The following is a 72,089-nucleotide window of genomic DNA, read 5'->3' as shown; positions in this document are numbered from 1 at the left end:
CTTTATTCTGCCATCCTTGGAGAACTAAAAATCTTATAAAAATAAATGCTAAAATGTTTCTTAACATGTAAATGGGGGGAAATAATAGTCCTATTGAATAATAAAAAAAAATTATGAAATCAAAATTATGAATGAAAAATGTTCAATTCCTTTAACATTTTAAAGCAATCTAGCAATGGTTATTCACAGTCAGGCCATTTTGAATTTTATTTATTAAAAATCTAAAAAATTTGCATCTATAATTTGATTATTTATTTCCAATTTAATTTTAGTCTGTCTTTCTATGGCAGTTTATTGAATATAATTTTATTGCATTATGATCTGCAAAAGAAGCATTTACTATTGATGCCTTTCTGCCTTTTATTGTAAGGTTTTTATGCAATAATACATGGTCAGTTTTTATTTAGGTGCCATATACTGCAAAGAAAAAAAAATATATATTTATCTCTATTTAATTTTCTTCAGAGGTCTATCATATCTAGATTTTCTAGGATTCTATTAGCCTCCTTAGTTACTTTCTTGTGGTTTATTTTGTGGTGAAATTTGTTTGATTCTGAGAGGAGAGGGTTGAATTATCCCACTAATATATTATTGCTGTCTATTTTTTTCTACAACTGGCTTAATATATTTTTTAGGAATTTGCATGCTCTACAACTTGATGCATATTCATTTGGTATCTTTACTACTTCATTTTTATGGTACCTTTTATCCAGATATACTTTTCTTCCTTATCTCTTTTAATTAAATATGTATTTTACTTTTGCTTTATCTGAGAGCAAAATTGCTATCCTTACTTTTCTTTTATTTCAGTTGAAGCATAATATATTCTCTTCCAGCTATTTACTTTTACTTTGTATATTACTTATTGTTTTTTTTTTGTAAACAACATATTACAGGATACTGTTTTTTTTTTTTTAATCTACTATGCTATTCACTTCTATTTTATGGGAGAGCTCATCCCATTCCTATTCATAGTTAGGATTACAAGGTCTGTATTCCACCCCCCATCTCATTTTCTCTTCTGTATATACTTTTGTTCTCATTCCACCATGTCCCTCCTTAGCATTGTTCTGTTTTTATCACACCCCACTCACCACTGATCCTCCCCCTTTTCTTACCCCTTTCTTCTAGAGTTTAGCCATCTCTTCTATCCAGTCCCTCCATTTTTTTTTAATGCAAGTCAAAAAACTTTGTGGTACCATTTCACATCTCTCAGATTGGCTAAAATGACTGGAAAAGATAATGACGAATGTTGAAGTGAATGTGGAAAAACTGGGACACCAATACATTGTTTAGTGAAGTTGTGAAATGATCCAACCATTCAGGAGAGCAATCTGAAATTGTGCCCAAAAGGCTATAAAATTCTGCATACTTCTTGACCTAGCAGTGCCACTACTGATTGGGTCTACATCCCAAGGAAATCATAAACAATAGAAAATGACCCACATATCCAAAATATTTACAGTAGTTTTTTATGGCAAAAATGAATTTGAATATTAGAAGATGCCCATCAATTTGGGAATGGCTGAATGAGCTATGAATGTGAAGGTAATTGAATATTATTTTTCTAAAAATAATGATAAACAAGCTGATTTTAGAAAGGTCTGAAAAGATTTACATGAACTGATGCTGAGCAAAGCAAGCAAAACCAGAAACATACTGTACACAATAACAAGAAGAATGTGTGACAGTTATCCATGAAAGATTTGGTTCTTCTCAGTGGTTTAGTGATCCTAAACAATACCAATATACTTTGGACAGACAATGCCATCTGCATCCAGAAAAAGAACAAAGGACACTGAATGTAAATCAACACAGGTTATGTTTACTTCTTTTTTTCTGTTTTTTTTTTTCCTTCTCTCTTGATTTTTCCCTTTTGGTCTGATTTTTCTCTCCCAACATGATTCATAAAACAATGTGTATTAAAATTTAATTAAATAATTTTTTTAAAAACTTGCATCTTTATTCTTCAGGAAAGAAAACCATTGCTACAAGTGTTTTTCAAGTAGATGGGAAAATTTTTCTTCATCTTTGGCTATTACCTTAATAATGGAATCTCAAGGCTATGGGCATTTTTTTTCATTTAATTTGCATAATTCCAAATTCTATTCCAAAGGGAAGTAGGAAAAATGATAATATAAAGAGACCTGTAATCTATTATGTGCTATATGCACAGATAATTTAAAAAAAATTAAGGAGAGAAGAGTAAAAGATGAGAGAAATAGGAATATATTCCATGAGATCAGTCTCTAACCTATGCCTATAAAGGTGAATATTCCCAGTTTTTTTTCCTCTAAGAGGTAAATAATAGAGGATGCATACAAGTTAGAGCCAAAATCACTAAAATCAAAGGCAACTTTTATTCCAATTCACTGTGTTTACATGTGTATGATACTTAATCTCTTTTTTTCTCTATTTTCTCATCAGTAAAATTACATTCATATTACTTACTTCATAATTCTAAGTAAAATTGACTACAAAAACTAGTCAGAAACTCATACCAGAAAAAGGTATTCTTTCTATAAAATATCCAACATGTCATTCATTATTGGCCTCTGAGTAAAGTCCTACAATGGAGGGAAACACATTAACTTCTATTGCATTTATGAAGATCTCTCACTTTAGGATGGCTATATTTACCCTTCAATATATCTTACCTATTATTTTTGAATCTATTTTAAGAGTCCAATAAAGGTTAAGTATGCTTCAAGTATTTTAACATAGGCTATCATGTTTTCCCCTGAGACTTAACATCTACAGACTATCCATCCTTGATTCCTTCAATCACACCTGCCATGGCATCTGGAAAACAAGGGAATTGAAATGAAAGTTGAAACAGATAGTTTATATCATCTAGCTCTTCATTTTGATCTTAGGGATTTCTTTCTTACTCATTATTGCAACATGTTAAGAAGAAATCACTTTGAAAACAGTGCTATAGACACAGGAAGTAGTATTGTCATCAAGGAAGTCCTAAGTAAATTTGTTAAGTTTGTCTCTGGTGGTCACTCTCCTTTTCCCTGAAAACCCATTGTCCTTTCTGGCCCAATCCTTTCCATTTATCATAGCACATACAAAATGCCTTCATCCATCCACTTAGATATATTGAACTCTTGAACTCAGTATTTCCAAATCTGTTCATTTCATTACTTTTTGTATAACTTTTCTCATCTAGCTCTAATATTATAAAAAAATCTGATTATGTAAAGTAATGTTTTATAAATAAGACACACGTGATATAGAATCCTTCTAGTTTGATATTTGAATTTTGAGAGGAGAAAAGCATCTTCACTAGAAGTAACTAATCAATATCAGAAAAAGAATCAGAATTCACCAAACTATCTGCAAAGATTTCTGCAATAATAGTATATTGGTCTTTTAAATATTCTTCAAATCATATTATTAAGGTGATAACCAAGTTATATACAGGTCATGTCAGAAATAATAAATTAAGTTACCCAGTGTTTTGATAAAGTAGAAAATGTTACTCAGGAATAACTCTTCTTTTGATTAAAAAAATGCTTTTGGAAAAACTGTAAAGTAGTTGGATAGAAATTGGGCTTAGACCTATATATATATATATATATATATATCATACTATTGAAAACAACAGAAAATGAAACAGATTTTTACCTCTCACAACAGCTTATATATATATACATATATATATATATATATATATATATATTCTTAGCTAAATAAGATAGAAATATTTTTTCTAAATAGATTAAATTACTTGAAATTGAAAAGCTTCTACAGACAACATTAATTAATGTAGGATAAGAAAGAAAGTAGATAAGAAAAAATAGCATTTTAGCTCCTTACAGCATTATGCAAAAACAATTTTGAACATTTGTTTACAAAATTTGGAGCTCTAGATTATTTCTCTCCTTCCCACTCCCACCCCATTAAGAATGCAAGAAATTATATATATATATATATATATATATATATATATATATATACACATATATTTCCAAAATATTTTTAAAATCATGTTGTGAAAGAACACAGAAAAAAGTATTTTTCAAATATATATTCAGATACTATCAATTATTTCTCTGGGCATGGAAAACATTTTTCATTATAAGTCCTTCAGAGTTATCTGGATCATTGTGTCACTGAGAATAGCTAAATCATTAACAAATGATCATCTTCTAATAGTGCTATTACTTTGAACAGTACATTTCACTTTGCATTAGCTCATGGAAGTCTTTCCAGGTTTTTCTGAAAGTGCCTTCCTCATCATTTCTTATAGTGTAATAATATTTCATCAAAATTACATACCACAATTTCTTCAGTCATTCCCCATCGATGGGCATTCCTTCAATTTCAAATTATTTGTTTCCAGAAAAGATTTGCTATATATGTAGGTGTTTTTTGTTCCCTTTTAAAATTCTTTTTAGGGATATAGACCTAGTAGTTATTTGTTTATGGATTGTTTAATAGATCTTTGAACATAGTTCCATATTCCTCTACAGAATGGTTTAATCAGTTCAATCTCCTCTATGTCTTATTTTCCACACACCTCCTTAAATATTCTTTTCTATTTTACTAATTAATTGAATATGTATATGGTAATAATTCAGAATTATTTTCGTTTGTATTTCTCCAGTCAATAATGAGTGAAAGTATTTTGTTCATCTGTCTGTAGATAGAAATATTTTTTTCTGAAAACTGACTTCATTTTTTTTTATTTATTTATCAAGGGGTTATAGATATTATTTTTTAATTCCCTGTGGGTGAGAGAGAGAGAGAGATGAGAGGCACAGAGAGACAAAGAAAGAGAAAGAGAGAGAGAAAAAAAAAGAGAGAGAGAAAGAGAAAAAGAGAGAGATAAACCTAATTTCTCTTCTTCAGTTGGAAGTTTAGCCAAAGAATAACTTCAAGGAGCAGCAAGGTGGTGCAGTGGATAGAGCATGGCCCTGAAGTCAGGAGGACCTGAATTCAAATCTGGCTTCAAATACTTTAACACTTCCTAGCTGTACTTGGGTTATATGGTCAATTGCTTCAGCATTGATTGATGATATCTGTTGAGGACACTAAGGAAGTGTTTAGCCCATGATCAACATGGCTTCAACATTACTGAATATTTAAGATGCACCATAGGATTTTAGTATAGAGGGCCACAGACAGTGGGGGAACTCTGTGTGAGGAATAAGACCTTTCAGCCCAGAGGGAGCATGCTAACAATGTCTGGTTCAGCTTCCTATCTCCCTAAGGGCTCTCAGCCTTCCTGCTAAGTCAAGGGGTGTGAAAACCTGTATTGTGATTGAAGCAGAGGGATAGAAGGTGGCAAAGAGTGATCATCACTGCTTTTCTAAGACCAAGGACTCTGGCTGGTACCAAGATCCTCCAGAGAGCTAGTCTGGACACAACAATTTGGTCCATAAATAGCCTTCAGGAAATCATTAAAAAAAAAAAAAAAAACATTTTGGATTATTATAATTGGCGTAAAACTGAATTTCATTTTCTTACTTACTGAGCCAAAAATTCTGCAACTCTGTAGGTTTCACTTACATTTTACTTTTGATGGAGTTTAATCCTGCCTTCTTAGAGATGGACAAACTATCACACTAGTAAACCTTTTGGAGCTCTTATTTCTTCATTTAACAGCTTCTTAAGTCTACAATCATTTTCATCAAACCAATCTGGATATTTGTGAAGGTTCTGATCCATATGACTAAATATCATGTTTTACACCAGATCTCTGACATCTATTCATGCCTTTTCTGTTCCACTTTTGCCAACCATTTGTTAGTTCAACTTTCCAAGAACTACATTTAGTCTTCTTGCCTTGGAAATTTTTGTTTTTGTTTTTGTTTTTCTGGAAAGGGGAAATTTAGCATGGAAGGAATAAGTTGATGACAAGTCCATTTCTCTGTATCATACATCACCTTTTTTACTTCAACATCTTGCCTATCTATTCTCCTAATAATGACATAGTCAATTAAATACAATGTTTATTGTAATATTCTTCTCTAAAGTGTAGTGTTTTCTTGTTGGGGTTTTCTTGGGGTTCTCTGGGAGCAGCCTTCATTTCAGTTCAGTAATCACCCCAAATGCAGCCAGGTATTAAAGTCCAAATTCTTTTTTTTATCTCTTTCCAAGTTTTCTTTCCTTTCCTGTAGTCTTGTTAGCTTTCTTATAGTCTAGATCCTTTATTATCTCCTTCTTGGAGCTGGGCAGCTCTCTGGAGAGCCTTTCAGTCTGTCCTTGATTCTGAGAACTTGAGCTCTTGCCTTCCTTCTCTGACTTCTGAATCTCCCTGACTCCAAGGGTTTGTACTTTAGCCTCCAGCCACAACAAAGGTGGAAGAGGGAATGACTCTGTCTCAGCCTCCGAGAACTTCTAGGGCATTTGTCCTTTCTGGCCCTGAGAGTTTCTCCTTATATGCCCCGTACTGAGTACAAACCAATCATTACATCACTGGAAAATCATTATTTGTTGTAGGATTAAACCAATGATAAACTAAATTTAACTATTGTCTCCTCAATTCCGCTGAGACCCTTGTTTCAAGTTCTGGCCCATAACATCTCCTTTTAGGATCAGATCAATCATACTGAATCTTGCTAAATTAGATAATGATTGTCTCTATCAATTCCACTGACTTAGTACCTTGTAAGAATCCTTTGTTTCAAGTTCAGAGTTCTGGCCCATAACATCTCCTTTTAGGATCAGATCAATCATACTGAACCACGCTAAATTAGATAACTATTGTCTGTATCAATTCCACTGACTTAGTATCTTGTAAGAATCCTTTGTTTCAAGTTCAGAGTTCTGGCCCATAACAATGGGGAATCTTTGACATTTTATATTTAAGGAAATGGAGGACAGTGTTGATGATGAGACTCATAAATTTTCAGTAATAAGTTACCAACTTACTCTCTAATATATTTGCTACTCTGCTCATTCTGACATAAAAATCACTCAGGATTATAAGTTGCCCCCTTTTGGAATATTGATGATGAGGATTTCAAGGTTTTAATAAAATTTTTCTTTGACTTCATCAGGGTTCATCATTATGGGAGCATTTTCACTGATGATGGTGGCTTGACACTTTTCTGAAAGTGGTAATCACATTGTCATCAGCCTGTCATTCACTCCCTTTGGTTAGGCATACAAGTTTGTTGATTTGATTAATTTTGATTACAAAGCTTATAACAGCTTCAAGGAACTCCCTTTTACTATCACCACTCTAGAAAAATAAAAATATTCAACTCTAATTTTGCGAAGCTGGCCTTCATTTGCTAGCTTTGTTTCACTCCAGGATGCAATTTGGATGTGATACCTGCTGAGTTCTCTCAAAATAAGAGCTGTTGGTCTTTCAGGTCTACTAAATTTCATGTATATTCAACTCTACATGCGACTTTAGAAGTTTTCTTAGAAGGAGAAGTTGATACCTAAAGATAACATATCATTAATCAAAGGTCATCCAGGTACAGGAATTGAGTCCTGTTCTTTGAATCCAGTCTAATACCTTTTCCAATGTATGGTATCCAACATTTATCAAACCTGGGATCTTTAAACTCAACCATTTAGGAGCACCATCCATTAATGCAAATCACAGTTTGTTTATCTGTAGGCAAAGAGTAATCAACTAGTTACATATGACTTGATTCTTAAGTACTTCCCTGGTTGTAGATAAGATGTTAAATGAGGCTGATTTACTCTTGCTAAGGAGAGATCATTGAATGGATTGTAAATGAAACACTTTAGTGAGCTAGTGCCTTTAGTGCTCCTGACTCTAGGGAATAGCAGAAGAGAGAAGCCAGCTTTCTATCTTCTGAAATGTTAAATGTTATCTAAAATTGAAATAAAAATAACCATACTCGGAAAAGAAATTATCTGAATGAGGAATTCATTTTGAAGAGCTATAGACAATATGGCAATATTTTAATCAAAGGGTTCATGAATTCATTTCTTATCTATTCCCCCAAAAGTCAACTTCCTGGCCACATAATTAAAAATATAATCCTTAAAGGTAAAATTACTTAGCTGAATATTTCAAGGTAACTGTATTTCCTTACTGTCAGTGAAAGCCATAGAGTCAAATACCCTTTAGTCTGCCTCAGGATTGGAAAAAAAAAAAAAAAAAAAAAAAGTTTTCACAATTGACTAGAAACCTGGAAACTGCTTGACAACCAAAAGGCAAAGACATGAACTCACTACATTTAGGGATTAATGGATTAACTATTGGAAGGCCTTCTTAGAAATCAGAGTATTGTTCTTCAAGATTCCTGATCCTAGTTGTGCAATGTAACTAAAACCTTGAGTTTGTGACATGTTATTTGTTGGATTTCCTAAATCCTACCTAAAAATATTATCCTTGGATTTTAAAGAATAATTTCATAAGAATTGTCCTATGTGCTCACTTGTCTCAATCTAAGACAGCCAATTAAACACTAGACTTACTGTCAGGGAAACCCATATTATTGTTTCAGGAGTTAAACTGTATTACTATAAGCAAATAATTTAACAACTTAATCTCAGTTTCCTTATTTGTAAAATGCAGATAAGAAAATAATTTTCTCGATTTTTAAAATTCAAAATGAATGATGATTGAAAGGGGCTTTTAAACTTTCTTTCTGTATTGTGGTTTTGATTGTTTTCCATCTAGAACTTATTTTAAGTTATTGAAATTTTTTAAAAGGGAAAAATTATGCATATCCCAAGAGGTAGTATATTTTGTTGTTTTAATGAACACATGATCATTTATTTGTTAATTCTAATTATTTAATTCATGAAACTGTTACAAGTTGTCAATAAATAAAAGCAAAAGCTAAAATACATTTGTAAAGGGTGAATTTAGTCATGAGAAAAGCTGCTGAAGGAGAAAGTATTAAAAGTACCTTCTAAATCTCAAAGCATTAGATAATGATGACTTTTTTTAAGAGGAAATATGGATTACTCAATTAAAGAAGGCCTCAGGAAAGGGGGACCTTGGTTCCCATCCCACAACTAATTTTTTCTGACACTATATAGATATTTAACACTTTGGTATACTAAATCAGTGAGATCAAAATCAAATAGAAATGACCATCACTGAAGAGTGCATAACAATTATTGTGGCTCACTATTGACTTAGAAAATCAAATGGGGCAGATTCTGGTAAGATATGGGGAGGATTCTGATAAAATGACAGAATAGGTCAGATAATTCTAATTCTACAGATTCCCCCCAAAATAACAAAACAAATTTGTACCTCAGGATGAACCCTGGGGGAAGACTTGGGGCAGAACAGGTGTACTCCCATTGCAAGAGGAGAAGATTCTAGGACTGGGTTTAAGTGATATGAAGTGCAAAGATCCCCTAGGATAGCTCTGCAGAAATGGCCAGAAGAGAGCCTGGTTAGCTGGATTCTGAGGCAGCCTTAGCCACAGCCATAGGAACTGTCACTTCTAGATAGACAGCATGAATTGTTGAGGTTTTGAGACCAGGCAGACTGAGACAACCTCAGCTGATTAGGAATGCCAGGCTCAGCTATGCTGCTAAAACTCTGGCTGAGAAGGAACCAGCATATCTAGTGTGTGCAGAAGAAGTGGGGCAGGGATGCTGCTGACTGCCAGCACTTGAAGAAGGTGGGAGCTTTTGATTTGGGGTTCTATATCAAACGGGAAAGCTGAAGTAAAGCTAGAGGCACCGTCTCCCACCCCATGATTAGAGGTGCTTCCACTATTAAGTCCTTATTTAAATTAAAAGAGCAGGCAAAGGAGAAAGAACTTAGTAAAATAGTAAGTATCTGTCATGGTTTCACCTCAGAAAAAAAAATTAGATTCAGTCTCCAGCCCAAACAAAGGCATTTTCATGAGATTTTCACATTCCATGGGCAGGTTACGCTCCCGGAAGGAATCAATAGCCCAGCAAAGGAAGATAAGGAATTTCTTTCTTTCTTTTCTTTTTTTTTTTTTTTTTTTTTTTTTTTTTTTTTTAGGATAAATGGTGCTAATTACATCACAAAATATGTTAATATTGATGTGATAGGAGGAGTTTTCTAACATGGGAATGCTCTCAAGTCCCCATACTCAGAATGCATATAGTAAACCCACTTGAGGAGAGTATTAATTTATGATAATGACATTATAACTAGCATGGGTTCACCCAAGGATAGCAAAGAAGGGGAATGAACAAATGTCATGCAGGCTGAAAGATTTATTTAGGGTTAAAGTTCAATGTCCTGTTTTTATCCTATTGATGCTACTTTCTTAATCACTGATTTCTGTAAAGGGCTAGAACTGGGCAAATGCACTTGGATAATGGAGCACATGAGACTAAGTGCTAATTGGACAATTCTCTATTAACATATTTGGAGGATGACCCTCCCCAGCTATTCTGTGCTGGCTGGATCTGTGGGTGTGGACAAAGAAGGGGAACTGACATGAGTGGGTGGAGTAGGAAGAGGAAATTGATCCATTCTCCTGGCAGTGGAGAGAGAGGAAGGAGGTGTGGAGATTGCTAGATCTAATCCCCTGACAGCAACCTCAAAAGACCAAGAATAAAGACTTTTAATTATCCTGACTCCTGCTGATTCTAAGAAATGCAGGGCCCCAACAGATTTCTATGTTATGTGTTATGGTAACCATCGGGAAGTAGCCTGGTAATGTGGTTACAGATTATGTTGGCCTACATGTTATTCTAGTGAGAATCAGAATTATTTCTGTGGGGTTCAAGCCTGGGGGCAACAATGAGAATCCCATAAAACCCAAACATGGAAAGTTCATGTGGTATTATGAAGACTTGGCTTCATCTTCAGAGGACATTGAAGAAAAAAAAAAAAAAAAAAAAAAAAATGTTTCTCTTACCCCAAAGAATAATGTTAAATGAGTAACTGTCCAAAAAGAATTTGCAAAAGACTTTAAAAATCAAATGAGAGAGATTGAAGAAAAACAAAACTAAAACAAAATAAAATCAACAAAATAAAACCACACCAAAAAAAAAAAAAAATCCAAAAAAACAAGATTAAAAAATGAATGGCAATCATCTATAAAAGATATAGAGTCTTAAAGCAAAAAATGACATTTGAAGATTAAAATTGGAAAAATAAAGCCAATAAAGTTATAGGAGACCAAGAAATACCAAAATAAAATATAAAAAATGAAAAATAGAAGAGAATGTGAAATATGTTATAAGAAATACAACAGATCTAGAGAATAGATCAAGAAGATAAAACATGAGAATAAGTGGATTATCCGAAAGCTATGACCAAAAAAAACACATGTTGACATAATAATACAAGAAAAAGAAATTAAAGAAAATTGCCCTGAAGAGACAGAATAAGAGGGGAAAGTGGAAATAGAAAAAAAAAAAAATTACATTAATCACTATTTCAAAGAGATCCCACAAGGAAAATATATAGGAATCCTTTCTAAATTTTGAAACCCTCAGATCCAAAAGAAAATTTTGCAAGTGATAATAACAAGAACAACAACAAAATTGAACTATGTTAAAGCTACAATTAGTCTTAGCAGCTGCAATAAAACATAACAGATCCTGAAATACTATATATTGACAATCAAAATTACTAGGATTGTGGCCAAAAATATAATATCCAGCACAATTAAGTTTAATATTGAATGGAAACAATGGAAATTCAACGAACTTCAGATTTTCAGGATTTTGTCTCAAATGTGGACTCAATAGAAAATTTAATACATGAGTCAACAACAAAGATTAATTTCAAGGACTCAATAAAGAAAAATTATGGTTTATATGTGGAAATGTAAACCATATATCTGAGATTGATATTAGTAACTGGGTATTTGAAAAGAAAGACTGGGGTAGAGCTGAGTATGATGTGACTCTAATAAAGTATAAGCATATAGAAAAAGGTAAAAATAATAATCATGGTCTATGAATGAGTTGAAAGAACAAGAAGAATTTCAGAGAAATTAGATGGGGTAGGAAGACTGGTAGCTCTGAAAATCTACTCCCATTAATTGAAATAAAACAATTTCTCTGACATTCCTAGAGTACATACAAAGAGTTAAGTTCTTAAACTTAGACTATGTTGGTGGTGTATCTTCTTTACATATATTAGTTACTGATTAATTGGGCTGAGAAAGAACTATGACTTTTTATGAGGGGACACTCCTGGTAGTGGGTCAAAGAACCATGGATAGTTATGAAGTTACCTGCTTGCTTTTGTATCTCAGAATATCTACTAGAATAGTGAGTACCTGACACAAAGAAAGCATTTAATCAATACTTATCCATAGATTGTTTGATTTTATATATTTACTGTTAGCCTTATCCTCACTGGGATTAATATTTGGTAATCTGGGACACATACTAGCATCACAGTTGAAACTTAACTGGCCACAGTACAGGGGCCAAATATCACAATTAAATCCTAGCTGGGAAGCAAATTCTGGAATGACAATGTTCAAAAATATATAATTAATGAGAAAGAGAGGGAAGCAACCCCTCTTTCCCCACAATCCCTTTGCTTTGCATTTGGTATAAATAACCTGCTTCTAAAAGGATTGCTAAATAAAGAAATATTTCTTCCATTCTTCTCTTAATCTCAGAGAGTTGAGATAATTAGTGAAAGAGACATAAATTACAGAAGATGATCCTGAACAGTTTCCTGTTATTTTCCTTTTGTACACTAAACAATGTAACCAGAGAATGTTGATTATCAGTTTTGTGTGAATATAAGATGTTGAGACAGTAAAGGAAAAACATTATAGATGTGGGGTGGGAGCCGAATGAGTCCATTTTGATTTCCTTTTTTTTTTTTTTTTTTTTTTTTTTTTTTTTAATTTTTATTTTCAGTAATTTTCAAAATGTGCTATAGAATACATGAATTCATTTTTCATCTGTCAAGAGTGTTGTAATTGTCCCTGCCCCTTTCAACCTCTTCCACTCTCCAGCCATATAGCTTTGCAATATACTGATGAGATGAAATTGTCTCTCCATTACTCAGTGCATTTAATATAATTGAAAGAAAAGTCCATCTGGAGTCTGAAGAGTGAAAATTGAATCCTGCCCCTGAAATTTTCTAAGCATGTTGCTTTAGAAGACTCAGTAGTCTCCTTGCTCTTCAGTTTTCTTACTTGCAAAATAAATGGGTTGAACTAGGTGGTCTCTAAGGAACATTCCATTTTTGAATTAGGATCTTGTGACTTTGCCAAGACCATTGGATCAGAGGGATCCTATATTATCAATAGTGTGTGTATTTAAGTGTATGTCTGTAAGTATATATATACTTACATATACACACACACATATATGTATCTATATTCAAGATCAAAAAAATATATATATATATATATTCATCAGGTAGCAAGCTATATATATATAGATAGATATAGATATATATGTATATATCTATATCTATATCTATATAAATTTTATTTATTTATCCATCCATCTGTCCATCTATCCACTCATTCATTTATTTGTAGTACCTAAGAGTTATTAAATAACACTGATTTCTTAAAGGATTATGAAAAATGGAAAATGAGTTAATATGTGCTACTTGCACTGCTATAGTGCCTAAATTTCATGTGGGATAAATACCAAGTACAAATATGAGCTATGTCCATCTTATAGATGCTGTATCATTAACACTTTTTAGAATTAAAGATTCTGATACAAGCAGAGGTTAAATGACTTACCTAGAATCATATAGATAAATAATGCCTAAGGCTATGTTTAAATAGTTCATCTAACACTCTACCCATTTCTTCAATTAGCTATTTTTAATCTAATCCAAAATACTTGCAGTCCCCTCCCTTTCAGGAAAGACATTGGATAACAGACAATATCTTGGGTCAATAATTTTATTAAAGTGACATAATCATAGATCAAAAAAGATGGAACAGACCTCAGGAGTCACCTAGTACAATCACTTCATTATTTAAAAAAGGAAAAGAGACTAAAAGAGATACAAATGAATCTTTAAGGTAACACAGTAATATTTAAACATATAACCTTCAATATCTTTCTGGGTTTTCACAATGACCCAAGTTCTTAAATCTTTAAAGCTATTAGTCTTTACAATGATGCTATTATTGAAACTATTATGCTACTTCTATTTATTTCACTCACCATCAGTTCATACAAGTTTTGTCAAGTTTCACTAAAACTATCCAGATAGTTATTTTGCATGGACTAATATTGAATATTACATTGCGTTCTTACATTTTAATTTGTCCAGCTATTTTAAAATCAATGAACATATTTTTCATTTAGTTATTTGCAACTACAAGAAGAGATGATATGAATATTTTTGTACATAGAGCTCTTGTCTTTTTGCTCTGGTTCTTTTGCAGTATGAATCCAGCAGAAGTACCAATGGGTCAATGATATGGACAGTTTTGTGACTTTGAGATCATAGTTCCAAATTATTTTATAGAATGTCTGGACAAATTCATAAGACAATATGTCCATTTTTTCTTTTTCAAATCCCACTGAGTTTTTTCATTTTTTGTCGACTTTATCAAAATGAAAACTATGAAATTAAAACTCAAAGTCGACAGAATTTATATTAAATTATTAGTGATTTAGAACTATTTTTAATCATTGATAACAGTTTCTGTCTTTATTCCTAACTTTGAAAACTGACTGGTTTTATTCTTTGATAATTTTTTATTTTGAAAATGACTTACATTCACTTTTCCCTCTATTGTTGTCTTACTCATCATCATCACATAGTCTATCTGAGATTACCAATAGTTCCATTAAACAGAAATATCTAAAGAATAACATTTCTCTAGCACTTAAAGAATGATTCAGTGTCCTATCAATAAATGCTAAATTTCTAGTCTAATTTTACATTTTATAAGGATAGGGATGGAACTATGGATTTAGACATTGCAAATGAGAATTTGCCAGAGGGTAGTTGTACTACTGATGTTCTAGGTTTTCTTTTGGTATTTTAATCTGCATTTAATAAAATGTAACAAAAGAACATAGCTCAAATATTTTTAAATAATAACAATAATGACACAAATATTTATACAACAATCAAATTCACTAGTTGCAAATAGGTCAATAATTTGAAAATTGATAAATTAATACTTATTTATTGAGTATATACTACATACTAGGTTTTTGTTAGGTGCTGGGGATGAAAAGACAAAATCCAAACAGTCCCTGCTCTCAAGATACATACATGGTATGTTACATTTTGGTTACATACAAAATATATTCAAAACAGACTAAAAAATGAGAGAGAGGACAAAAGAAAAAAAATATTTAAAATGGCAGTCAAGAATAATAATTCATAGCTTAAATGGACAAATTAATATTGAAAATATAGACACCATATCTCACAAATTGATAAAAAAAAACTAAATATTCATTTAAAATCATTTTGGAATATGTTGTTCTAGAAGGTAGCTTAATATATCATATTTTCCCAGAATTTTTATTACATGAATTAACAACTAGGAAAAAGAGTGTTGGACTGGATAGCCTTTAAAGATTATGTGACCTTTAAATTCCAAGTCTATGATTCTATGAGCCCTTTCAAACTTAGATGATGTTTGGTTAATTAGCTCTTATTTAATGCTTACTGTGGACAACAATGTATGCAATATGAATTGGGAATGATCTCAGAAATAAGATATTAAGATTAAGAAGAATTAGGAAAGGCTTTTTACAGAAGGTAAGAAGTTAGCTAGGTTCTGAAAAGCCTAAGAAATCTAGAAGTTCAAGATGAGAAAGAACACTCAAGGCATAAGCTATTGAAAGTAAAGATGACAGTATTTAGGGTATGAATTTTGAATGTGAAATACAAAAAAAAAAAAAAAAAAAAAGACTTAGCTACATAAAAGAGTAAGATATAAAAAAAAAATATATATATATATATATATATATATATATATATATATATATATTTATATATATACTAGGAAAGGGTCAACATGTGAAGGATATTGAAAGCTTTTTTATACAGGTTTTATATTTGATCCTGGAGGTAATAGGGAGGTATTGTGATCAACTAAATAAACATGAGAGTCACACCTGTATTTTAGGAAAATCAATTTGACAACTAAGTAAAAGAGTTAGAATCAGGAAAAAAAAAATATGGGAAGAAAAAATGAACAGGGATTATATGCATTTAGTTAAGACATGAAGTATACCAGAGTAGTTTAGAGTGCATGAAGCTAGAAAAAGGCATAAACAAGAAATATTATGAAGATAGAAACAATCATATATTAAGAATAAGAGGGAGAATTTGAGGATGAGAGCTAGATTATAATCTGACCCCCAAGGATTAACTCTAAAGTTATTCCCATAGTTACTGCTTAGTTAATTAATTTACTCCTTATATTATCACCTGTGTATCAGGCATGCATATAGAATGTACATGCATACATATATACACATGCACATCTCATTTGTATGCATATATATACATAATTTCATAAACATATTGTGAAGTTACATTATTATAGTGTAAAATTATTATTAGAACACAATCACATGAATAGAAAACTATTTTATTATTATTTCTAAATTACATTCTGCTATTTTAATTTTAATTAAAAAGAGATAAAAATGGATATAGGGATTATATAAAAGAAAAAGGAGACATTAAAATCAATACTAGATATACATTGAAGTTGCCAAAGATGTATCTTTTTCAATATGTTCTTCAAACAAATGATAGTTTTATCACCATCCCCCCATTTTTATTTTTTTAAGAGATGAAGAAATTGAGTCTCAGAGAGATCAAGAGAATGACCCAGAATGGATGAGTTAGGAAAAGCAATAGTCTGTTAAAAAGTGCAGGAGTTGAGTTCAAGCTTCTTGACACCAAGCTCAACATTGTTATTTAAATTATTTTATTATCTCATCAAGTAAAGCTAATGTGTAATAATAGCTCAAAGCAAGATGGAGTGTTAGAATTGGGTCAGTGGACTTTAACAACAAAGCAAGCAAAATTCACCAATAATTTGCCTCCAAAAGCAATATTGTATTTAACTGGCATGGTGCACAATGGTTTTTTGGTTCACCTTGTCAGAAAGGCTACGAATATTGGGGATATAATGTGAGCAAATAATGCTATCAGAACAATTGATTTGAAGACTCCTTTAAGCTTGACATTTAAAAGATTAAACTACAAAAAAAAAACAAAAACAACAACAACAACAAAAAAAAAAAACTAAAAGTAAAAGATTAGATAAAATTAGATAAAAAGTTAGATAAAATCTTCATAAAAATCACCCATATACAATTGTCTCCTGATGAATATTCAAGGACAAAATAAATTATTTTTTTTAACATATTTCAAACATTTATCAGCAAATCTGTTTTAGAATCCACAGCTTTCAGCAATTAGCCTATGGTGAGTTTCTACTGAGCTTATATTGCATTATGGATTAAAGAAAATACTTTTTTTTTGAAAAGTTTAAAAATCTTCATTTTAAGAAGAAAGCATCAAAGTTTTATATACATTATACATACACACATGTGTATTGTATATATATATATATATATATATATATACATATATGTATATATATAAATAAAATGTATATATAACATATATATCTTATATACATATATATGCATGTATATGTGTGTATGTATATATATATGTGTATATATATATATATATTTGTTTTTGCTAATCAAAATACAGGATTAATGAGTTATTGGATAGATCTTCATTTACTCAAAAAGTATCCATTCAGAGTTTGCTTTGTGCCCAGTGTTGTGCTTAGGAGGCTGTGTGGGGTCACAGAAAGAATGATGTATTTGGAGTACATGTATAAGTATGTGCACATGAATGTGTGTGTATAGATTTATGTGTATGTATTGCAAATATATATATATATGTATATATACATATATATGTGTATATATATATATATATACACACATACACAGTGTATGTATGTGTGTATTTGCATATATAAAATATTCACATATAAAGTATTATAGAAGATATCTTAAAGTCTCTTCTAGATCCAAATTCTTTGGTCCTATGTATCTATAGTATGATATTTTTTTTTTTTCTTAGTGATTTTTTAGTTTCTGAGGCAATGCTGGAGGTCTCACTCTTTCATGCAAAAGGAATTTAGGAAGCTTTGTTTTTATTATCTTTGATTACATACTACATTACAGTTTCATCTTCTCATCTTAGTTCTTGGCTGAATAATGCACATTCAATTCTATGACATTTAATCCTGGGGGGGAAAAAAGTTTAACTTAGTATTGGGGGAAAAATAGATGTAACCAGCTTCTATTTAAATTAAGTAATATCCTTCCTGGCAAGGTAATAAAAGAAAGTCATAGACAATGAAATGATCTCTATTGTCAAGTATTCTTGAAACCAATTGTTTTCTAAATTAGATTGAAATGAAATGATGCATTAATCAATTAACAAATATTTATTAAGCTTCAGTTAAGTTCCAAGCACTGATGATACAAAGACAAACTTGAGGCTACCCCTATATTTTAATAGAGGAAGAAAAAAAGCATGTGTATGTGTGCAGGTATATATACACACATATACATGTGTGTGTAAAATTTCCAGAAATAATATAAATAAATATATAGATAGTGTGAGGCAATTTGGTTTACTGGCTTTGAAGATAGACAATTGGGTTGATTTCAAGTCACTTTCAAACCTGTTGAGTATGTCGAATAGGGCAAATTCTTAAACTCTGGGAAAATGGCTGGGTTATGGTTAGTTAATCTCCTCAAATGAAATGTCTATATATTAATGAAATCCCAAGTCCAAGGTATATGATAAAATGTTAGAAAGTATACAATATATAATAATTTTATTAAATGTTAATATTATTAAATATATTGCCATCTGGTGGAAGGGTTGGGGAGAAGGGAGGGAGAAAAAAATTGGACACAATGTTTTGCAAGGTTGAATATTGAAAACTATGCATTTATTTTGAAAATAAAAAGCTTTATTAAAATATGTTTAATTAATATTATAATATAAATATTAATATATTGTTATATCAATATAGACTTAATGTATTATAATATTACTAAATATAATTATTAATTATATAAATATATAAGAATTTATATATAAATAGTTCTAAATATATAATGCATATAAATATTATATGCAATAAATTAAATATATGATATGCATTCTCATTTATCAATTGGCTGCACAATCTTTGTCTTCTCAGACTATTTTCCACTATTTCTTAGAAAGCTCACATTAGAATAATCTCATCATGCTGTAAGATCTCATCAGCATTAATGTTCCACCTCATCGCTGCCCTCTGCCTTTCATTTGAGGATTGGGACAATGAACTCCAAATCTCCATTTAAGGAGAAAGCTGACTCAAGACATATTTTCATTTTTCATGTAATTATACAATTTTGAAACTTCTCTGAATAACTTCTCCATGATATATGTTCACCTATCTACTTTTGGGTGTCTTCTCCTCTCATAATCCTGCTTTTCAACTTTTAAAAAATATTATTCATTTAAAACTTAAATAAAAAAAAAAAACATAAAAAATAAATAATTCCCATGTGCAAAACATGGGAGGATTCAAAATATATTTCCATTTCAAGAAAGCTTATATAATAAATACTATATATTTTATACAATGATGTCCATCTTTGCTTTCTTATAAGTTTTATTTTGTCCTCTGCTAGAAACTTCACTTTATATTATCCCCCACTTCATCCTCCCTTTCCCCAAGATAACTACAACTAAGCATAGATATATTTAATGTCTGTCTATCTATCCATCTATCTATCTATCTAATATCTATTTATGCATAGATAAATACATATATACATATCTATAATTATACATCCATATATTTGCCATGTACATATATATATATATATATATATATATATATATATATATATATATATATATATATATATATGCATATATATATGTAAGATTATACTAAGCTTGTTCATCCTCTGTTTCTCTGAAGATGGATAACATAGTTTTTCATAAGTCCAAGTATTTCCATATTTTTCTAGGTATACACACTCTTCATTTCCAATACCACAGCAATTTTACATTCTTAGACTGTATAGTTATTTTAAATAATCTGAAATAATATTGATTAAAAATGCTGACACAGTGAAGTTCTCCTATTTTCTCTTTTGATTAAATCTATTCTAGCTTTAAATTGCTATCCATGCTACCCTAATTAATTCTATTCCTGATATTTGTTATTATTATTATTATGTGTATATATCTCTCATATACTATCCTTTCTGATTCCATTGCTTTATTACTTACTTTCTTTACTACTGCTACCTTGAGTTTCTCTTACATTATCTACTTTACCCAAGGCTCCCTCCCTTTTATTCTCTCCTCCATTCTTTTTTTTTAAACTTTCTTGCTTCAGTCTGAACTTAAAAGACATTTTTTTAGTCTTCTAAATTGATATAGAGAGATATAGATTATAGTTATATGTAATTATTTCCTCTTTATCACATTCCCATTAATTACATACCCTTCTATATTCCCCTTATTTTCTTATTGCTTTATTGTGGTGTACTTTCTAGGGCCCCACATTGGGGTGCCAAATGTAGAGTCAGGACTAGCTCTCTGGGGGATCTCAGTACCAGCCCAAGTCCTTGCTTTTAGAGGAGGAATGATGAGGCAGGGACCCCCTAGATTCTCTCAGCTTTAAATACCATAGTACAATTACATCACCACAGCACACTGAACATGTGCAAACTATAAGCACCTTGCTATTAATATGTAAATGCCTCTTTACTGCAAGTATCTCTATTTCAAATAGAACACCGGGTGCCACATCCTCCTGACTTCTCAGAAAGGCTGAGACACCCCCAACGGAGAATAAGAGAAGAACCAGAAATTTTTTTGTATTATTTATAATTGTATCAAATTTGTTTTTATCATATTGTCTTATTATAGTTTTCAGGCAGTCCAATTTTTCTTAGGTTTTATTTCTTAATAGGTCTCTAGATTAGTCTTTTTTTCCAAGACTTCTTGACTGCTTCCCCTCTTCATACAACTAATGAGCTTAGAATGGTATTAGGATAAGACAAATTATCTAGTAACATCTTCACATAAGATGATGTAGCTCCATAAAGAGTGTAACCTTTTTTGAAATCCTTAATTTTATCCAAATCAAAAGGAACATATATTCTCCTTTTTTGACGTGAAGAGTCAAGCTCTTCAATCACATGGTATGCATCTATAAAATCAGATATATCCTTTCCTTCATTTTTTTTGCTTTAACCAATGCTTTTCCTAACCTTTTCATAGGCTGCTTAATAGGTAATTCTGATTGCATTACTGCCTCTCCCCTTCCTCCTTCTCCCTCCATCCATGAAGGGTTAATTGAGGGAGGAGGAGATGGGAAAAGCTCCTGTTGTGAAGTGCCATACTCAGAATTATACTTAACTCCGTTGTTATCTGATTCATCTTTTTCACTTTAGTTTGCACCTCCCCCTCTTGCTCTTTATTCTTTTTCCTTATACTATAACTTATATAATTTCCTAAAACCAGTTGTATTAAATTGTATGTATTAAGTGCATCTTAGGAATTGAGTCAGGTACATTTTTGTTGTAGTATTGACAAAGTTGCTCTCCTATTAATTTCCATTCCTCTAGATCCAATTCTTTTTCCATAGAGAATCAAGGAGATATGTACTGCACAGTTTTTAAAAGTTCAGTGATCTCCTCCAAAATTATAATCAATCCTTGGCATTTCATAACCTTGACAATGCTCTCTAAACATTTTCCTTGAACAGAAGGCTGTTTGCTAAAATTTTGCCCCATTTTGCTGAAATTCTACTTTAGCTCTTTAACAAGTTTTCCTTGTTGTATTCACTCTAATTTCTGGGTCAAAAAGATTTTTCTACTGGATCAGGATCAGAGGCTTTTCCACTGAAATCAAAATCCTGATTTGGCATGTTGGGTGCCAAAATGTGATCTTCTTTTCTCTAAATTATAATTTTTCTCTGTGAGCAGGATTCTTGGGGAGCTTCTGGAGGCAGCCTTAGTTCAGTTCAATAGTCCCAAATGCAACCAGGAGTTAAAGTCCAACTCCTTTATCATCTCTTAAAAAATCTTATCTCCTTCACTTGGGGCTTGGCTAGTTTTATGGAGGCTTTCCTCTCTCCTTGGTTCCCGTGTCCAAGAGCTCTTGTCCGAATGTCTCCAACCAGCATAACCGTAGAAATGGGAATGAATCTTGAATTTTTATCTCTTCCCAGAGTGTGGGCTTGTGGGTTTCTGCCTTGTAAATCTCCTGGAAGTCAATCCTAGTTGTGAATCTCCCAAAGTCCATGAGCAGGCTTTTCTTTTCCTCCTTATATAAGTTCTCTAAAGGTGTGAAGTCTAATGTGTAAACCAATGAGTGAACTCCTTTAAAGGTATGAACTCCTTTAAAGGTGTGACCTAAGTAGGTACCTTGTCTCAAGTTCTGGCCCATAACATCTCCTTGTAAGATCAGATCAATCATACTGAACCATGCTAAATTAGATAATTATTGTCTCTTATCCATTCCAGTGGCTTAGCACCTTGTAAGAATCTAACAGAATGGATCTAGAATTACAATCAAAAATCACAAACCTAGAAAAACTGAGGGAGGAAATAAAAGATTTTTAAAATATTTTTTCTTTCTTTTTCTTTTTTTTTTTTTTTTATTAGATTTTGGTCTCAAAACTTCTCTGAATTCCCCAGTGAATGAGTGTGTGTGTGTGTGTGTGTGTGTGTGTGTGTGTGTGTGTGTCTGTGTGTCTGTGTGTCTGTGTCTGTGTCTGTGTGTATGTGTAAGAGAAAGAGAGAGAGAGAAAATGTCAAAATGTCAAATTTCAGTTTAATTCTTAACAAGTCATATAGCTGGTATGTGCTTGATTTGAAATTTGAATCTAGCTTTTTTTTTTTTTTTTTTTAATGCCTCCATATCTAGTTCTGCTTCCAGTATGCAAAATATCTCACTCACATTAGGGATTATGCCAGCTTTATGTGAATCAGACCACACAGGGGCTCTAAGGAATATTAATGTAGAAGTAGAAGAGACTTTAATGCATTTATCTCATCTTACTTATGAGGAAACTGAGTTCCATGGAGTTTATTTTTTTAATATTTTTATTATAGCTTTTTATTTACAAGATATATGCCTGGGTAATTTTTCATCATTGACAATTGCCAAACCTTTTGTTCCAATTTTTCCCCTCCTTCCACCCCCTCCCCCAGATGACAGTTGACCAATACATGTGAAATATGTTAAAGTATAAGTTAAATACAGTTCCATGGAGTTTAAATGGATTGCCAAATATCCCTAGTTTCAATTGACAGACGTAGAAAAGATTTTGATCAAAGGGCTAATAGTCTTTCCAGTAAAAAAAGCAATGTATCATAAAGTGTTCTAACATTAAAGGTATAAAGCTCATTATTTATATAAAGAGGGGAAAGAAACAGTGAAGAAGTCTTGTGATTTATTTTTAAAGAAGTGTAACAAAAGCCACCTAACAAGTAATCAAGAATAATGAGCTCCAAATAGAATGAAACAATTGATATCATTTTTCTTAATTGTAATTCTACAATTTGAGAGAGGAATTAAAGTCATTTTTAAAAAGAAAGAAAAAGAAAGCAGGAGAAATAGCTATTAGGCCATATTTTCACAGCAACTTACACTGAAACCTGGACTTCCTTATCTTAGGCCCTTCCAAATTTCAATGATCATATCAGGAAGACCAAAGAACTTCTGGTGTTTTTTTTTTTTTTTTTTTTTTCAAACATGACATTCTTGCCATCCTTTGGTTTTCAAAGTAATTTTCAAAACAGGATTGTTACTACTACCTCCTTCCCTGCACAATAAGAGAATCAGAGAGGTGTTGAATATGCTGAAGTGTTCTTTGTTGGAAGGAATCCCATGTGATCTATTGTTTTGGCAGCATTGGTTAACAAAAATCTTGTATATGTGGGTTATTTGCAAGCCTCAGGCATAGGATGGCATTTTATGAATGTTTTCTTCCATGGTTTCCTTTAATTCTGGTTTCATATAGAAAAAAAAAAATCTTAGAGACAAAACCTCAGCTGGGCATTTCTTTGATAAAGAGATCTCTGGTGTGACAAAAATCCCTCCACCAATACTGATCATCATTTTCTCCTCAATTTATATTCTTACAGCTGCCTAGCTCACAGAGAAGGTGAGTGAATTGCCCACAGTCATCTAGCCACTGTGTTTGAGAGCTTGAATTTGAAGCCAGAGTTTCCTGACTCTAACATATACCTCTTCAATAACTGGTAATGCTTGTTTATTTTCCTGAGCAAAAATTAAAGCAAACAAACAAAACTAAGCTCTCTCTTTATGTGCATCCAGCTATCTCATATTTATTTTCTGGGATAAATCTGTACTTGCATTGGTTTACAGTACTAACTACAACATCTAGATTCTAGAGTAGTGTCCAGGCATATAATTGGAACTTTTAAAATGCATATTGATTGATTTTTAAGCCAATTAGGTGAATGGGAGATAAGAATATTAGCAGAAGTGATTGAATCTCTTATTTCCCTGAGAGAAAACTATAAGGACATATGTATTACTTTAAGGTTATGAAATATTTTCTTTATTGAGACCACCTATATCCACAGGCAAATGAAGATTGAGTCTATTTCCTTTTTTGGCCAACTAGGGGAAAGGAATAATGGAATTTGCTTAGGCAGGGGAGACACTGGGAAAGAGGTTATTCTCCAGTAGCCATTACCGTGAAGCTGATAAAAATTGGATCTCAAGTCCTAGCTATAAATATGACATTTGTGCTACCCTAGCAGTTCTCAGTTTTGGTGATGCTCTTTGGGGAAGGTGAATAGCATTTTATCACATCCAAAGTGCCTGAATGATCATGTTGGAAAAATGAGATATGATCTCTGTAGAGAACCACTTTTTAACTTTACTATTGCATACAGTGGAACTAGAATTTTTTAAAATAACACAATACACATAGACACCCCCCCCACAATTCCAAGTTTTTTCTCTCTTCTTTGGTTATTTTTCATACCTTGTGACTGAGAAGTCACATTAGAATATTAAACTGACCAGAAAAAAAATTGTGGTCTTTAATGTCAACTTTGCTACTACAGCTCCAAAAAAATTAGTTGAACATGATTTAGTTTCAATAATAGCCAAACACTGATAGCTTTCTGTGCTGTGATCTCTATTTTACTTGTTGTAGGACAGATCATCAATTAAGTGATGTTTCTCTGATTACAATTTCAATCCATCCATCAAGCATTTATAAAGCACTTACTATGTACCAGGCATTGTGTTAGGTGCTAGCGATACAAAGAATTTCAAGAGCAATTTCTGTCCTCAAAGAACTTGCATTCTAATTGGAAAGACAAAATGCAAATAAATTGAACTATGCAAGAAAATTACATATATATATATATATATATATATATATATATATATATATATATATATATAACATATATATGTAATAGTTTAGAAGGCAATCTTAGAAGTGAAAGTCTTTCATTACTGAGGATTTGAATTTAAATTCCAACTATATTATTTACTACCATTTTGATTTTAGTCCAAATTAATCAAGTGACTAAAACAAGGCACTTAGACTCTTATTCAAGGAAACTGTCAAAAGCTCTTCTAAAATAATTTCTCAGCCTTGATTGGAGAGAAAGCATGCTACAGTAAAGAATGTTGGATTTGGAATCAAGGTACCTGAGTTCAAATAATTATTTGCCCACTCAGTACCTGTGTGATTTTTGGCAGATCATGCCATCACTCTGAACCTTGCTTTCCCCAAAAGTAAACAAAGGATGCTAGATTTGGTGTTCTTGAGATTGAAATCACAGTTCCTCAAGAGTTTGTGAATTTTTGTTTCAGCAACTTATTATTTTTTTATTAATTTTATAATTATAACATTTTTTGACAGTACATATGCATAGGTAATTTTTTACAACATTATTCCTTGTACTCCCTTCTGTTCTGAATTTTTCCCCTCCTTCCCTCCACCCCCTCCCCTGGATGGCAGACATTCTCATATATATTAAATATGTTATAGTATATCCTAAGTACAATATATATGTGCAGAACTGAATTTTGTTTTTGTTGTTGAGCAACTTATCATTTAAAGAAATGTCTCACAATTCCATATAGCACTCTTTGGATGAAGAGGAAAAGCTTCTTTCCCACCACAATTAATTTATTGATTTCATGAATTTATCTAAACTTTTCTATCCTCTTTCCACTCTCATGACAACTCAGGGGAAAAACACAGAATTTATTGTTAATTCATTTTCCACTTGAGAAAGCTTTCCTTTTTGATTTTTTTTTTTTTTTTACAGAAAGCAATTTCAATTACTTTTTATTGAAAGAAAGTTATTTAAGTTGCTAGTAACTGTATGGGAAACATTGCTTTCATTTCATTCCAACCATGTTCTTTTTAAATTGCTGCTGAAGACATATTCTGAGTATAAACAATTATGCTTTTCCATGTATTTTTGTTTTGCATTTGGAAATCAAACTTCCATGCAATAGCTCAACCTTCTTCTGACTGTAGTTTCAACTTTCACTATTTCAGTCATCTCTGAATTTAAAAGTTTTCACCAAGCTAGTTATGTTGATCCTCATGAAAACAAATCCATGCAATACCCTATTTCAAGAACATAAATTTGAGTTTAATCAAACCATTTAACAATATTTTTTCTTTCCCTTATTTCTAGGAAATTTTCATATAATCATAAAAGAAAAGATGAAGGCATCCATGAAGAGGTCATTGACCCAATCTATTCATTTTCACCAATAAAGAATTCAAATCCAGCAATTCAAAGTCAAGACAAGTCAATGACTTACCCAATGTCACTAATGGCGGCTATTTTTCTATTTTTAATTCTATACCACTAGTTATCTGATAACCAGCAAACTATCAGCACATTTGGAGTCATACCTGTATTTAGATATCCTAAAATCTAATCTTGGGGAAAAAGTATTTATTACATATCTACTATGTGTCAGGAATTATTAAATCCCTCCTCAAAAGAAGTTTATATTACAGTGGAAGAGGCCAACAAATAAATTTGAATCAAAACAGTATAAATATAAATGAAATGAATATAAACTTATACAAAGTAGTCAAATAAAAGATAATTTGGGATTGAGAATATTAGTATCAGAGGAACAGGAAAAGCTTCATTGAAGATAATATTTGAGCTTCAACTTAAAGAAAAATAAGGATTCTTTGAAACAGAGGACATGAGGGAAAGCCTGAGAGAAGGCAGACATAAGAGATTCAACATTGCTTAATGTTCATCTTTTTTTTTTTCATATTGCAGAAGGATATACCTATTTTTAACTTTCAAATCCTAGCCTCATCACTTTTTACCTATGTGACTTTTGCTAAGCCCTTGACCTTTCTAAGCATTAGTTCCTTATGTCTAAAATGAAGATCTTGAACCATATGACCTGTAAGTTTTCTTCCATTTTAATGCTAAAGTAATCATTCATGTCTTAAATGATATTACTATTATCACATAAATTTTATAATTTTTCTCATATGTCAAATATTTACATAACTTCCATTTTCAAATTGTATCATTGCAGAGACCCTCTAACATCTCTGACCTCAATTTTTCTGATTTATAAAAAGGGAGGTTAGATGTATATCTATCTAATAGAGCTAGATACATATAGATGTAGATACATAGACACAACTACATCATGTATATATATATATATATATATACATATATAGTTACTATCACACATATATTTATAAACATACACATATACACAAACATATGTATATTTATAAATGTTTGGTAATTTAATACTTTTTATTCTTCTCATTTGGTTGAAAAATTCAAAAGAATTTTTCTTTTTAAATAGATTTAATTGCCTCATATTTCAAAAATATTTCTTTTACAAGCTGTAGTACTTTACAATCAAGCATCAGCTCAGGTAACTGATCTGTTCATACACATAAAGTCATAAATAATTTCTTCTGAAGTCTACCAGGTTTCTTAAGAATATTGATTCACACTTCGGCAGATTACATTTTCTTCATGGAAAAATAAATAAAATAGCTAACATTAAATCACATATGTTATACAACAGCAATAATCTCAATAACAACTATAACAATGACAAGGTACAGTAAGAAGAGTCTCTGAATTCACAATTGTTCATGATTGTCACTTTCAAAATCATGTAATGGTTGCACTAGATCTAAATCAAAATGTGTATGTAGAGTGTAGCTTACTCTTTATATTATAACTTAAGGCAACAGGTCATGTCTGAGCACATCAAGAGTTGATATGATAGCTCCTACACAACTGGTAGAAAGTGCTGTTTTCATGTCTGATTTGATAGAATAAATTTTGTTCATTATATAACAGCTCTTACTTGGGTATTCCTTTGAAATTATTTCATTATACTATTCCCAATTGTGGTTTGAAATTACAAATCTGTAGACTATTAGACACGAAAAAGCTTTTTAGAAAGTACCTTGCCGACCATCAGAATTTTGCATCAGGGAAATCTGAGATTCAGAGAAGGAAAGTGAATGCATGCAATTAATGAAATATTTAATTTCAAGTGGAAAAATAATATTGTTATCATTATTGCTGTTACTATTTAGATCTATGACTTATGGCCTATAAGAACTCATTGTTAAAGATTCCCACATTACTAATGCAAGTCAGTTATAATGCTTCAATTTTTAATCTGAGAAATTTGCCCTGAGCACTGCCATCTTGTGACATAGGATTATACGAATAGTAGAGTTAAAGGCAAAACTTGAACTCAGTTCTTTTAGTTTTTAAGACCAGCTCTCTATCCTGTAAAGTGCAAGAAACATTTGTTGCCTTGCTGTCTCATTGCAGCTTCTGTGTTTTTCTGAAATTGTATGTTGTGTTAGTATTCTATCCTCTCTCTACTATATAATACTGTCCTTAAAATATAAATTCTAAAAATTATATGCAGCATAATATTTGTGCTGTTCTTTGTTTTCAAAGAGGGCTGTGACATCAGGAGATGCGATGCGATGACATGCAGGTGAATTGGATTTAAGTTGGAGGGATGGCTGGGCAAGGTCGCCTGCCTCACTTTCCCCTCCAGAGCCATCTGGGTCCAGTGGCCAAATATAAATCAGGATGTCTGGAGATGGCTCTGGATTCAATGAGCCTTTTTAAGCTAAGATCTTTAACAAGTCTCAGTTTGACTGAGGCCACACACATTCAGTGATTAAGGCTGGGTAGCAATTGACAGAGAGAGAGAGAGCTCAGAGAAGAAAAGAAAGGAAAAGAGAAAGAAAAGGGTAAAAGAGGGAAAAACAGAGAGAGAGCAAGAGAGCAAGAGAGAGAGAGAGAGAGAGAGAGAGAGAGAGAGAGAGAGAGAGAGAGAGAGAGAGAGAGAGACTTAAATAAAAATAAATCATGGAGGAGAAGAACCTCAAGATTTCTGACCAAAGCAAATATTGCTGCTATTAATATTCAACCTGAGTCAATCAGGACGCAAACAATGACCAAATGAGGTTTGGCCTGTGATCTATTCATAGCCAATCAATGAGAATCAGAGTGTACTTGTTTTAAGACATAGTCCCTAAGAAAGAAATTTAACCAGTAAAACCCAAAATATCTTAATGAAAGTTCAAAGATTCTAAAGAAAAAATAAAAACAAAGCTTTTAAGAGCATCTGAAAGGATGGGTATGACACCGTATGTGAACCCTATGTTGAAGAACTTAGCTTAAAAAGTCCCAGGTCTCCCATTGCATCCAGGGACATCTGCAATTATCCTGCTCTACATCTTGCCACTGCATTCAGATGGCTCTGAAGGGGAAAGTAAGGCAGGTGACCTTACATAACCCTCCCTCACTTAAATATATATCACTATCTATATCTATACTAATAGATACATCATAGAGATATATAAACATATGTGCATACCTATAAACATATGTGCATACCTTCCTTTTCTCCGTTATTAATGTAATTATTTATGGTGAATTCTAGTGTTTATTCTAGGGAAGATGGCATTGAAAGATTTAGTAAAAATTAAGAATTATAGGAACCTAAAATGTTTTGGTCAGTAAGGTTAAAAAAGTCACTAACTGACCTTAATGATTAACTCTCAATTCCAAATCATCATTGTGATACATTAAGATAAAACTCTGAGTTTTTTTTTCCCTTTCTGTAAGCTGATAATTCTTTAAATACAAGCTCTGTCTAGAATTCCTTTGAAATCTACTGTCTATGTTTTTCACTAGCAGTCACAGTACATGCTTAAAGGACTTCCTGGCTTTAAAATGTGGAAAATGCTTTTAGCACATAATATATAACTATGTAGTGTAAAGAACAATACACTTAAACAAATCAAATTTTATGAAATATATTTTCTTAAATAATATTATGATTATGTAAGTTATAGAAAAATAAATCACCATGAACTAAAATATTGTGCTATATGAATGGGTTTGTGACTGCTATTCAATATTTCTACACTCATCACTTTTGTGCAAAATATACTTTGTTCACACTATGCTTGAGAAATGTGGCAAGTGTGAGAAGTAGCATCCTGTGTCCTTCATCTATGCTGGGTTAAAAATGGATCAATATTGTTAGGCTGCTATCCCTTCAATATCACTTTATAGAAAATACGACTTTAACAAAATGTATCTGAATATTTGGTACAAAAAAAAATTTTTGTCCTCATCCTTAGATCATGCTGTCATTTTCTATTTGTGCCAGTTTTAACAAATAGATCTTTAAGCTTGTTGATGTGTTCTTCCTTTGCTCTGATATAGCTTGACATTTTTAGAATGTATACAGCAGGGGGTTGGAAATTTTGTTTAGTCAAGGGCCATTTGGATAAATATCATTCAGGGGTCATATAAATTTACTAATTTGGGAGCAGGTAGGTGGTGCAGTGGATAGAGCACCAGCCTTGAATTCAGGAAGACCCGAGTTCAAATCAGGTCTCAGACACTTAACACTAGCTGTGTGACCCTGGGCAAGTCACTTAACCTCAGCCTCAGAAAGAAAGAAAAAAAATAAATTTATTAATTTAAAATTAGTCTGTTATATTTGATCAAGCATTTAATTACTTACCCTTAATGTGATGCTTGGAACTGTTTTTCTTTAGTGAGGTGTGTGATGTTACCCGTTACTGATGACATTACTATTTGCAATTGCTTTTCCAATATTGGTCAATTTGGAGCACAGTTGACTTTTGTGATGATGAGTTTTGAAAAGGACTGCTCACAGCAATAAGTTGTTCAGAACAGATGCATGTTTCAAAAATGCACATTTCCTCAAAGTGGGAAATTCATCATTACTTATGCAATATTTATAGAACTCAAGTAGTAGGAGTTTGTTGTACCTAGCTTTCAGCTCATCATCACTTTGCAATTGAATAATTTTGTGTTATGAGTGATCAGGCGCATCATCTGGTTCCACATTCGATGGTGTAGCAAAGATGTTCAATTCCATTTGTTTATTTTTCATGTTCTTGACTCTTTCTTTAAATGCCTCAGTTAGTTTTGCACATTTACCAAAATGATCAAGTATAATAGAAAACTTTTGTTTGTCCTGCATAGGGAAATGCAACATGCTATTCCTTTTGAGTCACACTTTCCACATTTAACTTAATTTAGCTTCAGATGTTTTCATGTTTGAAAGCAGGAAGCTGGGCAATTGGGTTTCTTCTGTTTGAGGTTTAGCTGTGAGAGGTACTTGGTAGTATTCACCATGAGCTCTGGATCACACAGCTCCTCCCTGTCAATGAGTTCCCTGACAGGTTTCCCTTCATCTCCATGAACTGCTTGACTTCATTCTCAAGATGAATGTGAACATGTTCCCATGATTTAGAGTCAAGATCATTCAGTCAATCCTTAAACTAGCAGTTATAAAACTGTTATGGGCCAGAACTCTGTACTTAAAACAAGGATTCTTACAAGGTGTTAAGTCAGTGGAATTGATAAGACCATTTTTAATTTATTTTAGCATGGTGATCAATATTTCTCTAGTTCAGTATGATTGATTTAATCTTACAATAAATAATGGTTCCCTAGTGATAGAATGATTGGTTTATACTCAGTATACTGCATATAAACTGGCACAAATTCAGCCAGAGACAGACTCAGAAGGGCTCGGAGGCAGACTCCGGGAAGACAGAGGACCGGAGGTGGGAGCTCAAGCTCTCGGACTGAGACAGACTTCAAAACAGAGACCATCGTGGTGGTCCTGCTGCCTCCCCCACAGAAACCAAGACACATTCTGGAGGACCTCAAGAAAGCTAGCCAAAATCCCGGCAAGGAGACAAGACTTTGAAGGAGATAATAAAGAATTTGGACTTTTTCTCTGGCTATTCTCATGGTGATTATTCTGCTGAAATGAAGGCTGGTCCAGAGACCTCCAGAAAACCACTCAGAACACTATACTAAACCATTCACTTTTGTGAAAATTTAAGTATGATACTACTATTGATATCACATTATTTATCCACAATGACTGTGCACAGAGACTTTAGTGGTGTATATAATACGATGACATATAATTACATTCCTCAGATCAAGACTGAAATAATTCAGTTCTTTCTATTCTCATCATCACCAGATTGCTGTACTTTCACCACAGTATGTTAATATTTCACAATATTCTTCATACCTATCTAGCACTGACTGTCCTCCGAGTCACAGCAAAAGAAGTAGAGGGACCAAGGGTAGCTGACAAAAACTATAAACGTCTGCTCCAGCATGTACTTGCATATATCTTGTCTATCCTGACTTGTGTGATCTTTAGAACTTACATTATTATTATGATTCACTTAATATACATTCATGTTGCCATGAAAAAAGCTCCTACAGTTATCACATTTTAAATGTCATCTGTGGATGCCTTGGCAGAGCTAGACAAATGATTTTATGGGCTTAATGTTCCTGATCACTAGTATATTTAAACATAATTTCTGCTAAACTAGTTTCCCAGCAATATTTGTCAAGTGGTGTCTTCTTAACCCCCAAGTTTGGATCTTTAGGTTTATCAAATACTACATGAACATGTTAATTTACTACTGTGCATTGTATAACTGATATATTCCACTAACCCACCAATATTTTTTTACCCAGTACAAAGTTGTCTTGATCATTGCCACTTTGCAATTTAGTTTCAAATCTGATGCTACAAAGGCACCATCATGCTTTTTTCCTCATTGATTTCCTTCATATTTTTACCAAGATGAATTTTCATATTATTTTTCTTAGAACAATAAGTAATTATTATAATAGATTATATATTATATAATAATTAGTTCATAGTTTGATTGTTATAGAATGAATTTGTAAATTAATTTAAGGTAGAATTGTCATTTTCACCATATTTTGATATACCCATGGACAATTAATATTTCTCCAGTTATTTAAAATCTACTTTGTGTGAAAATTATTTTATAATTGTGTTTACTTAATTCTTGGGTTCATGTTCACCAAAAAGATTCAAAGTCATTTTATATCGTGTGTAATGATTTTATTATTTTATTTTATTTATTATTTTAGCAATCCTTTTTAAATAGTATTTTACTTTTCCAAATACATGCAAAGATACTTTCCAACATTTGCCTTTGGAAAATCTTGTGTTTCAAATTTTCTTTCCCTTTCCCCTCTTTCCCTAACTCAAGAGAGTAAACATGCAATTCTTCTAAATATATGTACATATTTGTCATGATGCATACACATACACACAAAAAAATGAGATCAAATGGGAAAAAAAAAAAAAACACGGAAACAAAAAAGTAACAAGAAGTAAGGTCAAAATGATGAGCTTTGATTCACATTCAGTCTCCATAGTTCTCTCTTTGGCTGAGGGTGATGCTCTCCATCACATGACTATTAGAATTGCCTTGAATCATTACATTTCATTGTATTAAAAAAAAATAGCCAAATTCATTGCAGCTGATCATCACATTATCTTGTTGTTACTGTATACAATGTTCAGTTGGTTCTGTCCACTTTATTTAGCATTAGTTTATATAAGCCTTTCCAGACTTTTCTGAAATCAGTCTGCTTATCATTTTTATAGAAGAATGATATTCCATTACATTTATATACAATAATTTATTCAATACTTCTCCAACTGATGGGTATCTACTAATTTTTCCAGTTCCTTCCCACCACAAAAAGGTGAATACAAACATTTTTGCACGTGTGGGCCCTTTTTTATTTTGTTATCTACTTGGCATACAGACCCAGTGGAGACACATCTGCAGTGGTTTTAAATTTAAATTTTCCTTCTAGTTCTACCTGTTGAGTTTTGTTGATACTATATAGAAATGATAATAATTTAGATACATTTATTTTATATTCTGCAATTTTCCTAAAATTGTTAATTATATCAGTTATTTTAATTGATTCTCTAGGGTTCTTTAAATATACCATACACTCTTATTGCCTATTCTTATCTCTCCATTTTTTCTTATTGTTAGATTTAGCATATCTTATACAATATTGAATAATAGTCAAAGGATAATGGACATCCTTTCTTCTTTCCTGATATTATTGAGAAAGTTTCAAGTGTAATCCCCATTCCAGATAATGCTTGTTCTTATTTTTAGAAAGAGTACTTATCATTTTGGGATAGCCTGGATAATTGGATGGATTACCAGGCCTAGAGTAAGGATGACTCATCTTCCTGACTACAAATCAAGCTTCAGAAATGAACTAGCTGTGTGACGCTGGGAAAATCACTTAATCTTATTTACCTCAGTCTTATTACATGGGAAAATGAGCTGGAGAAGGAAATGTGAAAAACCATTGCAGTATCTTTGCAAAATAAATTCTAAATGTTATCAGGAAGACTAATGTATAAGTGAAAAAAATATTAAAACAATAATAAACAAAAATTACAACTTATTTTAAGAAAGATTTCATTCATACTTTTAATAGTAATGGATACTGTATTTTATCCAAAGTTTTTTCTCTATTAAGATGATCATATGATTTTTATTGTTTTGGTATGAAGCCAATTATACATGGAAATTTCCTAATATTGAGCCAATATTGAATTCCTGATAAATTCAATTCCTGATAAAATCTACCTGATTTAATAAAGATTTTTTTTTGTCTTAGAAGAAATTTGATAGGATTTTTTTTTATAATCTATTTTAAATTACTTTAGTATTGGAAAGAATTATTCTTTAAATGTTTCATAGAATTCACTTATAAATCCTTCTGATTCTAGGGATTTTTTAGTTAGGCAGCTCATTGATGGCTCTTTCAATTTATTTTACTAACATAGAGTTACTTAAGTGTTACGTTTCTTCTTAGACACAATCAATAATTTCATCCAAGAGAATGACAATATTGAGACAACATATCAAAATTGATGGGATGCAGCCAAATCAGTTCTTAGGGGTAGTTTCATATCTCTAGATGCCTACTTGCATAAAATAGTGAAAGAAAAAAATTGGACATGAAACTAAAACAGCTGGGAAAAGAAACAACTAAAAATCCCCAATTAAATGCCAAATTTGAAATTCTGAAAATAAAACAGAAGATTAATAAAATGGAAAGTTAGCAAATAATTGAATTAATTAACAAAATTAAGAGTTGGTTTTTTTGGGAAAAACAAAATAGATAAACCCTTAGTTAATTTGATTAGGAAAAAGAAAAAAGAAAATATATAAAAAGATGAACAGGGAGAATTTTTCATCAATGAAGAGGAAATTAGAGCAATAATTAAGAGTCATTTTGCCCAATTATATATCAATAAATTTGATAACTTAAGTGAAATGGAAAAATGCTTACAAAAAAATAGATTGACAAAATTAACAGAAGATGAAATAAATTACTTAAATAGTCCCATTTTGGGAAAAAAAAAATCGAATAAATCAACTCCCTAAGAAAAAAAATCTCCAGGGCCAGATAGATTTACATGTGAATTCTACCAAGCATTTAAAGAACAATTCTGATGCTATGCAAACTATTTGGAAAAATAGGGAAAAAAGGAATCCTACCAAATTCCTTTTATGACAGATATGGTGCTGATACAGAAATCAGGTAGGGTCAAAAGAGAGAAAAAATTATAGATCAATTCCCTAATGAATATTGATGCAAAAGCCTTTAATAAAATATTAGCAGAGATTATAGCAAGTTATCACCAGAATAATACATCATAACTAAATAGGATTCATGCAAGGAATATAGGGTTAGGTCAATGTCAAGAAAACTATTAACATAATTGATTTTATCCATAACCAAACTAAAAATAAATCATAAGATTATCTCAATTGATTCAGAAAAAGCATTTTTATTCATTCATTTTTTTTACATTTTTACAGTTTTTTTTTCAGAAAAAAAATTTGACAAAATCCAATACCCATCCAATTAAAAACATTAGAGAGTATAAAAATAAATGAAGTTTTCCTTAAAATAATCAGTAGCAGCTATTTAAAGTCATTAGCAGTCATCATATGTAATGGGAATAAACTAGAACTATTTCCAGTAAGATCAAGGGTGAAACAAGGTTGCCCACTATCACTATTACTACTCAATTTTGTATTAGAATTGTTAGCTTTGGCAATAAGAGAAGAACAAGAGATTAAAGGAATTAAAGTAGGTAATGAGAAAACCAAAATGTCCTCTCTTTGCAGAAGATATGATGTTATACTTAAAGAATACTAGAGAATCAACTATAAAACTACTAGAAACAATCCACAACTTTAGCAAAGTTGCAGGATACAAAATAAACCCACATAAAGCATCAGCATTTTTAAATATTATCAACAAAGCCTAGCAGCAAGAGATATAAAAAGAAATTCCATTCAAAATAACTGTCGATAATATAAAATATTTGGGAATCTTTCTTCCAAGGGAAAGTCAGGAACTATATGAACATAACTACAAAACACTTTCCACACAAAGAAAATCAGATTTAATAAATTAGAAAAAAAATATCAGGAGCTCATCCGTGGGCTGAGTTAATATAATAAAAATTACAATACTACTTATATAAATCTTTTTTATTCAGTGTCATACCAATCAAACTCCCAAGAAATTGTTTTACAAAGTTATAAAAATAGGAACAAAGTTCATTTGGAAGAATAAAAGACCAAGGCAATTAATAAAAAAAAAAATTAAAAAAGGAAATGAAGGTAACCTAGCTGTATCAAACCTATATTAGACCTATACTATATTAGAAAGCAGCAGTCATCAAAACCATTTGGTACTGGCTAAGAAATAGAACAGTCGATCTGTGGAATAGGTTAGGTTCATAGGACAAAATAGTCAATAACTACAGCAATCTAGTGTTTGAAAAACCCAAAGACCCCAACTTTTGGGATAAGAACTCACTATTTCACAAAAACTACTGGGAAAATTGGAATTAGAATGGCAAAATCTAGGCATTGATCCACACCTAACACCTTATACCAAGATAAGGTTAAAATGTGTTCATGATTTAACTATAATGAATGATCATATAAGCAAATTGGAAAAAACATAGGATAGTTTACCTCTCAGATCTATGGAAAAGGAAGGAATTTGTGGCTAAAGAAACACTGGAGTACATTACTGAATACAACATGGATAATTATTATATTAAGGTTTTTTTTTTTTCTGTACAAACAAAATCAATGCATACAAGATTAGAAAGGAAGCACTAAACTGGGAAGGGGTTTACATTCAAGGGTTTTGATAAGTCCTCATTTCTAAAATATGTAGATAATTAACTCAAATTTATAAGAATTCAAGCCATTTCCAATTGATAAATGATCAAAGGATATGAACAGACAATTTTCAGAGAAATTGAAGCCATTTCTAATCATATAAAAAAGTACTCTAAATCACAATTGATCAGAAAATTGGAAATTAAGAACTCTGAAATATCACTACACACCTCTCAGAATGCCTAAAATGACAGGAAAAAAATAGTGATGAATGTTGGAAGGAATATGGGAAAGCTGGGACAGTACTACATTATTGCTGGATTTGAACTGATTCAACTATTTTGGAAAGCAATTTGGAACTCTGCTGAATGGGCTATGAAACTGTGTATACCCTTTGATTCAGCAGAAGTTCTACAGGTCTTGTATCCCAAAGATATCCTAAAGGAGAGAAAGGAACCCACATGTGCAAAAATCTTTTTGGCAGTCCTTTCAGTAATGGCAAGAAACTGGTTGCCCATCAGTTAGGAATTGCTGAATATGTTATGATATATAAATGCTATGGAATATTACTGTTCTATAAGAAATAACCAACAGGATGATTTCAGAGAGGCCTGAAGAAACTTAAATGAATTGATGCTAAGTGAAATGAGAACTAGGAGATCATTATACACAGAACAACAAGGTTATACAATAAACAATTTTGATGGACATGGGTCTTTTCAATCATGAGATAAATCAAGCCAGTTCCAATGGTCTTATAATGAAGAGAGCCATCTGAACACTAGAGAGAGGGGGAACACTCTTTTTGTTGTTGTTTGCTTGTATTTTGTTTTCTTTTTCCTTTCTTTTTCTTTTTGATCTAATTTTTCTTGTGCAACATGATAATTGTGGAAATGTGTATTTAAAAATTTCACATGTGTAACACATATTGGACTATTTGCCATCTTGGAGAGGGGGGAGAAAGGAGGAAAATATTGGTTTTCCAAGGGTGAATGTTAAGAATTATCCATGCATATGTTTTGAAAATTAAAAAAACTTTAATAAAATAAATAAATATTTTTTAAAAAGTTAACATTTGTTTTTAAATGTTATTGGAAAAATAAACTAGAAATAATAAAAATAAATAGCACAATAATACTGTTTTGGAAGACTTTAATTGTGATAAAAACATCTCATTATTTTCAGCCACCATCAGCTATCAAATAGATATCAGAGACACAGCACAAACAAGCAAATCTGAGTTCCTTTTTAATTGATGAAAAAATGGAAAACTAGGGAATATTAGAGGTAATTAAATGTGGCTAATAACAGCAACTCCTACTGAACAGCTGTAAAAAACTTAATAAGTTAATATGTATAAAATGTATATACCACAGTTCCTGGTGCATAATAGGCTTTATATAAATGTTTATTTCCTTTCTAGTTTATTTGTTCCAGATCATAGTATCAATATCAAGGATAGAATTTGAATCTGTAGTATCTAATTTCTGATGCAGTGATCATTCCAATCCATTATAACATTTATCAAAGGATAATTGTCTTAATAGAAGATCATGAAATAGTTAATACTCTCAGTATCTCTGATTTGTGTTATTTTCATGTTAGCTCTATCTGTCTGAAATTATGCTGATTGTGGTAAATAAAAATAATATTTTTTAACATCATAAAGCTAGAACTTCTTAAGACTTCAAGTATCATTAACCTCTATCTTCTCCTTTTTAAGAAAAGGAAATTGAGACCTAGAGAGGTTTAATTATTTGTCCAAGGTCATATGGGTTCAGTTTTCTGACTCAAAAGCCTGCAATTATTTTTTTCATGTATCAAAAAACCTCTCAAATTTATTTTGACTTTTGTAGAAAATACTTGATTTAGAATCTTGTATACAGTAACCATTTAATAAATTGTTCTCTAGTTGATTAAATTACCTGAATTAAATATACTTAAATATTAAAAAAAAAGGTAGATGCATAAAATTATATATTCCTCTTGGATGGTATCCCTTGAAAACAATATAAAATATATTTTTAAAAATAGTTTTAAATAATTTTAAAATATTTTTCATTTACCTCTTTAGAACATAGGGAAGAATATTAAAGATAGTCAGGACTTAAAGTATAATAGCTAAAGTGATGATTTGGTTGTTCCTTGGCAACATCCTAAATAGGTAAATGTATAGCAATATAATTAGTGTCAATGACTCCACAGTTAAAAAATAATACTTTGCATATAATTTAAGGATTAATATAGAAGTATATCTTTCCAACTTATTACATGTCACCCTTCTATGTATGAAAAGTTCAAATTCTATATTTCTCTTCTCTATAATCAACTTGATCTCATCCTACAAAAAAAAAAAAAAGTATTTGCTCTCATTTATGAATATTCTGGAGATGCTGCTTTCTTAAATTCTGCTAAGTGAAAAGTATGGGAGCCCACTAAAAGTAAACTTCATATGACAATATAATCTCCCCATTGTTCTTTTAATCATCACAGCTTTTTTATCCTTTCATAAACACACACTATCATTTAAATAACAAAATAGTTGGAAGATGAAAGACTTAGCAGAGATAATTTAAAAGTTTTCTCCACGTTGTGAAGGGTAGCTCACAAATATTATTTAACAGAATTAACTGAAACAATTCCAGACTAAAAACAAAATTCATTTTCTTTGTCATTAATTGGGGGAAGGATGTGTCAAAAATGAATGTAATTATATTCATGTGCAAATGAGTGAGCAATGATTAAGTGTGTTTTGTAGGGAATTTTTTATGGGAAGTACTGAAAGAAGTATACATATCCTTTCCTTGTTAAGCTAACTATTAAGGATACATTGTAATATAATAAAAATTACTACCTAATATATGAGATATATATATATTATATTATATTATAAATAATCCATATTGCTTCTGTTTTTCCCCTACAACTTGGTCTTGTTTAGCACTTCAACCTGGAAAACATTGAATAAGTATGTCATTGAAAGAACGAAAAAACTATTTACAGAAAATAACCTAAGAAAATACATATTTGACTTTAATTCAGATCTCTGGGCTTATACACATGAGAGCCCAAGCTAGTGAATTAATTTGCAGATATATTAGTAGGACTAGAAGTTTTCTTGAAAAATCTATTGGCATTGATAGGAGTGCAAGAAAGTTGTCTTTATGTCTTTAGCACATTGCTAGGGATACAAGTGTCTCTTATGAGTTCTCCAAAGGTGCTTATTTAATGCTATTTGAATGATGTGAAATGTGTAACTTCAAATATTCAAAAGATTTACATGGAAATAGATCATTTTAAATAGTCTATGTATATCAAACACTAAAGCAAAAATGGGTGAGTCAAAATAGTGGATACAATAGAGAGGTGGCTTGATGTAGGAGAAAGAATGTTACTTTTACAACCTCTCCCTCAAACTGTTCCAAATTTCTTTAAATAATGAGTATATCAGGGGCAGCTAGAAGGCACAATGGATAGAGCACCAGCCCTGAAGTCAGGAGGACCTGAGTTCAAATGTGGCCTCAGATACTTAACACTTCCTAGCTTTGTGACCCTGGGCAAGTCATTAACCCCAATTGTTTCAGCAAAAATTAAAAAAAAATGACGATATCTAAACAAACTTTAAAGCATCAGAACAACCAAAGAGATGGAGAACATTTTCCAGCTGAATTTAGAAGCTCAGCATCAAAGGTCTGTGATACTAGGATAGTTATTCAGTGTGACTGCTGTAGACTTAGACTCAGGGTTAGAGCTCAAACCTTTCTCTGGCTCCAGCCCTAGCCCATGCCCAATGTCAGTGAAGTGGGCCTTCTGAATCAGCAGCAGTGCTAAAAGCATCTGGACCTCTCAGTCCAGGGATGCCAGAGAGCACTCAGAAGACAAGCGGAGAATGTTTGTGGCAACAAGGTGGGTGTCTTGGCAATGATTCTCAGTGCAGCAACCATCAGCATACGCCCTAGCCCCCACACCAGCACCCTAGATATTACAACCACAGTGGCTGGGAACACAGCAAATACCTCCAGGACAGAAAAGAGTGCTTGTGGTCAGATTCTTGCAAGGATTTCTGAAAACAGCTCCACAAAACCATCCACTCTGGAAACAGAGTCCTGTTTTACCAATAAAGTTAAAAGCAGAGTATAAGGAAAATGAGCACAAAGACAAAAAAAAAAGTGTGTGACCATTTAAAGTTATTATGGTGACCAAAAACGCACTCAGAAGATGTTAATAAAGTCAAAGCTCCTACATCCAAAGATGTAGCTCCAAGAAAAATAAGAACTGGGCTAAGGTCATGGAAGAGCTCAAAAGGGACTTTGAAAATTAAAGAGACAGAGGAAAAAGTAGGGAAAGAATTAAGAGAGATACAAAAGGAAATACAAAATATTAATGAAGAGAATGCCTTAAAAAGCAAAATTGGCCAACCGGAAAAAAGGTACAAAGCTCACTAAGGAAAATAATTCTTTAAAAAATGGAATTAAACAAATGGAAGATAATGACTTTATAAAAAATCAAGATACAATAAGAGAAAGACCAAAAAATAGGAAGAAAAATTGAAATATCTCTTTGGAAAAACAAGCAACTTGGAAAATAGATCCAGGAGAAATAATTTTTAAAATATTGGTCCACCTGAATTTCATGATGAAAAAAGGAGCTTGGACATCATCTTTCCAAAAATTATCAAGGAAAACTATTCTGATATTCTAGAACCAGAGAGTAAAAATAGAAAATGAAAGAATCTACCAATTACCTCTATCCCAAAATGAAAACTCCCAGGAATATTATAGCCACATTCCAGAACTACCAGGCCAAGGACAAAATATTGCAAGCATTCAGAAAGAAACAATTCAAATATGTTGGAGTCATAGTCAAGAACACAAAATTTAGCAGTTTCTACATTGAAGGATGGGAGGGCTTAGCATATGATATTCCAGAGAGCAATGGAACTAGGATTTCAACCAAGAATCACTTACCTAGCAAAACTGAGTATAATCTTTCAGGGAAAAAATGTTGGCGGTCATTCAATGACACAAGATGATGTGATGAAAAGACCAGAGCTGAATGGAAAATTTCATTTTCAAATACCAGACTCTGGAGAAGTATTAGAAGTTAATCAGGAAAATGATATCATAAGGGACTTAATAAGGTTTATCTGTTTACATTCCTACATGGGGAGTTAATATTTGTAACTCATTAGAACATGCTCATTATTTTGACAGTTAGGAGGAGTATATATAGAAAAAGGGCACATGTATGAGTTGAATATGAAGAGATAATGTCTGTTTTTAAAAATTAATGGATAAGAGGGTATGGATATGTGTTTGTGATGCAATATTATTGTTCTCTCGTAAATGATCAGCAGGATGCTCTGTGGTGGGGAAGGAATGGGGAGTAAAACTTGGAAAGTCCTCCATGAACAAAGTGAACTATGTTATATACAATAAATGGCAATATTCTTGGGATGACCATTGGTAAATGACTTTATTATTCTCAATAGTAAAATCATCTATAAAAATCCATAACTTATAATGAAAAATCCTATCCATACCCACAGAAGGAACTGACTGTGTCTGAATATAGTTTTAAGAATTCTACATTTCTCTCCTTTTTAACTTAATTTTTCTTGAGGATTTTATTTTCATTAGGGTGGTTGATCTATGTTTTCTTTTATAACTTAATTTTAATGAAAATATTTTGCATAACTTCACATGTAGTTTCTTAATTGTTCATGTTAGCTGAGAAACTAGAACTCAAATGTCTTAAAATATTTAAAAGTTGTTTTAAATATCATTGGGAAAAATATTAAATAAATTAATTTTTTAAAGTAGGGGTGATTCATTTTATTAATTAATCCATCAGACATATGAGGCAGTTGATAAATGATTCTGATTGACTGATTGAGCAATTACTATATTCCAGACATTGTGAATTTCAAAGTTGAATGTGAAATTCAGAAGCCAATGGATCCTAAATTAGGAAAAGAGTTGTTGATTTATGGTGAAGGAGATCATGCACATAGTAAGAAGCTAATGAAATTTTATTTCCCCTATATAATTTTGTTTCATTAAATATTTTAATCACATGTAAAATCAATATTTAAAAAAATTGAGTTGCAAAATTTCTCCTTCCTTTCTCTGTCACTTCCTTGAGAAGACAAGAAATTTGATACAGATTATATACATCAGTAGTTTTGTAAAGCATATGTCCATATTAGCTATGTTTTGAAAGAAAATATATAACAAAAAAAAAAAAAAAACAAATTAAAACAAGTATGCTTCGTATTAAGTTCATTCCCCTAAGTATTACTATGGCTGTAACCCAAACATTTCAGTATCTTTTTTCAGCACTGTTGTTCTTTTTAATGAAATTATGTATTATTTCTATGATATGTTCTTGGCCCATATTGTAGCAAGAAATTATTTATATTTCAATTAATTTTTATCCTATGTTTATATCTGTCTTTAATACAATTTTATTACATTGGGGTGCATTTAATATTCCCGTGTACCTTCTTTTGGTTGCAAGGTTTTTATATCCTAATATAATGGTTAACTTTTGTGAATGTGCCATCTACATCTGAAAAAAATTCTAATTCTATTTATTTTTGCAGTTTTGTTATTTCTAACTTTTAAAAAATTCTATTAAACTACTTTTCTTCTTTCTTATTTATTTTATGTTTATGTTTATCTAGTTCTGAAATGGGAAGGTTGAGGTCCCCACTATCTTCCTGTATTTCTGTATCTTCTAGTATCTCATTTAACTTTTCCTTTAAGAATTTAAATATTATATAATTTGGCACATAGATGTTTAATATTTATATTCATTGTCTATGGTAACTTTTAGTGAAATGTAGTTCCCCTGATCATCCTTCAATTAGCCCTGTTTTTTTTTTTTGTTTGTTTGTTTGAGATCATGATTGCATCAATCTTTTTTTATTTTTAATCTCAGTTGAAACATAATAGATCCTATTCCAGTACCTTATTTTTTTCCAAATACATGCATAGATAGTTTTCAACAGTCATCTTTGCAAAACATTGTGTTCTATAGGTTTCTTCCTCTCCCTTTTTCCTCCTTCCCCAGGAGATCAAACAACCCCATTTAAGTTGAACATATTCTATTTTTAAACATATTTCCATATTTTTCATGCTGTATATAAAAAAAATCAGATGAAAGTGAGAAAAAAAAAATTGAAAAAGAGAAAAAAAAAAAGAAAAGATGAAAACAAACAATACCAACAAATGTGAAAATACTATGTTTTGAACAACTTTTAGTCTCCATAATTTGGTGATACAGATGGGAGTTTCTATCACAAGTCTATGGGAATTGCAGTTCCTTATTTTTACTCTATGTCTTTTTCTTTTTAAATGTGTTTCTTCTAAACAGAATATTGTTGGATTCTGGTTTTTAATCAATTATGCTTTCTGCTTCTGTTTTAAGAGTGAATTCAACTTATTCACATACCCAGTTATGATTTCTAAATGTGTATTTCCCTCCATTCTATTTTTTGTAGCACTTTTTATATGTTGTTCCTTCTTGTAAGTATAACTTTAAAATGTCACTAAAAGAACAATACATTTAAAAGATTGAAAAAAGAATAAACAGAAAAAATATGATGGCGAGAAGTCCATAGTAATCACAACTATGAATAAAAATGGGATGGATTTCCCCATTAAAAAAAGCAGATAGCACAATGGATTAGAAAACAATACCATAACTATGTCCTTTAAAGAAACTCACTTGAAACAGAAGGAAACACAGAGTATAAAAATAATGGAGTAGAACATAATCTATGCTTCTTCAATAGAGGTAAAATTATAGAGCTAGCATCATAATATCAGACAAAGCAAAAAAAAAAAAAAAAGACCATTAAAGGTATATAATCAGGCAAACTACATCAATCTAAATGGTGTGAGAGCTAATGAAGTAACATTTTCTAAAAGCATATAGCATATAACAAATTTTTTTAAGAACTCATTCATTGGAGCAGCTAGATGGCGCAGTGGATAGAGCACCAGACTTGAATTCAGGAGGAAAGGAGTTCAAATCTGGTCTCAGACACTTAACACTTCCTAGCTGTGTGACCCTGGGCAAGTCAGTTAACCCCAGCCTCAAAAAAAAAAAAAAAAAAAAAAAAAAAAAAAAAAGAACTCATTCATCAAATATATATTGAACTCAAACACAAATACACTATTGGTGGAGCTGTGAACTGGTTCAGCAATGCTGGAGAACACTGTGGAACTATGGCCAAAGTGCTATAAAATTGTAATTACCCTTTTAAGCAGAAATACCACTACCAGGTTTGTATAGCAAAGAGATCAAAGGAAAAAACAAAAGGGGGGAAGTCTTATATGTACAAAAATATATTTACATCAGCTCTTTCTTTGTGTTGGCAAAGACTTTGAAATTAAAGGGATATTCATCAATTGTGGAATGGCTGAAAAGTGATATATGATTGTGATGGAATAATATTGTGCAATAAGAAATGATTAACAGGAGTTTCAGACAGTGAAATTATGTAAAATATAGAATGAACTGAGCAAAATCCAAAAATCATTTTATATAGTAATAGCAATATTATAATGATCATCAACTCTAAAAAAACTTAACTTGTCTGATCAATGCAATGATACAAGACACTTCTGAAGAACTCATTTATGAAAAATTTTATCCACTTCCAGAGGAAAAACTAATTAATTTAGATATTTTAAATTTTATGTTTTGCTTACTTTTTTTCCACAGCTAATATTGATAATACTTTCACATGGAAATAAATATCATATTGTCTTGCCTTCTCTATAAGCAAAAAGACCAAATGGAGGAAGAGAATTTGCAACTAATTTCTTAAAATCATTTTAAATATATAGTAAGTTGAAAAAATTGTAAAGACATTATCTAAGTTTCAGTTAAACTTACCTGTACATCTTGCTTACCTCAAAATGAGTAAAAGAATGATAATCTGAACTTTAGGAAATTTATAATTATAAAGTAGCTGTTGTTTATGAAATAGAAAATTATTCCTGATAAATATATACAATAAAGGATAGTAATGGAAAATGTAATAATAGTAGCTGATGAGATAACAGGGAACCAAATGATGAGGTAAATACCTAATGATGAGGTATATACCTCATTAGGATTAGAATTAATTGAGGTCTAGTGGCAGGATTGGGGTATAGGGAGTCACATGGAGCTCCCCTGAAACCCCTTAGGATTTGGCGCAAGGATACAAAGTTAAATCAGGTCTAGTGGCAGCAAGAGTCCCCTGTAAATGAATTTATAGGCCTGAAAACCTAGATTGACAAAAGGAGGTTTATTGCAAGGTTTGGAAGCAAAGTTAAAGTCTGGTTAGTAAAGGCATTAGATAGAGGAAGACACCAAAAGCAGCGGGACAGAGAGTCTCTGATGCACAGCATCTTTTCTGGCATCTTTCAACTCTCTGCCAAGGGATGGTTCTACCTTTGCTGTTTTTACCTGCTGAAAGGGGCATATGGGTGCAGCACAGGCTGATTCCTGGAAGGCCATATTCTTGACGGGCTTTTAAGATAAGGAAGAAACTGTTTTGGGGAAACCTGAGCAGATAATTGGGGATTGAGAAAATCCAAGCCAGCTCAGATCCCATGGGGGCTGTGAACCGCACAAACTGGCTCAGATACAGATCTTGTAAATCAGAGGTCAGTCCCAAAGGAAGTTGTAGATCAGACAAAGAATCTTAAAGGGGGTTACGCCCACATCAGTAGCTAGTATCACTGTTACATGCACACAACAATCTGATGTCAGATTAATTAATGTATAAGGAACAGTGAAATTCAATTAAACTTGCTTACTATGTAAAATGTTGGTAGCAGCTCATTTTATGGTAGCAAAGATTGGTAAATGAGTAGATGCTAATCAATTGGAGAATAGCTGAACAAGTTGTGTATATGAAGGTAATGGAATCTTATGGCTCTAAAAAAAATTCATCAACAACCTGATTTAAGAAGGGCCTGGAAAGATTTACATTAAATGACACTGAGTGAAACAAGCAGAACCATGAATACATTGTACTCAATAACAGCAAGAATGTATGATGATCATTTATAAAAGCCTTGATTCTTCTGTGTGATTCAGTGACCCAAAGCATTCTCAATAGCCTTTGGACAGAAAATGCCATCTGCATCCAGAAAAAGAACTAAGGAGATTGACTGAATGTAAATCAACACATGCTATGTTCACTTTTTTTGTCTTTTTTTTTTTAATCTCTCCCATGTTTTTTCTCTTTTGCTCTGATTTTTCTCTCCCAACATGATTTACTAAAAATAAATAAATTTACAATAAAAAAAGAAAAAAGTTATTAAAGTAGAATTATTTTATATTTACTTGAGAGTAGTCTTCCCTCTCCACTGCCCCCCCCCAAAAAAAAAGAAAAGAGTAGAAATATTACACTGGAAATAAGGGAACCATGGTGCCACTTTTTCCACTGGCATAGGCACACAGATACACACACACACACACACACACACACACACACACACACACACACACACATGAGTGGTAGAAAGAAACAGAGTTCACCTAGTTTAACCTATAGCTTTACAAAACATTCTGCCTATAAAATACCTAAAAGATTCAAAATGAGGGTGACCATTCAAGAAAATTGACCCAATTTTATTATAGATAATTCAAACCAATTACCAATAGTAAACATAAATTTATAAATTTACTAACAAAAAACTCCAACTCATCTCTCCATTGCCCAAGGTGTAATATCTAAGCAAAATTAATTTATTCTCAGTTCCAAAATGAAACTCTTTTGTATTTTAAGGCAGCTTTCATAAGTTCACTGAATCTTCTCTAGATATTTTCCAATTTGTTTTGTTTTGTTATGTTTTTGGCTGAGGCAATTGGGGTTAAGTGACTTGCCTAAGTCACATAGCTAGAGAGTGTTAAATGTGTGAGGTCATATTTGAACTCAGGTCCTCCTGACTTCAGAGCTGGTTCTTTATCGACTTTTCCATCTAGCTGCCCCCTGGTTTGCTTTTAATGTTGTTGTTTGTTGTAAAATATAGAACACAGTACTACTGAGCTTATATCCCAAAGAGATTTTAAAGAAGGGAAAGGAACCTGTATGTGCAAGAATATTTTTGGCAGCCCTCTTAATAGTGGCCAGAAACTGGAAAGTGAGTGGATGTCCATTAATTGGAGAATGCTAAATAAATTGTGGTATATGGATATTATGGAATATTATTGTTCTGTAAGAAATGACTAACAGGATGATTTCAGAAAGGCCTGGAGAGACTTGTATGAACTGATGCTGAGTGAAATGAGCAGGACCAGGAGATCATTATATACTTCAACAACAATACTATATGATCAATTCTGATGGACGTGGCTCTCTTCAACAATGAGATGAAACAATATGAATAGAACCAGCTAAACCCAGCGAAAGAACTCTGGGAAATGACTATGAAGCACTACATAGAATTCCCAATCCCTCTATTTTTGTCTGCCTGCATTTTTTATCTCCTTTACAGGCTAATTGTACACTGTTTCAAAGCCTAATTCTTTTTGTACAGAAAAATAACTGTATGGATATGTATACATATATTGTATTTAACTTTAACATATTTTACATGTATTGGTCAACCTGCCATCTGGGGGAGGGGATGGGAGGAAGGAGGGGAAAAATCGGAATAAAAGGTTTTGCAATTATCAATGCTGAAAAATTACCCATGCATATATCTTGTAAATAAAAAGCTATAATAAAAATATATGTAGAAGACAGAACCAAACATAATAGTACAGGGATTGTCTGACCATTGGCAAGATTATCATTGCTCTAATACTGAATGCACTGCTTCTCCTAAAGCAATTTTGAATCACATTACCTTTTGTGGTTTCTGATAATTAAGGTATATTTCTGATGGGCTGCTGTCTACACATACCATTCTTCATATTTCAATTGAGAATTAAAAAAAATTATAAGAATTTAATCTAATTTTGTCTTATTATATCTAGCTCAATATTCTAGATTGTTGAAATCTTTCTACAATGAATCTAGTAAAATTCAAACTTAAAATTCTTACATAGTCTTCCCATGAATTACTTTCAATATTACTATTGAACTTGTCAATCTTGATCATCTTAACTATAATTCATTGTTAAAATTTGGGTAGCTGGCTTTTATTATAGGAAATATTTTTAATCTTCCAATCATTCAAAAGGATAATATTACATAGAAAGTTGATTAAAATATCTGATTTATTATTCACTTTCAGACAGAATTAAATCACAAAGTAAGAATGAATAGCATTGGACATTTAATCCAACACAATATAACTTAATCCCTGAGCAAGAATCTTACCTACATTGTATCCGGAGTACAAGACTGAGACTCATATATATTAGTACAAGGTCACACAGGTAATAATTAATAGAAAGTAGAACTGAGAGTTGGATCATTTAACTCTAAATCTGGCAAGCAATTCACTTCACTAAGATGCAAAGTTGTAGTTAAAAGAAGATATTGTATTCTTGATACAATATCTTCTCTTAACTACAACTTTGCCACAATCATAAAAGAACATTTTTCTAAAACACAAAGAAAAAGCTTAAATTAGTAATCATTACATTTGCTGAACTATTCATAATGAATGAGCATGTGTGTTTTTAATCGTTTTTTTTAATTTTCAAAGTACGTGCTGATAGTTTTCAACATTTACCCTTGCAAAACTTTGTGTTCCAAATTTTTCTCCCTCCCTTCCACCGACTCTTATCCCCTCTATAAATATAGCTATATGTACACACTAAGGTGGTACAGTGGATAGAGAATTATACCTGAATTCAGGAAGAATAATTTTCATGAGTTAAATCTGGTCTCAGACACTTATTAGCTAACTCCTGGGTAAGTTACTTAACCCTATATATATATATATATATATATATGTGTGTATATATATATATATATATATATATATATATATATATATATATATATATGTGTATATATATATATATACACACACACATAGTTTAACTGTGTGTGTGTTTGTATATGAATATATGAACACATTTCTGGGAATGTGCTAAAGTAAGCTCTGGTTATATGATAAATATACATGCATTGTAGATAGATAATATATATGTAAATATATACATTATCCACATATATATGTGTTTTTATGCCTATATACAAATTATACCTGACAAAATAATCCCTTCCTTAAGGATATCATACTATAATAGGAGACACAATGTAGAAATAACTCTGTACAAACAAGATATATATGGGATAAAGTGAAACTCATATTTAAAAAATCATTATCATTAGAGGGGACTGAAAATAGTGATTTTAAATTCTTTGAGAACAATTATTTTATTTTCATCTTTTTAAAAACTCCAGTGGGATATAAAAGTTGAGATCAGAGGGATATAGAACCACAGAATGAAGATAGATCCAACTATATGTCAAGAGTAAAAAAACAAATGAAAAAGAACATTTAAGCTCCATTTGCACCCACATGATGTCTGGAAGCCTCAAGGACAATCCTCAAGTACACTGTTTTTATATCCTTTAATCAAATTTATTTAAAAGCACATCACCCATGTTAATAGAAGCACATGATGACAAAGGGTAAATGGAATGCTACTTAGAGCATTCGCTATATACATCCAAATGCAATCATAACTCTTTCAAAGTACCAGAGTTAGTACTTCTAATGCTTAGCACAGTCCACTAGCAGAGTAGGAACATGAAAAAAGTGCTTTTAAATCTAATTTAATATGGTGAATTTCATTTAAATTGAATTTGGTTTCAGAAATCCTATATTCCCATTTTACCTACAAAAACTTTCACTGATCTATTCATACAGTATCATTTTCCTAAAAATAAAATACATTTCTTCCATCTTTCAATTCACACTCTGACCAGGTCCAATTCCAGCTGTAAAAGAACAAAATTATATTCAATTTAAGTAAATGAAGAATAATGTTATGTAAAGCTCTTTCCTAGATACTGTAGGGAGATTTAAAGAATGTGCACTTAACTTCAGTGAAAACTTTCTAAGATGGAAAGCATGATCTGAGCCGTAATAGATATGTTATAGAGGACATATAATGAAGAATATCATTTGAGTCTAAGTTTTGTAAGAAGGATAAGAATTGTATTCAGAGAATCAGCCATAATCATGCTTCAAACACTTAATATCGTGGGACTATAGGGAAAATTATGTATGTTCTCAGAATCCTGAGTCCTCTGACCAATAAGATGGGGATAATATTGTGTATACTACTCCTCTCACAGAAACAAAGTGCTTCACAAAAATTGGAATACATTTTGAAAATTAGCAGATGTTCTAAGTGAGTTGGTTGTAACACAGAACTACTAAAAGTTAGAAAGTTGGCAAGGGTATATTCAATTACCCTTATGTATGTAAATATATAATTACCTTATGTCTTCAATTGGCATAAAAATATATAGATATAGAGGTGTCAGTTTAAGTTTGGGGCACAAGAATATGTGCCTGGATTTGTTTCTTATGAATATGGTTTTGGCAAAAGTGTAGTCTGTTTTAAAGAGAAAGCAACTGAGAAAAAAAAATTTGTTTAAGGACATAGTTGTTTAAGATCTTTAATTTATGTGTGAGATGATAAGAGCCTAAACTATGGAATAGTTTAAATTATTACTGTGCCACTGCTAGGAACAGGATGAATAAGAAAGATAGGAAAAACTATATTACATAATCATTGAACCTATATGAAAAATGAAGGAAATTATGGGGAAAGTGACTGGTGCTTGAACCTTTTTATCTAGAAAAGGAAAGAAAAACACAAACACAAAATAAAGAAAACCATTTTGACCAAGAAAAAATAGAAAGGGAAAAAAAAGAATTAGAGTAAGAATAGATGACAATTTAAGGAAATATTCAAAAGCAAAACCAATTTTAATGGGAGATATACAAAAATTTTGTCTTGATAGCTCTTTTGAGGTGATAAATACTGGAATCTGAGAGGGTCATCATAAATTGTGGAAAGTCAAGTGAGTTTTGATGTATAAATGTTATAGAATATTGCTATATTCTAAGAAACAAAAGAAATTGCTGTTTGTTTTCTCTAAAACCTGGGAAAATTTGGATGAACTGATGCATACTAGAATGAAAAAAAAATCAAAACAATTTATGACTCAAGCCCAAAGAGGCTTCTTGGCTTAAGCCCAAAGAGATTTTTTTCGAAATGCTCATAAAAGTCTTCAAAAAGCAAATGAGAGGTAGAAGAAAAATGAGAAAATAAATTGTCTGAAGAAAATTGCATGTTAAAAATTAGAACAGGATAACTATTTGTTAATTAATCAAAATTCATTTTGTTCTGATAATAACTTTCAGTTAGGTAGCCAAATTATAATGGCCTCTGAATTAGAAGAATATGATGACATAGAAAGAAAACTTTCACAAGTGAGAGGACTTAGATTATTAATTTATGCCTGATCATTATTCTCCATGTGATCTTTAATTTCCCAGAGTTTTTTTTAATCTTTTATAAAATAATTAATTTAGACTATGTTATATATAAGCTTTCTTCCAAACATTTTTAAATCTATGATGCACCTCTAAATTTCTGATATTTATGTATCTTTTAATATTACAAATTTTTAAAATAAAAATGACAAATTAAGTGAAATATTCAATAAGAAAATATTTTTCCAATTATAACTATTGCATCTTTAAAAAAATAAGTTAATAATGTTTTAATCACCACAAATGGATAAATATTACATTAAAATATTTTAATTTGGGGGCAGAACGAAGATGGTGGAGAGTTGACAGCTCTTATCTTTGCTCTCCCTGGCCTCTGAACTGGTTTGGAGTGACAAAACCCACACATATTTGAAAGGTAACAAATCTGAGGAAAGATATTTTGGAAGAACATCAGAAAAGATCTGTTTCATTCAAGCACTTAGAGTGGGGGAGGCAGCCATGTGTGGGTGCAGCCTAGGGACCTATGGTGGCGTGCTTTGTAACCCTAGGTCCTTTGCCTTCCAAAATAGAGTATTCAAGGCCCTCCAATTCTTTATTGTAGAAGCTGATAGATCCTGGCTGTTTCTCTTTGATATTTGAACTACTTTTGCCTAGCAACTTGTAGTATTTTTTCTTTGACATTGTACTCCCAGAGTTTCTCAACAATGTTCTTTGGGGTTTTCATTGTGGAATCTCTTTCTGAAGGTGATCAATAGATTATTTCAATGAGTATTTTACCCTTTTTCTAGAATATTGGGACACTTCTCCTTAATGATCTTTTGAATAATGTTATCTGGGATCTTTTTTTGATCATGGCCATCAATTAGGCCAATAATTTTAAAATTGTTTCTTCTGGATATATTTTCCAAGTCAATTGTTTTTCCAACGAAGTATTTCACATTTTATTCCATTTTTTTTAAAGTTAGTTTGAGTGATATTGTTTCACAAAGTCATGAGCTTCCATTTGTCCTGTTCTACTTTTTAATATGGAATTTTCTTCAGCTTTTTTATCTCTTTTTTTCATTTAGTTAATTCTACTGTTTAAGGAGTTGTTTTTTTCACACAATTTTTTCCTTCCTCTTCCAAGCTGTTGACACTCTCGTGAATATCTTTCATTTCTGTTCTCATTTTTTTTTATTTTACTTGCCTTTTAAAGTCTTTTATGAGCACTTCCAAGAAGCCTCTTTAGGCTTGAAATGACCTTATATCATCACTCTTTGGGATTTCTTTGTCTACAGATTTCCTGTTCTTGTCTGAGTTTCTATTTGTATCTACACTATCACCATAGTAGCTTTCTATGGTCCAGGTTCTTTCTGTTTCTTGCTCATTTTCTTTCCTTTTCTTTTGTTATTGTCTTTTTTTTTTTTTTTTTTTTAACTTTTGTGATTGAGCTCTGCTCCTGGGGTAAAGGCAGTAGTGTCCCAAACTTCCTGTACAGCTCTGAAACTTGGTTTTTAGCACAGAAGACTCTTGTGTTTGCAGAGGGGAGCTTTGTCTGCTCTGGTCAGGAAACAGCCTGGTTTCCCAGAATTTGCCTTCTGAGCTAGTACTGGAAGCTGCTTTGCTCCTTTACTGAGTCAGAACTGAGGGGGTTAGTTGTTGATTTGCTGTGACTCTCTCATCAGCTTTCCCAGACTCTATCCTTTTCATCCAGTGAGCCTGTCTTTTCTTGAAATTTTTTCCAGTCCATCTTGAGCTGGAAAATGGTTTCATTCAGTCAGACTATGTTCAAAGGCTTAATTTCATGTGGTTTTTGAGGAAAACTGAGAGAGCTCACCCAACTTCCGGTCTTTACTCCACCATCTTGGCTCCATCAATACTTGAAACTATTATAAACTTCATCACTCTTAGGGCATATAGAAGGAGTATCCATAGAAAAAGGGCATGGGTATAAACTAAGAAGATGCTATTAAAAATAAGGGATGTTAAAAAAAAAAAAAAAGATTGTACTGGGAGGAAAAGGAAGGGAGAAGTAGAATGAGTTAAATTTTGTCACATTACAAAGGCTTACAGGATTATTTTAAATTATGGCTAAATTGTGCTAATCGCTAAAAATTGTGCATACCCTTTAATTCAGCAATAGCACTTCTAAGACTATATCCTAAATAGATGATAAAAAAACAGAAAAGTATTTCTTTGTTCAAAAATATTTATAGCCACACTTTGTGGTGGTCAAAAATTAATGTTGGGGAATGACTGAACAAGTTGTGGTATATAATTTTAATGGAATACTATTATGATATAAGAAATGATATGTGGCATATTCCCAGAAAAACTTGGAAATGCTTACATGAACTATGCTAAGTGAAATAAGCAGTACCAGAACATTGTACACAGTAACAGGAATTTGGCCAGAAACCCTGAGGTCTTTCCCTCCCAAATTTATGTATTTATTTATTAAATTTTATTTTATTTTTGACTATTTTAAAGAAAAGATTATTTGCTTTAATTGCTAGCTACCATTAATCACTGAATGGGTGCTGCCTCAGTTAAATTGAGAGCTGCTGAAGATTTTAGCTTAAAATGACCAAGGTCTCCCATTTCATCCAGGACTATCTTTTGTCAACTTTATCTATATCTTGCCATTGGACCCAGATGGCTCTAGAGTGGAAAACCAGGCAAATGATCTTGCACAGCAGTCCCTCACTTAAATGCAATTCACTTGCATGTCATGGCATCACCTCCCTTATCATGGTCTTCTTCAAGAAGGACAAACAACATGACAATTTCAATTATTTCATTATGAAAAATATCACCCATATCCAAAAAGAAAACTGATGGTGCCTAAATATGGAGTGAAACATAATATTTTTCACTTTATTTTATTTTCTTGCTTTGTGTCTTCTTTCATGACATGACAAATATGATTTTTTTACATTGTGGTACATGTATAACCTATATTAGTTTGATTACCAGGAGGGACAGGAAGAAAGGACAGAATTTGGAATACAAAATTTTAAATGATGAATGCTAAAAATGTTTTTTACACCATTAGGCAGTTCTTGATTTACATATTGCTACATTCTAGCTTGCAGAACCTTAAGTTTAACTTTAATGATATGTGAAACTAGCAAAATTATTTAGTAAATTGATCTTGATCTGGCATCTTTCTTTGGGATTAAGATTTAAATTGATATTTTCCAATTCAGTAGTCATTGTTGAATTTTCTGACTTTGGAGCTATAATAGTCGATCACTTAAATATTTTCATCTTTTATAATTTTAAATAGTTCAGCTGAAATTCTCTTGTTATCTATCCTTATCATTAGCAATGTTTCCATAGGCCCACTTGACTTCATTCTCTAGAATATCTAGTTTTATACCATTAAGAACACCACTGTGGCTATCAATGATGTAAAGATAATCATTGTAGTATTCTTCTGTAAATTTTTTATACTTCTTAATTTTTTTTAACTCCTATTATGTTCCAATCATTTTCTGGCATTCATCATGTCCAGTTTTTTTTTTGTTTGTTTGTTTAAGTTTTACCTCAATAATGCTAATTATCTTTTAAACAATTATTCGTTCCATGGTTTATTTTCTTCCATTACATGTAAAAATAATTTTAACAAGTTTTTAATTTTATGTTCCAAATTCTCTCTTGCCCCTTTTCCCTCTTCATTAAAAAAGGCATGTGTACATTTCTAGTGTTCTTGAAAAGATTATCTTTTTCATTCTAATATTTTAATCTATTTATTTGCATGTTTCATTAAAAAAAGCTTTTTCTCTCTACGTGACATTTGCTGGAATTCTACATTTATTCTGGCCTATATTTCCCTTACCATTTGATTTCTTTCTTTCCTCAGCTATTTGTAAAGCCTCATCAGAAGGTCACTATACTTTCTTTCTCTTCTTTTTCTTTGATATGCTCTTGTTGTTATTGCTCCTTCCTCCTTTGAAATATTGTGAACCATTTCTTCAGACCTTCCATCTGCTAGATCTACTCCCTTAAACCTATCAGTTACTTCCCCTTCATATTTATGAGGTGAGTTATTTAGATCATTCTTTTATATCCTCATGATTTTCCCTACTTCCTTCAATTTAAGTCTGAATTTTGTATACACATTTCATGATCTGAACCACAGTCAGTTTCAAGTCATGTTTAACTGAATGTATAGAACTTCTCCACTTTTTGTTACAAAGTATGATTTCTATATTGACCATCTGATGATGTTCACCTGTAGTCATCTTTTGGGTTGTTGAAGAAGAATGTTTACAATGAACAGCAAATTATGTGGACAAAACTATTAGTCTCTGTCCTGCTTCAAACTTGCCTATTATTTCAATAATCTTTTGATTTTCCAGGTTTTCATAGAACTGAACAACTTTGACATCTGGCATCTGTAATGAAGTATAGGCTTATATAACTGTAATTTTGAACGGTTTGTTTTGGATTTAAGATTTAATCATTTAAGATTATATCCTATTTTTCTCACCCTTTTATTTACTACTGATTTTTATTTCTTCTAAGGAATTCTTAGTGTTTAATCTTACCATCACCTGTTTGACTACATCCATTTTGCCTTCATTAATATATCTTATATTCCAGGTTCCTATGCAATACTGATCATGATAGCACTGGGCTTTCCATCACCAGATACATCCAAAGCTACACTTCCTTTTGGTTTTGGCACAGATGCTTCATTCTTTCTGGAACTACTTGTATTTATACATCGTTTCTTCCCCAAGTTACATGTTGGACACTTTCCAATCTTCCAGTGTCATAACTTTTATAATTTTAATACTGTCCATGGTGTATTATTCACTAGAATATAGAAGTGCTTTGTCTTCTCCTTCTTTAGCAGACCATTTTTTCATAGACCTCTCTACTATGATCCATCCATCTCAGGAAATCCTAAATGTTATAATTTATAGTTTCATTGAATAAAGCCTGCCCTTCTGTCACAAAAAGGCAGTTGTTCAGAAGTGGATTGTGAATTTTAACATCAATGATTTATCATTACAAGGAACCTTTAAATTCAGCAAAAAACAATATTTTTTATCTTACCAATTAATTAACTGAGATACATGGAGGTTCTGCTATTTATTAGTGTAACAGAACTAATAAGTATCTGGTGGGGAATTTTAACTCAGACTTTATGACTCCAAATCAAACATTTTATCAATGATAACAGAAAGCCTGGAGCTTCTCTGAAACTCATTTCACTTCTACGGTTCTCAGCTTTCTCATCTATAAAAAACAATACAGTAAGTCATACTTTTTAACTCATAAAGTTTTTCAAGGATTAAAGCTGTAAGTGAAGGGAAAGAGTAAATGAATTAACTTGTGCAAAAATGTAAAATATGCTCAATCTGTTCTTCTTATTGTTGCTATCATTACAAATCAGAAAGAGACAAAATCTTAGTTGGAAGTTAGTGAAAGGTCATTTAATTCAATCTCTATCTAACCAAAATTTCCTTTATTAATGATGTGATAATGAATAAGTTTTTGCTTAAAAAGTATCCTCATCATCCCCCCAACTTCCAAAGTAAAATTTTCTAAAGATAGTATCTCTCTTCTTAGAATGAAATCTCTTTTAAGTCTTCATCTTCATACTTATATTTGTATCCCTTGTTATTAGTATCATTCTTAGTCTACAGCAAAAACCCAAGACATTATTTTAATTCATTCACTATAAAGAGCCAGAACTCTGAAGAAGTATGCTTGAAATAAGAATACTTACAACCAGGTGTTAACTCTATGGAATTGATGAGATAATGGTTCTCTAGTTTACATATACTTAGTACTTAGCATAGTGATAGTCCTACAGTTGATATAATTGTAATAGAGTATTTAAGGGCTAAGAGAATTGGGGACAGAGGCAGACTGAGTCAGACTATGACAGAGGCAGACTGTTGGAGACTGTGTCAGATTAAGACTATGGCAGACTCAGACTATGACAGACACAGACTGTGAAGGAGACAATAAAGACTTTAGACTCTATTCCTATCTACCCTCATGGTGACTCTCCTGCAGAAACCAAGGCCCATCAGGAGGACCTCCAGAAAGCTAGCGCAGACATTACAATTCACTCATATACAATTGTACTTTCTCTTAAAAACAGCGTCTTTAATTACCCTGATCAACTTCCTCAGGATGTTTTAGTAATTAATTTAATTTAGTAATTAGTACTGTTTTTAAAATGTAGTACCTGGAACTCAACATATATGATTTAGCATGAAACATATGATAAGACAAAAATAGAATATAGCAGTAAGACTGTGTTTTGGGGCAAGATAAAGCCTTTAGTGCCAACAAAACCACATTAGCTTTTGTGCCTTCCATCTCACACAGCTGATTTGTATTGACATGACCAACTACTTCACCAAATTAGATGCTCTAAATATGAATCCATTATTTTGTTAACATTTTGAAGGTGATATTTCAATAGAATAATATCCTCTATAATCTTATGTATCTTATTTTATTAACATTTTTTCTTATTAGACTCCTAAAGGGTCACTGACACAAAAAGAATAAGAACATTGATTCAGAGATTAAAGAGAGTCACTTTAAGCCAGGAATGATTTCCTTTGTGTGTATGCTATTCCATACACTAAAGGCTTTAGGAAGGCTTTAGGTTCTGGTTATCATCTAAGACTAAGTTCCAAAGATTAATTTGTGAGTTATCATATATTCATGAATTATTTGAAATGTGAAAATTATAGAATTACCAGTTCTCCATTTTTTTCCACGTCAGCCACACACTTCTAAATAAATAGAAGACACCCTCTACCTTCCTGTTTCTTTGAAATATTTCATTGAAGCCATTCAAAGTATGGATATTAATGTAAATGTCCCTATAAAGTGAGATAAATGGGTCATTAAAAGTATACAAAGAATTGGGAAGTCATGAATTTAAGTGCTTCTCTTCATCATATTTTAGGCATTGTAAATGTAACTTCTAATAGTGTGTCAGAGTAAAGCTCAAAATATTTGAAAGGCTTTTTTATAATTTTAAAATGGGCAGTTAAATTGGTTTCTTAATGATTAAACTTCAGGTCTTAATGGGTCAAATTTACTCAAACTAACTTGTGTAATTCGTCCCTTTTTAATAATGTGAATATCTAATACAATGCATGCTAATGCATGGGGAACTTTGAGAAATACCAAAGGAAGGCTCACCTGAGAGGCAATGAAGTGTCAGGAAATATAAGATGTTCAGAAAAAAAAAGTGTTCAGGAAGCCAGTGATATTTAGATGGTGAAGAGGAAAAAAATAAATGAAATAAAGTAGGTAAACGAATAGCCAAAAAAAATCACTAGACTCAAAGAGGAAAAATACTGTTTAAATCTTAACTCTGATATTGATCTACCTGGACAACTTTATTTTTAAGAGTTCTACATCCCTCATCTATAACAATAATATGCCAATAATCGCCTTATCTCACAGGTTAATTACAGAGATGAAAAGGCATGAAGCTTAGGAAATGAGTGAAAATAAATCATATAATTCTAGATGTAGATAGAGACTCTGTAGTCATCTGGCCCAAATACTTCATTTTATGTATGAACAAACAAGATGGTCTAGGTCAAGTGCCTTGTGCCATGTTAGGCTTGTCGTCATTGAAGAACCAAGATTCAAACAGAATTCTATACCCTTCCACTGACAATATAAGTTATCCAACATGTATATTTCAATCACAGATATAAAGTAGTTATTGGCCTCATAGATAATAACTGATAATTAAGTACTTCAGATTATATAAACAATAATAAAAGGGTTAGGATTATGATATATCCTAATTGCTTCTACCTATTTTAATGGATTGAAACACATGATTTAATCAAGGTAGAGAAGCTGTGATGAACAATGTTCCTCTGTTATTTCAAATTGTTATCTCATTTCATAAAGAGTTTGGACATCTGACTAAGGAACTGAAGAGATAAGTGACATGTTCATGTTTACATAGTAAGGATAAGAAGACAGGAATACAGCTCTTCCTATGCTAAGTGGCCCTCTAGCTAATAAGCCAACTTTTGTTATTGTTCAGTTATTTCAGGCATGTTCAACTCCTTATGATTCCACTTGATTTTTTGTTTTGTTTTATTTTTTGGCCAAAATATTCTTGCCAATGGTTTTGCCATTTTCTTCTGCAGTTCATTTTATAGATAAGGAATAAAATGAAGACAGAAAGATGAGTGTTTCTGATATCAGGTCCAACATCCTCTCTATTGTACTACCTATATGTTCCTATGCTATCACATCTTTATTCTAAACCTTGAAAATACCAAATTATTATAATTTAAGAATAATAAAAAATTATAGACTAATTTACTGTCAAATCCATGATTTGATTTAATATATTGGATCATAGGAGAATGCTTCCTTTTCTAATTATGAGCACATATTTGAAGCTGTCATATAGGCAAGGTAGATGGCCTAAAACTACTATTGATAGTCCATCACTTTCAGTTAGCCCTGGAAATCACAGCATATAACAAGATTCCTTCCTCCCCCTTAAAATCTGATAAAGCTCAATGAGTGTGTTATTCATTTAGTATTTAGAATATATTGCCTTATGCTATTATTATTATTATTATTATTATTATTATATAGCAGTATGTTAATAACTATGGAAATAAGAGTAATGACTGTCATTTATATAGCAATATACAACAATGTATAGGGTTTAGAGAGCCATTTTAAATGTCTGAAAAATAGATTTTGGACTGCTGCCTCTAAGATATATTGTCTATGTAACTATGTTATAAACAGAGTTGTCTGTTTCTAAGTATTTTAATACCATTCTTAAAGACTATAATATGCAGGTAAATTCTGTACAGATCAAATGGACAAAGTTTCTATAACATCAGTTTCTGACACTGATATCCTTTAGCAGTCTGCTTCTTTATACAAGACTCCCCCTTTTATCTTTCTGTCTGTCTGTCTGTCTGTCTACCTATCTATTCATATATAGGTATGTCTTTATGTGTGTGTGTGTATGTAGAGAAACTGCTAATATGAGCATTAATATCACAAATTACAGATGACAATGAGAAAGTAAAGCAATAGAAGAGTTAAATTATATGACCAACATCATGGAATTACCATGTCTCCCAAATATAAAACCAATGCTATTTTGACTTTATCACCATGTTATTGATTTATAATTCATTTATTTTCACAATTGTCTCTATATTTAGTTATAGACTTCATAATTCATGAAGTCAGAGATATTTTGTACATGCACAGTATTACAATAAATTCATTTTTTTCATTGAATAGGTAATGACAACTTTTTTAATTGACTGTGCTAAACTAACTCAGATGACAGAAATGGTTCAAATAATAACTTAAATGTCAGATCATGGAATAAAATTATCATCTCTTCTCTTTTTAAGTAATAAGAAAATGATCACTGTTATATTAGTCAGTGACAGCTGGAAGATCAGTGAACAAATGAAGCTTCATGTAAGTGAGTCAAATTCAGTATAATAAAGAACACTTACAACTAAGCTCAAGGAACATATGTTGAATGACATAAAGCATTATTATTCTATTTCATTAATTTCACTAATACAAAGCTGATCATAATCTTCACTGAAATAGGTAAGGATCTATCTACACTGTCCCATTCCATAAAACTTTTGGCCACATCTCATCAGATAGATTCCTATAGGCTCAGCAAACATGTTAGGAACAATTTACATTTCTTATAACATTAGATAAAGAAACTAGCATTCAAATGGAATAAAATTTTAAATATATATATATATACATATATATATATATACATAATTGTGTTATATTCAAAACAGTGATTTCATCATTTTAAATAAGCTTTTTTGATATTTTTATTTCTTACATCAAAATATTACCTATATACTTCCCTCTCCCATTCTTAAAGATTCATAACATGTGATAAATAATATTTTCTGGAGATGAAAAAGAGAAAATAAGCTAGCTGTGGATGTCTTAACTTCATGAAAAAGTGGGTTGGAGAGAAAAATGGGTTGGAGATTTCTCCTCACTTTTTTATTGAAGTGTTTTATTCTTTTTTATTAAAGCTGTTTATTTTTAAAACATGAATAGATGATTTTCAACATTCACCTTTGCAAAAACCTTGTATTCTAATTTTTTTTCCTTTTCCCCACTTCCTCCCTTAGATGGTAAGTAACTCAATACATTAAACATGTGCCTCTCACTATTGAAAAGAGCCACATCTGTCAAAATTGATCATTGTATAATATTGCTGTTGCTGTATACAATGATCTCTTGCTTCTAACTCACTTCAATGAGTATCAGTTCATGTAAGTCTCCTCAGGACTCTCTGAAATCATCCTGATGATCGTTTCTTGTAGAACAATAGTATTCTATAACATTTCATATACCTGATGGCTATCCACTTTCTTGCCATTACAAAAAGGGATGCTACAAACATTCTTCCCCATCTTCCCTTTTTTATAATTTCTTTTGGATACAGGTCTAATAAAAACACTCCTATATCAAAGAGTATGGACAGTTTGGTAGCCCTCTGAAAACAGTTTCAAATTGCTCTCCAGAATAGTTGGATCAGTTTACAATTCCATTATCAATGTGTTAGTGTCCCAATTTTCCCACATCCCTCCACCATTGGTCATTATTTTTTCCTATCATCTTAGCCAATCTGAGAGATGTGTAATGGTACCTCAGAGTTGTCTTAATTTGCATTTCTATGATCAACAATGAATTTAAAGCATTTTTACTATGATTTTTGTTAGTTAGGTTATTGATATAGTCAATAATGCTAATAGTTTTTCTAATTTGAATCAACTCTGTGTTTCTACTATAAATCCTACTTGGTCATGGTGTATTATCCTGGGGATAACTTACTGTAATCTCATTTTCTTTTTACCAATTTAATCTTAACCATTACAATTTGTGTAGCATTTATTTTTGAGTTTTTGGTTTAGTAGTTATTACATTTATGTTTTTTATAGTTATTATGTTTTCTGTTCTCTACTTCACTCTGCATCAATTCATATAGATCTTTTCATGTTTCTATACACACAACTCTTCTTATACTACAGTAATATTTTATTATATCCCTATACCACATTTATTCCTTAATTGATTAACACTATTTATGTTTTCAATTTTAGCCATCATAAAAAAGAAAGTGCAGCTAAAAATATTTTGGAGTATATGGGACTTGTTCCTTATAAATGGCTTTCTTAGTATATAAACTCAGTAATAGTATTTATAGTTAAAAGATATGCATATTTTAGTCATCACACTTCATTACTTCATTGCCCCTCTCTTTTTACTCTTATGAACATTTATTCCTGGAATCCCTCCCTCCTCCAAATTGATATGTTATTCCTTTTCTCCTTTTTTTAAAAGTTTTCTCTATATTTCTCACTCATTCTCCTGTATACTTTAATTTTTTTGAGATTGCAAAAGTCACCTTCCATTCATTGATTGGCCTTGATAATACCTTAAAATATCTCAGTACTCCCTTCTATCTCCCTAATTCCCTCTCCTTTGTTCACCTTTAAACAAGGTGTCACCAGGTTCTATCCATGATACCTCCTTCTCTGTCTTCACCTTATTTCTACTGGACCTCTGTCTTCATCCCGCCTTCTATATGTTTATAAATGTATTAGTCTTTTTATTTTTTACTGTGTTTTTCTTGCTGTTTTTTTCCACCTGCATTTATTCATATTACCTACATTTCTGCTCTTTAGGGATGTTTGAAAGGCAAATAGTTTATTCATCTATAAAGTACTTCTACTTCATAAAAAATAACATCTTTTTATCATCAAACTTCCATATTTTGTGATACAATATTAAGCACAGATTTGCAGCATTTCACCCTGGGTTCTATTTTCAACTTCACTGCTTCTCAGAACTCATTGCTCCATTATTTCTTTATTTTTTGTACCTAGTTGCAATGGAATATTCTTAAATTGTTTGAAAATATTTTTCTTGTATTTGAAGGTTTTTCTCCTGACTACTTGGAGAATTTCTCATATCTGAATGGAATTCTTAAATTTAACTACTTAGTGTCTTGAAAATTGACACCTTAGTTTTTATTTGTTTATTTGTTTGTTTTGTTTTCTGGTGGGTTTTTTTTTTTATTTTTGGACCTAGACTGTGAATTCTTTCCATTAGACATTTTTATTCCATATTTTCTGCAAATTATCTTCTATTATTTCCTTGTGATGTTGGCCAGTTTTTGTCTTCATATTCCTCTGAGAGATCTATGATCCCTACATAATCTTAGCCCATCTTATCTTGAAGCTAAGTATATTTTTTTTTGCATAGTGAGTATATTCTGTGTTAGTTATTGCTTGTTTCTCTTCTAGATGGGTCTTCACTTTTCTGTATTATGTTTCCAATCTATTGTTCCCTGTTTTGTCTCTTTGATGAGGCTTACCGATACAAACATTTTTTCTGTTCTGCTTATTTCTTTTGAAATGCAGGCCAACAATTCTGATCACAAAACTCTCTTTTCTCTTTTAAATCACTCAGAAATATCAGGTTGTAGTTTTGTTTTCCTCAAAATTCCATTCAGAATCTTCTATCTTACCTAGGGTTAGATCATTTCCCTTTTGTTTTTCTAAAGTTTATTAATGGATACCTGAACTCATTTAGTCAATACACAAAACAATTTTTAGATGTAGAAATAAAAGCCATTCAGAGTCATATTTTTTTAAAAATTATCTAAATCACTATTAATAAGAAAATGCAAATTAAGAAATTTACATAAGAATAATAAGGTCAAGGAAAAAAATACTTCAAGTAACCAGAAAAGAAACAAAAAAATACATACAATTCAAATACCAGAAAGCTAAAATCTGGACTGTGCTGGACTTAACAGGTAAAATATTAAAAGATCAGTTGTCATAGAATGTGATATTCCAGAAGACAATGGAGCTAAGACAGCAACCAAGTATCACTTATCCAGAAAAATTCAGTTTAATTCTTCAAGGGAAAAAAATTGGTCATTCAATTAAATAGACTTTCACTCTTTTATGATGAGAAGACCAGAATTGGGAGGAAAAAGGAAACCTCCAATATTGAGACCTAAGAAAAGCTAAAAAAGGTGGATGGGGAGAAACATAAAGGAATCAAAGGAGCTGAATTGTTTACATCCCTACATGGGAAGATGCTGCTATAATTCTTAAAAATGTCACCACTAATAGAGTAGTTAGAAGGAATTTAAGTAGAGAATGTGAAGAAAAGTTGAATTTGAGAAAATGGCATTACATTAATTATGGAAGGAGAAAGTATTTGTTTCCTTAGAATTTTTATTTTGGGGTATCTTTCTTGAGATGATCAGTAGATTATTCCAATGGCTATTTTGCCCTCCATTTCCAGGACTTCAGAACAATTTCCCTTGATTTTTTCAAAGATGTTGTCCAGGCCTTTTTATTGATTATGGCTTTCATATAATTTAAGAATTCTTAGATTATCTCTCCTGGATCTATTTTCCAAATTGGTTGCATTTCCAATGAAATATTTTACACAGACTTCCACTTTTTTCAATCTTTTTAATTTGTGTGACTGATTCTTGAGGTCTCATAGAGTCATTAGGTTCCATTTGCCCAATGGTAGTTTTCAGTATATGATTTTCTACATTTAGTTTTTGTTTCATCTTTTCTATTTTACCAATTATACTTTTTAAGGAGTTGTTTTCTTTAGTGGATTTTTGTATATACTTTTCCATTTGACAAATTTTATTTGTTAAGCAATTGTGTTCTTGTTTTACAACGTTCACTATTTTTTCATAATTCTCTTGCATCATTTTCATTACTTTTCCCAATTTATCTTCTATCTCACTTATGTGATTTTTAAGCTTCATTTTGAGCTCTTTCATGAGTTATTCCCAGGCCTGAGGCCACTTCCTATTTTATTTTGAGGAGTTTTCAATAATATTTTGACATTGTTTCTTCTGATTTTGTTTGTTGATATTCTCTATCAACACAATAATGTTCTATTGTCAGGTTCTTGTTGTTGATGTTGTTTTGTTTTTAGCTTACGTTTTTATTTGCTTATCTTTTTTTTTTTTAATTTGAGGTCTGCTCCTGGAATGGAAAGGACACTGTCTTGGGCTTTTTGTGCCATGGAGATGTTTGCATGGGGTTGTTTACTTAGAGCTATACTGATATGCTCCTGAGACCCTCAGAGGACCTGTCTGATGCTGAACTGAAGCTATAATTGGTGATATTGGAAGCGGTAACTGTCTGGAAGTTTATCTGGTGCTCAGCTAGGATCATAGTGCTATTGATTGAGTACATAGTGCTATGTACTGAGGCTGATGGTGTGTTTCTGTGTTTCCTCAGAATCACATGATGGTCAGGCCATTGGAGGGAGGCTACCCACAGTCCTGGAGTTAGGCTGAAGCACAGTTGGGGGGGGTAGCTTTGGTGAGTTCTTGCTTCACTGCACTTGGATTCATGCTCCCCCACTGGCTATTGAGGTGAAACTTATTCCTGACTTGCTGGGATCCTTCCTCTCCTGTTCTGCATTCCCTTTTTACCTGGTGAGATGAAACGTTCTTCCCAATTTCCATGTTTTTGGGGGCTCAAAGATTGTTTCCTTCCATCTTTTTGCTAGTTATTCCAAGATTTGTTTGGGGGAGTTATTTTATGGTTCTTTGGAGGTAAATATGGAAGACTTATGAGTGAATTACTGCTTACTCCACTATCTTGATTTCCAGAAATAAAAATGAAGACCTTTTAGTCTCAGAATATGGATTCTATAAAGTTAGAACTAATTATCATTTGAATCTATTTTACTCTTCTCTTCCAATGACGTTGCTTCTTAGAAATACATCCACTGACTCTATTTTTATTCAGCAAATTTAAAATACATGTGTTTCTGATTTCACAAATGGTGGGAGAAGAGAGAAATGCATCCCCTCCTACCAAAATATGAAGATAAATTGTAGCTGGGATATTTTCACTAGCTGCCTCTCTTTCGTATTGTCAGAGGTCATAGTTTTAAAAATTCTATTACATCTTTTCTCTAAAACTATCAATGGAGCTATTTTTAATATTCTACCAGGTATATGGCTAGTGATCATTTGCCAGTCATTTTCAAGTTGATCAAATAATTGTATCAAGTTTAATTGAGGGTTTACTTATAATAAAGGAATATCAGAGAACTTAAACGATTATATATGTTCTATTTAACACCTTGACAATTCTGTGCCTCTAAGATTTCTTCTTTATATTCTAATTATATCAAATGGACTGGGAAAGGGAAATAAATTTATAATGAATGTTTTTTTGTATTTATTGTTTGAATATTGAGATTTTGAGATGACTCTAAAACTAGGTTTTCCTAATATCTTAATTTTTTGGGTGAAAATACAGGAACCATTGAGATTAAGTTAATCACTCAAAATCAAATAACTTCCTGGAAAGAATATTATATATTATTAAACTTTTGACTTTACTAGAAGATAAAGATTGTGACATATAATTTGTGACATAGACCTGCAGGGTCTGAGATCCTTGAATACTTGTGTGTGTTCATGTGCATTAATATATATATATATATATATATATATATATATATATATATATATATATATATATATATATAATACTCTAAACATGGTTTGGAGACCAGAACTGAAAAACAACAGTTATTTATTCTATGTAGGCCCTGCTCACAATTTCACAGTTCTTTTGGATGGTAAGTAGCATCGATGATAATTAACAAAATGTAACTTAAAAAAATACTTCATGATCATCTAATATGATTTATATACCAAAGCATTTTACTGACAGAAAAAAATTAGTCCAAAGCTTAAAGAAAAAATAATATTCATTTAAATCATTGTTCAACATGTGTGGGAAAATTTAAATATTTCTAGTTGAATATAAGGAAAAATATTTAATATGCTCTACTCTGCTAAAGTTATTTCCTTTTCATTTATTCTCTTTAAATATTAGAAATTTGATATTTTAAGTAGACCTAAATATTATCTCCTAATCTTTGTCATAATATGTAAACACTCTCTTTTAGAGATATACTTCATTAGCTGCATTATTTTTCGAAACCATAAGCATTTATCAGGTACTAAGACAATTCCCTGACCTTCAAACAATATCACATGGATACAATCGCAGCCAGATGGATCCCAGGGTGCATTAACCTCAAATAACATTTGTCAAATACATTATTTTTAAAGACCTGGAAATAATACTTCCAAATCTTCCTCAGTAATTCAGCACTAGATTTTTATTTTAGGAAACAGAGAATAAAAGAAGTTACCACTGGGAAACCTTTGTCTACAGAAATCCTGCTAGGAAGAGTTGGCCTGTAGTTCATGAGCAAGATGTTTTATTTTTGTGTGAGCACAGTTAAAGTGAATCAGTTTTCTGTAGTGGAAAAGATACTTGGTTTAAAATTAGAGGACATAACTTCAAATTTGGTTTTGCTACTTACTATCTATATGAACTTGGACAGATAAATGTATCCTTTAGAATTCTTAGTTTTTTCAACTATAAAAGAATATAATTTTACTGGACATTATCTAAAGTTCATTACACCTTTAATTATAGTTTCATATAGAAAAAGATTTGTGAATAGTTGCATTTGAAAGTAAAAATTTGGGACATTTCATGAAATTGAAAATGTTCAGAATCTTGCTGTCCTTAATATTTCTATGCTCCATTACTCCAAAATTATTTTTATTGACCAACTTTATCAGCATCTTCTTCCTGTATTCTATATCTACAATAATCATAGTTAGTAGAAGACAACCTAAATTTCCCATGATTCTGCATATGATAATTGTAGTTTCTTGGCTGACTTTTAGTCACTTGAATATATATAAATCAGAAACCTGGATAATACACACTGAAAGATCCTTTCAACAACCAACACTGAAAAGTTTATAGCTATTAGCAATCAACCTTGAGAATTCATGGGATTAAAGAGGAGCAATTTTCAAGAAAAATGGGAGTGGGATAATAAGTTTCTGTGGTTTTTCACTTGATGATAAATTCAAATAAATTGATCACTTAAAAAAAACAAAGAACTTCAGAGATCAAATTTTAAGCTAAATTGATATTTTTTGTTGCTTACAGAGGCTGTTTCATCTGAATAGTTCATATTTCTTGATTATATCTATTACTCTTATACTATATCTTATTATTTAACAGGATCTCTTATTTTATCAATATGTTTATTTATCAATATCACCACTGCCACATTAAACGGATTCAACAGATTCAACAGATTCAAGGGATGCATTGAGTGCCCTAGTTAAAATGGGAATCTAGTCAGCTAAAGAAATGTATTTATAGTTGTGACCACCATTTAAAAATGACATTGACAGTCCTGAAATGTTCAGAAAAGGGTTACAAAGAGTGTGTGTTTGTGGTGGTGTTGATGGAGATTTAAATTCACATTATTTCAGAACAACTAACAGAAATCAGGATATTTAGCCTGAAAAAGACTCAAGCATGAACATGGTAGGGCAATTCAAGTATGTTAAGTGCTATTATATAGAAGAATCAGCATTGTTCTTTTTTGTTTGTTTTTAATATATTTTATTTTTCTTAGTTATGTGTAAACAAGCTTTAACATTTGTTTTTAAAACTTTGTTTAATATTCTCACCCTTCTTATTTCCCCAAGTCCTCCTCATCAAGAAGGCACATGCAAAGTTATACAAAATATTTCCACAAAAGTCATAATTGAAAGAAATATAAATTAACCCTCCAAGAAAAATATATTTTTTTAAAAAGCAAAAAGAAGTATCCTCCAATCTGTATTAAGATATAATCAGTTATTTTTCTGAGTGTGGATAGCATTTTTCATCATAAGTCCTTCAGAGTTGTCTTTGATCATTGTATTGCTGAGATTAACAAAGTCATTCACAACTCATCAGTCCATGTTCTTCAATATTTTTTGTGATTCTTTTATCAAACTATTAATTCTTTTTTCAAAATTTTCTTGCATCATCCTCACTTTTCTTCCCAATTGTTCCCTTACCTCTCTTACTTGGTTTACCAAAAGTTTTTTTGAGTTCAGACCCATTCATATTTTTCTTGAGGGCTGTAGATATAAGAGCTTTTAATACATTATCCTCTATGTGTTTTGGTCTTCCTTGTCACCATAGTAACTTTCTATGATCAGAATATTTTTCTCTATAGCCTGTTTGTTTTCCCAGCTATTACTGGAACACAAACTCTTTGTAAAAATAGTGCTTTGCTTTCTGTAAAAATAGCGCTTTGCTTTCAGGGTGAGGAGTGCATTGCCCCAAGATTTGGTGGTTTTGAGCATCTGCTTTCAAAGAAACTTCTATGTGATCTAATGAGAGGTTTTTCCTCTTGTCCTGGCTTGTGCTCTGGTCTCTGAGTGACCACAATAATTCTCTTCTTCCCTAGAACACTGAAGTATGTTCCTGCTTTATAATGAGCACAAACTCTAGTGAACTAGTGATCTCGCTGATCTTTTGTATGGGTATGGGTAAGCAAAAGTCCTTGCCTTAGCTAGAAAAAAAAAAACAAAAACTCCTGTAATCCTTTTCTGTTCAACTCTTTTTTTAACATCTGTGAGCAGAGTTCTATGGAAGCAGCCACTACAGATTCTGATTCAGTGGTAAAATCAAAAGAATGAAAAATTAAAAGAAGATATAAAAGATCTCCTTGGGGAAAATATCTGACTTGGAAAAAAGATCCAATAAGCATAATTTAAAGATTATTGGCTATTTGAAAACCATTATCAAAGAAAAAGGATCCTAGACATCATCATTTAAGAAATTATCAAAGAAAACTTCCCTAATGACATCTAAAAAATAAAATTAAGAATGAGAGAGGAATATATTTGGATAAAGGGAAAATGAGAGCTATAATGAGATGGATCTTCTCACCTAAAGAAGGCAAGAAAAATCTTTTATCTTGCAAGGGAAGAGGAGGATACAAAGGGAGATGAGCTAACCTTACTCTCATCAGAACTGGCTCAAAGAAGGAATAAAATATTGGTGACAAAATTTTATCTCATTCTACAGCATAATAGGAGGGAAAGGGGAGAAGGGAAAAGGGGGATGACAGAAAGAAGAGAAGTTTAGAGAAAGTAGTAGTCAGAAGCAAAACACTT

Source organism: Sminthopsis crassicaudata, chromosome 2, assembly GCF_048593235.1.
Source record: "Sminthopsis crassicaudata isolate SCR6 chromosome 2, ASM4859323v1, whole genome shotgun sequence".
Taxonomy (NCBI): domain Eukaryota; kingdom Metazoa; phylum Chordata; class Mammalia; order Dasyuromorphia; family Dasyuridae; genus Sminthopsis; species Sminthopsis crassicaudata.
Note: the sequence above shows the minus strand (reverse complement) of the source record.